Source organism: Xiphias gladius, chromosome 8, assembly GCF_016859285.1.
Source record: "Xiphias gladius isolate SHS-SW01 ecotype Sanya breed wild chromosome 8, ASM1685928v1, whole genome shotgun sequence".
In the NCBI taxonomy this organism is placed as follows: domain Eukaryota; kingdom Metazoa; phylum Chordata; class Actinopteri; order Istiophoriformes; family Xiphiidae; genus Xiphias; species Xiphias gladius.
The window spans coordinates 6,403,763-6,475,851 of record NC_053407.1 but is presented as its reverse complement, the minus strand read 5'-3'; the positions used below and the strand labels follow the sequence as shown (position 1 = coordinate 6,475,851).

Here is a 72,089-nt window from a genome sequence, read left to right as displayed (position 1 = left end):
ATCTAACTGGCTGGTCTGTCCAGGTAGATAAAATCAGTGTTTCAATTTAGGTAAAGCTTACATTAGATTGCCTTATTTCGCTCTTTTTAAAACTAACTAATTCTTGGCTACACACCTGTCGGAGTTGCGTGCCCTGCAGTAACTGTGTGAGGACTAGCGGCTTCTCTGTGCGCAGCTGCCTAGCCAGCATCAGAAGATGCATTTGGGGGACATCTGTAAATTGTAGCTACAGAAAATAACCTGGGTTACATTTTCCCACTCTGAACTGCGGGAAACACTGCGTGGCTTGATTTCAAAAAGAAAAATGACGACTGTGCTTGTTGTAATGCCTGTCATTTCAAGTAAGGGTGGAGACACCAGCAATATGCTGAAACATTATTCTACGCATCATGGTCTTAAATTCCAGGAATGCCATGTATTTGACACTCCATAAATTAGTGCCACCGCTTTAGTTACACAGAGTTTACAACCACACGCTGTGGGTCACATTCACCCAGCCTGTGTAGACAGCTGAATTGATTAAAATGGGACAATATCTGTTCTGTCAGATGCACGTGAGTTGGACGACTGAAAAAACGTGGCAGAAACACTTACTGTGTACACATGCTCTGAGTTTAGACTTAGTGCAGGCCAACCAATACTGGATTTTAAAGGCCAATACTGATATCAATATCTGGGAGTTTTCCAGGAATCTGGAAAAAATCTAAGGGCAAAATATGGCCAATAGTAATTACTTTTACATACACAAATAACATCAACAAATAATCTTGATAAGAATCCCCTAGATTCTTTTTCATTGTAACCAAGATACTTACTGAGCAGGACATTTTATGGACATTTCATCAGTGCTCTGGTGGACAAACTATGTAATTATGACACTTTCTAAATCACCTCAAACTAAGTTTGGCATGAAGTTTCTTGTTACATATCAGCCAACAACAACCAACAACCAAAGCCCAAGTTGACATAATCAAATGTCTTGTGTTGTCTGACCAACAGTACAGGAGCCAAAAACTTGTCAGGGCTAATATTGTAGAAGACTCCTGTATATTCCCACATTAAGGAAACTGAAACCAGAATGTTTTGATGTTTTTACTACAATGTTAAATCAATTATCAAAACAGCAGCCAATTAATTTTCTATTGATCAACTAATTGTTTCATCTCCATTGTTAGGGACTGTAAATTTTCTGATGGGCAAGCAACACATACACTGCACCAATTTTCAGAGAATCTCTAATTCTTCGCAAAACAGAACAAAACAAAACAAAAAAAACAACAAACAAACTATCAAACACTTTGCTGCTATAATCACACTAAATTGTACAAAAAATTTAGAAAAAGTATCTGTGGTGTTACCATTATTATAATTATTAATAGTAGTTACAATACTGTTTTATACTGACCTTTTTGACCAGGTCCAACTGAACATCCCCTGGAGGCTCAGGGAGGACCTTACTGTTCCTGCACCCCATCACATCACCTTGGGCCACTGCCCAGCCAGCCACACAGGCCACCAGGAGCCCTGCCTCATCACCGCAACAGTTGATTCAACACACTCAGGGCATCCAACATCCAGGCTATACCCAGACTGAGACAGAGGGTACATGAATAAAGCTGATTTTACCCACTCAAGTCCCAATGAGCTGGCATCAGCAGTCACAGTTCACTAATTCAACCAATACATCCACTTAAGTCTGGTATAAAAGTCGAAAAGTTCATGAATGCATTTTGGTAAGCACGTTGTGGGTCTCGACACCTCTAGCAAGTTCTTTATCATTGGATATCTTTTTCTAACAATATTCTTTTATAAACCTGCACCGATGGGTCTTGTACACACACAGCAGCACCATTGGTAGCCAGGGGGTACCTCAAGCCCCTTTAAGAAGCTAGCAGAGCCCCATCTCAGATGGTGTAAAATGTTGAATGTTGTGGAGAAAATTGCATGAGCAGAGTTAGAATGAATGCTCACTGCACAAAAATGACTGATCAGGGGAACGGAGGGAGTCTTGTGCCGAAGGCATCGAGCCTCTTTAAAACAAGTTTAAGTGGGGTTGCCTTTAGGAGAAATACAATGTCATCTTCAGGATTCATGCAGAGTTTCCACAGAAAATAAGATCATCAACTATGCTTTGATCCATTGGGAGAAGCTCCAGTGTCAGCAGCGGTCTTGACACAGATAAAGCAGCTCCCCTGGACAATCACAGGCTGGATAACAGCAGATGGAAGCTCTGAAATGCAGAACACACAATGAAATATGAAATTTTAGTGTTCGTGGGTAGGCTCACCAAATACATGGGCACCATGTATGTCTATATGCTGAATGCTGACATGACAGGAGCAGCCTTCTGACATTTAAGATATACACAGATTAGCCATGAGCAACTGACCTAAACAGATTAATCATTTTAGCACTAAAGTTACACACCATTTTTTGTAAAGAAGTTGTGTGATGAGGCCATACTGTGAAACTTTCAGCTAAAATATGGATGATCACACCTATCCAGACATGTTTTGAAATAGCCAAGAAAACAAGAATGCCATTGTAAGAAATAACTGCACTGTCAGAGATGGCCACTTATATTGGAGTATCCAAGTTATAAGTCTGCTTGATATATTTTTTTCGATGTATTTAGTACTAAATATTTATCAACTTACTTTACTTTGTGAGACACCATTACAGCAAATTAACTGTAAAAATCCCTCAAAATATAGTGGAAAGCATTATACATGATAAGAAACCATGACACAGTAAATATATATATATATATATGAAACTTAATGTACAACTGCATTAAAGTTTAGTTAAGATGAAAAAATGGCCAGGCCCTACTCATGTCAAGGTTTTTTTTTTTTACCAAAAACACATTTGACTGTTTTACTCGGCAAAACAGGGTAACATTTGGAAAGTCTATAAACACTTTCACAACTAACCCCGACATTACAAGTGTAAAAGTGACTTTCAATCTCACCTCATAACTTTTCCGAGATAGCGAAGTGTCTAACTGTGTGTGCTAACTAGCTTGCTAGCAGCAGGGCAGGACTCCCAACTTTGCCAAATCCATCCTCCTCACCCCACTCTCACTCAGCTGAGCTCTCCATTTTCACCGCGTAGTTTCCAAACGTTATTCCCGAGGATAAACAAGTAAAGTCCATCACTTCCTTTGTTAGCAACATTTTGTGTCAATTCCAGAGTTTCATAGTTTGTTTTGAAGGTATTTTAAAGTGTGAAGGGACTATACAAAAAATTTAAAGTATTCCAGTCCGTTGCTTTTCTGGACGGTGTTTTTCGACCGGGACCACCTTCCCACAGCCAGAGAGAGGTGAAGAGACATAATGCGGCACAGATTTTCCGGTTTCCATTTTCAAAATAGAACGCGCGTTGAAAAATCTTTACTGCTTTTTCTGGATGGTACAAGCAACGCATAACAAAACGCATTTTAAGAGAAACATGGAGTATGCCAGAAAAAATGCAAATGTGTTTTAGTCAGAATATTCTGAATGCGTTGACACAACTCTTTATTGGATTCTTTGAATTTTTAGCTTGTTTGAGTTGTGATTCCTAAGAAACGTTGTTACAACTTTAGTAAAACCAATGAAAACCATGAAGACAGGTCATAGAGGCCACAGGTTCAGTGTTCCCTAATGGCACAATTTGTTAGCTAGCAAGTTAAAGGGGCACTTCACTAGTTTTACACATGAAGTTCAGTTTACTCATCATAAGGAGTACTATTTAGCCTGTGAAAACATCTTTATAGTGTCTTCTGTGACTCCAGGGCCCAGAAGGCTCCAGTCTCACTGTGTCAAGTGGTTTGTGTTAGTTTACTGACAATATTTTAGGAATATGGAGCCCTTAGGCACAATAAATGACATGATGCCTATTAATGGGCCCTCCTTTATTACTCAATCTTGACAGGGTGTCGCTCTACTTTAAGGACTGTAACTATCAGTTTTGTGCTTGTATGTTGCAAATTTGTAAACAAATGTGTAAAATCAAGTTACCACACAGCAAATCTGGGGCCACATAGTATTCCAGCACAGGGGGAAAAAAAGGACAGGTTACAGGGAGTGGGAGGAAAGGGTTGTCCAGCAGCTCATTTTTTCTTTTGGCTCATGGGCCCCCAGCTTAGATACCATCAAAAATGTATCCTATATGTACTTTTTAGATGATGCATTCCACAGGTTACTGTTGTGTGCATGTAATACATGTATTTATTTTCCTATTACCCAAGTTCCAGGCTCTTATTTTGAAGGTCCAAACTTTTAACTTCCTCTATAAGTCTCTCTGTCTCTGGCTAGCATGACGGAGCTCCTCTTCCACCCAATCTCTCTTGTAGAGACTTGACGACCTCCCTCGGCTTGTTTCGACCCCATTAAGTGCTCGTCGTCACTTCCTGAATACAGAGAGAAGTCCCTCTGACAAAGTGCTGACTTCTCTCTTGGAAAAGTACTAGAGAGTTCTGGGAGGCACGTTTCCAGCTCCTCACAAGTTCAGGTTAGAGCGGTTGCATATAGGATGACTCTTATCTGACCCTTATTTGATATGATCATGCCTCAAGTAACAACACCTGAGGGAATCTGTAATGTTACAGCTTAGTTCTGCACATCTATATACATATATATGAGCGAAAATGAATGATATGGAAATATAACATGAAAATTATAGAGTTTGATTAATAATTTTAGTCCTTATTTATTCCATTATGAGATGGGGTGCTGTTGGGATACTCTCAAGGAGCACTGATTGTCTAAGGAGCATTTGGGGATCAACTATGCCACTTGATTCAGTGCAGACATGCAGATGGATCACTGTTCTGTAATTCTTAATATGGTAAAAATCAACTAAAATTCACCACCAAGCCACTTCACTATGCCTTTGATCTAAAAAAGTATGTATTAAGTATGTGTATATATATGTATATGAATGTTTAGACATTTGTTTCACAATGTAGCCTATGAAATTGCCTATGCTCATACAAATATGCTTTTATTTTGATTATATTTCGAGTGGTCAAAATCTATATTTTGGACCCATTTAAAGATATATGTTTGCAGATGAAGAAAGAACAAAAATGCGTTTCAGCTGAGGTTGCAGCATGAGCAGCACATTTTAGCATTGTAGCATAGTGGTGTTTAAATCTGCTACAGGGCATTTCCACACGGTGTCACTATATACTTAAAAGTTGCTTTCAACGCCATCTCAGACTGTAATGCTGCTTTTTTGACATTTTATAAGGCTGGCTGTTTATTTACATCCAAACACTAATATATCCGTTATACTTGTAAAACAGCCTGGGATGAGTAGCATTTAGTTTCACCTTTCCTGTTCAAGAGCAAAGTAATAACGAATTCATGACCTTGACTTCAGTATTTATGTGATAGTGCACTGGACTCACTATTGACTAACCATGACTTGTACAGTCTGTACAGGACACTGCAGAGTTGTGTAGAGTTGCATTAAAAGTGGAGAATTAGTAAGAGGAAGACAAATGTTCCATAAAGAGAGACAGAGACAGTAAAATTCATCTTATGAGACCAATAATGCTCCTTGAATTGGATTGAGGGAGTGAAAATGAGTGGGAGAAGGGGGTGGGGGCGTCAAAGGAAGAAAATGGATGACAGATGGTGGGTACCAGACAGAAATATAGGGAGAAAGGAAGGGAGGGAGGGAGGAGGGGGTAGAGAGATGAAACAGCAGAGAGTAATCAAAATGGAAAGAGGGAGATACAAAAAGATAGAGGAGGAAAGCAAAGAAAGAGAGTCTCTGAGGGCCATTGCTGCCCATCCAGCCTCTCTGCTCTATCTGCAGTGCAGCTGAGGTCAGGGCCTCTCCGGCTCTGCAACTCGCTGCTACATCGGCATCTGATTGATCACCACTTCGTTGTATTCTGATTAATATGCTTTGTCTGAGCACTTTGCTTCTATTGACACTTGCGTGTATCCCTGTGCATCGCAACCTCTCTTTTTTCCTCTCACACTCTCCAGTTTCCACTTGGGCTGTCCCACTCTCTTTCTCCCCTTTTTGTCACCCCAAAAGGTCAATATCATCTGTTAGATCTATATTTGCTGACTGCTGTATTATTTATCCATAGAGAGGAAGAGGAGATGCTCTATTAAAAGCTCAATTGACTCTGTCTGTGTCTCTGGCTCCGTTAATATTGCCATAATGTTTCTCCCTCATTTGTGTGAGTGCGAGAAAGAAGAGTTTTAAAGTGTTTGTGTGCCAGTTGATGCCATGTGTTTCTGTGTTGGAGGATATTCTATTTTCTGTCCTACCCCCTTCTCTCCCTCATTCTAGCACGGGACTGTCCTAAAGACTCAGGGAGAATGAGAAAAAGACAGAGAGAGACCACTGCTGCATGCCGCCTGTACAATTAGGTGATGGTAAACTCACTATTGGGCTGAACTGTGCATGTTTGAAACACCTGTGGTACTAACCTTCATAGTCCAGCTGATGGCCCATAAGTTACCGCTCCTGCTGTGTCTCATTTTTTGATTGCAGTTGTTTGTGAAGTTTCTCAAACTCACCAGGGAAATATTTCCCCGCTTAACCTACTCAAAGTCCCTGGTGTCCTTAAAACTCAACTTTAAGGTGCCCACAGCTGGAAAGTGCCCAAATAGATATTTTTTTCTTGTTGCAGCTGTCATCAAAACAATACTGTACAGAGACATAGAAAAAGAGAAGCCAACAGACAACAGAAAAGGGTTGATAGAAACAAACAGTGTTAGAGGTATGTGTTGCAATAGGGGAAATAACAGATTAGAAAATGATTGGGCTGTATCAGCTATTCGTGAATCCTTCACTAAGTTTAAAGTAAGTAAATTCCTTCCTAAGTTCTTAGTAACCACTACTTAGTTAAAACCATTAATTTACTAAGTTGGGTTGCACCTTTAAAATTAAGAAACGTCTTAGCAAGTATAGACTTGCTCGAAAGCAATCTACTATGTAAATAGGAAGTCACTGTGCAATCACAAGCTTTGATGCTTTTTGTACAATGTAATTTAAAGTCTCTTATGTTAAAATCATTATTAAACAGTAGTTTAGATCAAGTGTCAGGTGTCGACCACATTATTACATATTTTACGCTTAACACTAACAAGTTCAAAATGATTGGGCTGTATCAGGGTCATATACTGTATTAGCAAGCTAAGGTTAGTTCTGTCAGTTGGGGCTAGTTAATTCACCTAGCTAATGGTCACACCTTGCAGTTGCTGGGTGTAAATATTTAATAACAAGTAATTTCCACATAAGAACTTTGTGTGGTTTGTGTAAATTTAGTAATGCATAAATCTCCACTTAGTAAATACTTACATTATAAATAGGCTAAGTTTGAGCCAACAGCTGTTGCAGCTGGCTCTAGGTGAAGATGTAATAGATAGATGATAGAAAATATAAAATGGACAGTAGATAAACATACATACAGTAGATAGAAGCAGATGGATGACAAATTAAAGGACAAAAAAAAAATGTAAAGGGTGGTAAGATATTGGGTCACCACAGCCTGAAAGAACTAGGTAGGTTCTGATGGTGGTGGAGAATGATAGTCCAAAATCTGCTGAGATCTGGTGACTTTGAAAGCCAAAGCATATGATTTATGTCATTTTCATACTCCTTAAGCCATGCAGTGACACTTTGTGCTCTATGAAAGGGGACTTTGTCATCCTAGAAGAGACTAATAATAAACCTTCTTTCAAAGGTGCGGCATTTTTCATTTCAGGTATTTTTCATCATACCTTGCCACACAGCACGATAGGATGGTAGGTTTTCAACATACCATCATCATACCATTTGTTATGTTTCTCCACTCATTTGCTCTGGGTTTTCCTTCGTCATCCATAGATGACAATGCAGACAAATGGATGGATATCTAGTTTTTGAAATAAACTAAAGATAGATAGAAGACTACAACTTGACCTCCACAATGAAAGAGTTGTGAAAAGATGGAGAGAAAGACTGGAAAGAAATACTGGGAATAGTAGACAGCAGGTAGATAGGAGTTGTATGCTGACAGTTAAGGTGAACTGAATGGCAGACTAGCAAATAGATCAGCAAGTAGAGTGACAGGCAGTCATAGTGACAGTGACAGATACAACCACTTTTGGGCATCTACTGTCCAATGTCAACACTGGAAAGTAGCATGACTTTAAGAGGTGAGAAAACACTATTTTATATACCATTAAGTAAAAGAAACAAGTTCCTCAAGTTAAACTTCAGGAATGATAAACCACTTTAGTAGAAGTGAATAAGAAACTACTGTAGTGATGGAGTACTTAAGAACTCCTTAGACACTGCAGTGTGGGTAAATGTTAATTCATTAGCTTCCAGCTTAGCAGACAGGGGAGTAGAAAGGCAGGCCCAGTTGGATCCACAGGCAGACAGAGATAAATAGAGTAGACGGGTCTCAGAAAACATAGACACAGAGAAGGACAAAATTAACTGAGGTACATTTACTCCACTACAAGTTTAATTAGCAGTTTTGAGCATTTCATATTAACTCCACTGCAGGTAAAAGCAAATGTGATTCCCTGCTAGCGAACTATTCATTTGGCCCATTCATTTGAATCGTCATGGTATGCTTGACTGGCTTGTGAACCTCTGAGAATCTGTGTTATCCCTGAAATACTGCAAGGACAGCAATGGCTAAATAATGACCAAAAGTCAGGTCTGACAGGGTGTTTGGAAAGTCCCTCTAATATCAATATTTCTCTGTTGTTACTGTTTCTCAGATGAGGTGGTAGATGAGCCACTGAAAGCCAACATCTGTCGTCCTGTTAACACTGAAAAAACCCACGGAGTTGAATCTTGTCTGACTTTCAGTAGTCTTTTTGAAGTTTACTTTTAAACTACACACTGATATAGTCTTAAAGCTGTTAAAAGGAAAAGCTTTTGAAGTAAAAATGTGGATTGTATTAGATTAGTTATATATTATATTAGTTTTTTTCCAAGTCTGCAAAAATGTAAAAGGAAATAGGTGATAAAGAAGGCATTGTCAGCATTATCTTCTTGTTGTATTCTGCTTTTTGGAAGTACAGTGCACCATTACAAGGATTCGCTGCCTTTAGGGCACTGAAAAAGGATTCGTTTAAATTTGTTTAGTCAATCTTTGCTAAGGTTGGCTAAGCCAAATAGCCAAACACCCAAAAACCCTTCAAAATAGTAAGAGGTGCAACATGAGGAACAATATGTTAAAGGAGATGTCAGCTCTACTGCCCGGTGGAGTCTCCTGCGTTGTGCATACGGTGCACCAGATGACTTGGGATCTTTATGGAGGCACCAAGGAAGGAACAAATAAATCAGATTATGATGCAGCATGAACAACGCTCCTGAAATCAGACAAATCTTAAGGTGTACGTTACTGTTAGCTCATTAAGTTACTGTCAGCTCATATGCCATCAGTCTGTTTTAATATAATGATCCCATGCCATGAGGTATATTGAAAGAGTTATTGATTGTTGGCATAAATGGCTTTATTAATGGCTAATAAATCATTTACAAATGCTTGATGGGTCACTTAGAAGCCATTAATAATAGCGTTTTTAGTTTTCGAGGCTGTGGAAATAAACAATTAGCAAAAACTAGTGACCTGTGGGAATAAATGTTAAGGGAATGGTTGTTATAGGGTGCTTGGAACAATCCATCAAGTTTGCAGTTGTAAATGTTACTAAACTGTTCATAAATGTATTTTTATCCAGATGACCAGAAGGTAAGTGGTCAAACAGTCCAGCATTATGCTGGAGGATGATAACTGATCTATAAAGCATTAGTAAATCATTCATTAACCATTGATACAGCCATTAATTGCATCTTTTAAACCCTTTGTAAAGGTTGCCTTTTTATCAAGTGGTATCATCATCTCCTCTCCATACTGACGTTATCCCATCCTAGCACTGAGAGATCAAAATCCACATTCCTGGTTCTGTGTAAATTAGATTCAGTTCACTGGAATATGAAGCTTCAGCAGTCTGAGTTGGCCACAGTGAAGGAGGGGTCATTTCCAAAGTTAGAATTCCACATTTCAACAGATAACAAGGACTGACCAATAACACGTCTAGTGGACATATAGCAACCCAGTTCCCTAGAAATTACATTTATATAGCTACAACCAATTTGCAAATACAAATACAGCAAATATGTTTTGAAGGAAACATAATTGCTTAATTCTTTCAAAAAAAGGTTGCCTCCGAGAGCAATCAAGCCAGGGATTACCTTGACCCAACAACATAATGGGAAAACAAATGGTGAAACAGTTAGATCCATAAGTATTCGGACAGTGACACAATTTTCGGAATTTTGCCTCTGTTTACCAACCCAATGGATTTGAAACGAAGCGATCAAGATGTGACTGAAGTGTAGACTTTCAGCCTTAATTCTGGTTGTTTAACAAAAATAGTGCATTAACTGTTTGGGATTTACAACCATTTTTGTACGAAGTCCCTCATTTTCAGAGGCTTAAAAGTAATTGGACAAACCATCATAATTATAAATATAAGGATTATTTTTCAATATTTGGATCAAAATCCTTTGCAGTCAATGACATCCTGAAGTCTGGAAGCCATGGACATGACCAAATGCTGAGTTTCCTCCCTTGAGATGCTTTGCCAGGCCTTTACTGTAGCCGCCCTCAGTTTTGCAGCATTTGGCTAATTCTGAGCAGATAGTATAGCCCTATACACTTCAGAATTCATCTTTCTACTTCTATCACCAGTCACATCATCAATAAACACCAGTGACCCAGTTCCATTGGCAGCCAATGGTGTTTTCTGGCAATGTCTAATCTGGCCTTTCTGTTCTTGAGTCTTACCAGTGGTTTGCACCTTGTGGTAAACCCTCTGTATTTACATTCATGAAGAGGTCTCCTGATTGTAGACTTTGACAATGATACGCCTGCCTCCTCAAGAGTGTTCTTGACCTGGCTAGATGTTGTGAAGTGTTTTCTTAAGAAAGGAAAGAATTCTGCGATTGTCAATTTTAGTTGTCTTCCGTGGTCTTCCAGGCCTTTTGGTGTTGCTGAAATTAAAAGTTTCTGCCATCTTTCTGATAGGTTTGTGTTGTTTTTTCAGCCTACTGATGGCCTTCTTCATTTGCATCGACAACTCTTTGGACCACATATGAAAAGCAACCTAATGTGAATACAACCCTTGGAATCAACTCCAAACCTTCTATCAACTTAATTTGTTATGAAATAATGAGGGAACAGGCCACACCTGGGCATGAAACTGATTGTCAGTCAATTGTCCAATTACTTTTTAGCCACTGAAAATGAGGGGCCATGTATAAAAATGGCTGTAATTCCTAAATGGTTAATACGATATTTTTGCTAAACCCCTTGAATTAAATCTGATAATGTAATCCATCATGGTGGTGTACAGAGGCAAAATAACAAAATTTGTGTCACTGTCCAAATACTTATGGACCTAACTGTATATGAACATAATTACTGAATATTTCCTTTAATGTGATAGCACAGCAGTGCATCTGCTTATAGAGAAAGCTTGCCAACCAAGTAAACCAAACAGCACAGAAGATATTTCTATGTTGTATGTATTCATAGACCTATTCATAGACATCTTCTTCATCGGATTTACTTTTTTGACGACCATCAAAATTTGGTTAAAGTCAATTTTCAGGATATACTAATCTTTTTCCTGTTGTACAACAGCATGATATTCCAAAACCGAATTAACTGTTAGGTTCACAAAGTAAGTCGTGGGTAGAGGAAGAAGGCAGGGAATAAATATGCCTTCCATCCATCATTCATGAAAAAATACAGTTGCAACTGTAAGTAAGAAGCATTACATCTGCTTGATGATAATGCATTTTTGAAATTATCCGTTTGCTTTCAAAGGGATATGTGAGCCTAAGGGGTTGGATAAATTCCTTAAACCCAGGAGCATCAACTTATCAGAAAATATGAAAATTGGAGAAGAGGATTCTACAGAAAACACAGTGCACAGAGAGGTCAGTGTTAGATTAGAGACTGAAGATCCTTTCCCTTTGCAGTGTAGTCTATGACTTACGTCTGTGAAGGTAGAGATTCAAATGTGCTGAAGTTTGCTTGGAGTTGATGCCACCAGACTGGTAAGATGACAGTATGGGTGCATGATCTCATTACTGAGATGAAATCAAACTTGGAAGAAGCAGTTCACCCAGCACAATCTATACTTAGATAGATGGAGATAGTATAAGTGCAAAGTTGTGCAGATCTTGGTCTGGAGAAAGGTTAAACAAATTGCATTGCATTGCTTATTAAACAAAGCAATGCAATTAGAGGGAGTTTCTCAATTAAAGTGGACAGTGGACATTGTGCAAAGATTAATCTCCTGCTCATGTGATGCATCTCTGAGCAAATGTGACACAGACTGTCCCTGACCCCACATACACTACTGAAAGAGTTTGAAATACACAACATTTCGTGAATATACACATATTAAAATCTTTCTCCTAGAAATTACATCTATATACAACTAAACTGCAATAGCAAATATGTTTTGTAGGAAATATAATGGCTGGCTGAACTGGCTTGAATTGGTTGAGAGGCAATGTATCTTTTGAATGAATGAAGCACTACATTTATTATCAACAGCAGAGTTGCCAGGAGGCAGTTGCGATGGATGGTGGGGATACAAAGTGCTCGACTGTTACACTACAGACTGGGGTTCGCATCCAGAGTCCTGCCTGTACTAGGGTTTAGGCAACAAAAGCATTTTGGTTAAGGTTAGGAAGAGATCATGGCATTTGTTAAATGTAGATTAACATTGTGAACATTTTCCTGTATTAAACCAGACCACAATCTTTCTGTAACCTTAACCTCAAATTCTGTGAAAGCCTAAACATAATCACTGAAAAGTTTAGTAATGCTGCAGTCACTACAAGTGGATATTGTACTGCATCATCTGATATTTTGGTGGTAAACAAATATGTTGTCTGTGCATGTCTGGTAACATCAGACTGATACGTTTAGTATCAAATTATTTGCAACTTGCCAAATATTTAAATTAACAACATATCCTCATTAAATTACCAGAAAACGTAATCTGGTCGCAGTTATACTCCGTACTAAACGTACAGTATTTGCTGTGGCAGTTTGCATGCGGGTTGCATATTACAGAGAAACGTTCCAAAATTGTAAAAACAATTGCGCTCAGGCAAGCAAAAGTCTAGGATATAACCCATACAAAGTATGGGATACAAAGTAGCAGACAGTCACAGAGCTACTGGCAGGCAGATATTTTTATCTTTGGACAGAGCCAGGCTAATAGTTTTCACCTGCTTCAGATTTAATGGAGTGGTATCAATCTTTTGATCAAATGCTTGGCAAGAAAGTGAATAAGCATATTTCCCCTCATGTCTAACCATTTCTTTACATGTTTTAACAAATTACCCCACTTTGTCTTTTCTGGTGGGGACAGTCTCTTACAAGAGCAACACAGCAGTTGAATTCCCAAATGATCCATGCTCAGCAACAGCAACGCATAAACATATCTTGTGAGGATGCAAAGTTAATCTTTGCTGATAGAGTTGAAGCCTCTGAAAGCAACACATGACCATACATAAACAAAAGTGTATTATTTTGCCCTTAAAAGAGCAAACCCTGAAGCTTTGCCTCTGAATATTGAATGAGGTTTATTATTGTGTAGGCACACATTAGGGCAGTCATGATAAACCTGGGATTGTGAATACTGGTAAACTTTGGCTAGTATATTCAGAGCAGAGACATTCAGCACCAGTTCAACATTTGACCAAGTATCTTGGCACAATAGTCAAAGGACTGTTTATTTTGTAAGATTTACCATGCCTTGGGAAGATGTAAATGATGGTGCATAAGAAAGGAAGAGTACAGTGAGCAGGTAGGCGTGGCTGAACAAGCAGACTGAAAGACCCTGTTTGGGTGGTGTGGCTTTGTATCCATATTCCCATCTACATCACTGAGGTATTGGATGATTTGAGGTCAGGGATGTGAGCAGGCCACAAAGGCATCTTATGAGGGAGAAAACATCCAAAATAAGGAGGTGTCAGGGGCATAGTTTGGTGAGGCATAAGGTCCGGGGATAAAACTTTGACATACCTGTACTCACCACTTCCTTCAACTTCTAGGCTAATCTTAAAGATATACTTAATTTCCCAATGGTGAGCAGTGAAGTTTCTTCCTGTTACATCCGCGGCGCTCTAACAAATGAGCTCAATACCTCATGTCCTGTATTTTGGTAAATGCCTGTGCCGTTCTCTTCTAAGCACTCATCATTAGACATTAAAAGCAGGTTATGAGTTCATTACAGACATAATAATCATGATATTATAATCTTTGCTGCAATGTCTAAAACCTTGAGGCAGTGAAGGAAATGAAGGAAATGTGTGGGTAACACCAGGGTGGGATTGGCCTTCAGGCCTACTGAGACAAATCCCGATGGGCGGCTGCATTGGGGGGCCAGTGTACTGTCAAAAAATGATTTTACCAGCCCTGTCAGTCTCTTGACTGGCCCTCTCCATGTGCCTATCATTCAGGGTGTGCATGAAAGCGTGCATGTTCTGGGACTGGGCTCATGGCCAATCACAAACAAGTTTCCCAACACATCAACCTGATCCAAGCAAAAAGGAAAAATTCCAGGGCTGAATTTCTTTCCCAGTCCATCCCTGGGTACCACTCTTATAGCACAATCATCACAGATCCATAATGTAGTATGTGATTACAGATTGTCTGTTACTTTCAAATGTAATAATAATGAAGCACAAAGTGCACTCAATGTAAACCAAGGACTCTAGGTCATACAGAAATACCCAGAGAGCCATAATCCACTATTGTTTGTACAAACACATTCTACTTGAAATGATTTACACGGCAGGTGGCTGATGTGGTTTAATTATGTTCATGTCACTGTGCATAATGACTATTAAATGACTGTTAAATGACAGAAATCACTGTCAGTCGTACAAACATGCTGTACACTCACTTATAGCAAATTCTAAAACTCCAAAGGTACATATTTTATGCAGAATAACATCATGTTTATCAAGACAGCCAGTATTTGAAGATATATAAAAAATACATAAATTAGGTCTTGTGCAATAATGAAATATGTATAGGAGATATGTTAGTGATGCTCATGCCAGTGTTTGTTTGCTTATGAGTTCTGAAATGGAGGAGATGTTGAATGCTTGAAGATACACACACACCCATACCCAATTTTATAATTAATCCCTGTCTAAGCATTAAAAAAAGTCTATATAGTTGCTATAATTATTTTAACACTGTTTAATCTTTTACCAGAGTTCCAGTCTTACATACAGATGAACATAATGACATATTTGTAGCTCTCTTGGGTTTTTTTGACTACTTGGGGAAAGTAGAACAATCTGTAAACACCACATTGATATATATTCTTACATTATACAGTTGTTGTGGCTAATAGGTTAGCAAACAGTTGCCTATTTTCACATTAAGAGATGCAGACCAACATTAGCATTTGTTTGGAGCCGTGTTTCTGGTTGCCTGACGAATGTAAGTATAATATTCATACCCTTTCAACTCTGTCTTTCTCTCCACCAATTTCTGAGGGAAATATCTGACTCTTCATAGACTAAATGCTCCACTGTGGTTACCAGCTAGTTGCTAACCAGCTTCTGTTTGGGGCAGGTGGGGTACAGTGGGTTTATTGTGTTTGGATAGCTACTGGTATTGGGAAGTAACCTGAAGATTTATCTTTCCAAATAAATACAACCTAACTGACAAACATATCGGCAATAAGTGTGATTTTTTCCAGGAGGGAAAACATAGCTTTCATTTTTCCCCTCCATCAGCAAACATACACTCTGGCTCCTCTCCTATCGCCTCCCATCTCCATTTTGGTTATTTTCCTCTTATTTTCCTTCCTCTTTCTCTCAACTCCATCTTATTATAACTTCCTTCACTTGGATAATTCATCAGTGTTTCTAAGAGCTGCTGTCTGCCCGCCTGCCTACTGTGATTTCCACCGGGACTCTTTCAGGGACCATTCCCATCTCAGCTGGGAATTAGAGCCACGGTTATGGAGGGAAATTAATCACAGACACCTTATACTAACACGTATACACAAACACGAACACATTAACACAAACTGCCTAACACAACCTCCTTTTTGTTTTAAATCACTTTCACTTTAAACTTACATATACTGAAGTGACATATAAACATAAACAATTCTCACACGTTTTTTTTGTTTTACACATTCAATCTCAAATGCACTTACACACAGACACACACAACAGCAGCCCTGCTTCGAGTACCTCGACTTAAGCAGTGATCATGATAACTGTTCTGTTATCTTTCACATAAACGTTGAATGCTACAGTCTGCAGATTCTCAGTGTACATGAATAAACATGCATATATACATCAAACACACATACAGTGCATTTGGAAAGTATTCAGATCCCTTCACCTTTTTCACATTTTGTTATGTTGCAGCCTTTTGTTAAAATCGTTTAAATTCACTTTTCCCCTCAACAATCTACACTCAATACTGCATAATGACAAAGTGAAAACAGAGTTTTCAGCACAGATCTAGGAAAGGCTACAAAAAAATTTCTGCATCTGCTGAACGTTCCTAAGAGCACAATGGCCTCCATAATTATTAAATGAAAGAAGTTTGGAACAAGCAGGACTCTTACTAGAGCTGGCCGCCTGGCCAAACTGAGCAATAAGGGGAGAAGGGCATTAGTAACATAGGTGACCAAGAATTGGATGGTCATTCTAGCTGACCTCCAGAGATCCTGTGTGGAGATGGGAGAAACCTCCAGAAGGACAACCATCACTGTAGCACTCCACCGATCTGGGCTTTATGGCAGAGTGGCCGGACAGAAGCCTCTCCTCAGTAAAAGTTTGCGAAAAAGCACCTAAAGGACTCCCAGACTGTGAGAAACAAGATTCTTTGGTCTGATGAAATAAAGATTGAACTGTTTGGCCTCAATTCTAAGTGTCGTGTCTGGAGGAAACCAGACATGGTGCTTTGAATTGGTTGTCCCTCTAGTAGTTTCAAGGGAAATGGGAGGCACAAGAGCTATATTTCAAGTGTCATAGCAAAGAGTCTGAATACTTAGGTCAATGTGATATTTCAGTTGTTTCTTTTTTGTAAATTTGCTACCATTTGTAAATTTCTGTTTGCGCTTTGTCATTATTGGATATTGATTGTAGATTGATGATGGGAAAATGATTTTTTTTTATTTTAGCATAAGGTTGCAAACATTACAAATGTGAAAAAGTGAAGGGGTCTGAATACTTTCCAAATGCATTGTAATTGTGGATCAAAAGAAGGATGTCATATATGATGTACAACTATCAGATATATGTCATATCAGAATATGTCCTCAGTGGAAGTGTAGGAGATCTTTTGGCAATCTGGTTGTTATTGATATGATACAATGAAGGAAGGCAAAGGAGAGAAAAGAAAGAAAAGGAGGAGTAGAAGAGAAGGTGGAGAGTTGACAGAAAGAGCAGATAAGATACAGCAGAGGCACAGTTTAGTGTTTGTGTGAGTGTGTGTGTGTGTGTGTGTGTGTGTGTGTGTGTGTGTGTGTGTGTGTGTGTGTGTGTGTGTGTGTGTGTGTGTGTGTGTGTGTGTGTGTGTGTTTGTTGCCTCTCTGGGACCTTTTCCAGAATAAACACCGACCTTGTCAGGACCAGTAATCCTCATGAGGACCAAAATTTCTGAGATCTTATTTAAGGTAGGAAGTATGGTGTGAATTCAGGATAGGTTAGAGGTAGGGTTAGGCATGAACTGGTTATGGTTAAGGTTAGGGATAAGGTTGGGTTTAGGCTGTCCACAATGAATAGAAGTCAATGCAATGTCCTGATAAGGATAGTTACACAAACGCGTGTGTGTGTTTTTGTATGAACAGGGAGAAAGCAATGTATTGATCAGGGATCGAGTGGCTCCCAGGGTGAGCACCAGAGGAGGGATTGGGAGCACAGTGAATGTCACAACATGCACTTACAGCACTTATAATATGTGTATGTGTGTGTGTGTGTGTGTGTGAGTGTGTATGTGTGTGTGTGTGTGTGTGTGTGTGTGTGTGTGTGTGTGTGTGTGTGTGTGTGTGTGTGTGTGTGTGTGAGTGTAGGAGTGAGAGGGAGAGAGGAGAGAAAGGGAGAGGTGTGTGCAGCCTGTTTTCTAGTGTAACATGTTGCAACTAAAGCATATCTCATCAGTTGCAGAGTCAAGCCTTAGCCATAAACAAGATGAAGAAAAAACTTCATGAAAAAAAAAATACATGGGAAAAAAAACAAAGTAGGTAGAGGCAAAAATAAGCTAAACTGTGATGTAGAAGAATATTTAAAAAAAAGATTTTGACATTTTGGGAAGAGTTTGACATTTGCCTTTCATGTCAAGAGTTAGCTAAGAAGATTGATGTCATTAAGTGTGTTTCCATCCACCTATATTTATGCACATTTTCAATTTTGCAGATAAAAAGTGTAAATGGCAGAAATTCGTCTCCAAAAATCACAAAAAAAATTACAATTGGCTGAAGGGGAAAAGTTGGTATATCGATAAAAATCACATGCAACGAAGTTAAATGGAAACAGGTTGAGTGAATAAAAAAGATACCAAACCCCAAAATCCCCCGATGTATCATCAGTTTGTGAGTGTGTGTAGGAAGCGCAGTATGTATAGAAAAGAGCACTGTATGAGTGTTTGTGCAAATGGGTGAATGTGGCAGTAATGTAAAGCACTTTGAGTGGTCGATAAGACTAGAAAAGCAACTTTATAAGTGCAGTTTTAATTTTAATCCATACTCAAACCAAAATGTAAAAAAAGCATGTTATGGTTTTGCAGGGCTAAACTAATAAAAATTATGCTAATCAACTCTTGGTTCTGAACTCCATAGTTAATGCAAAGAGAGAGAGAGGGTGATATCAATATTCTCATCAACCTCTTTACAAGAAAGCACACACCGATCAGCCACAACATTAAAACCAGGTATTGGTTTTAATGCTATGGGTGTTGTGTTGTGGCAGTCCTAGGACCACATTTCTAGGACCTTAGTTTTTCGTGACACTGCCATCTACTGAATTGATTAACCACAACTGCATTTCTAGGGCATGTGGACAAGATGTATGACAATCAAAGAGTGAGTACTTCATGTGAATCAAGTTTTAATTGTTAAATGTAAAAACAATTCTGGTGTCTTGAATTGGACATTAAAGTTATCGTTAGGTAACCAAAGTGTGAGTAGCTTACAATGACAGTCTTAAAGGCACAAAAAAATCATCTGTTAGCTTATGAGAGCATGCTGCAAAATAAACTGTTAGCCTATTTGTCTATTTGTTTAATGAAACTGTAGTGCGATTTTGGCAATCCCAACTAGGTGTTGACTTAAGACAATAATTAATCATAGCCAGCACATTAAATAAACTTTAAAAGATGATGAAGTGTGTGAAATGATCTCAAAATGCCCAATTTAACCAATCAAGTATTCTCTTTTTCAAGATGTAACAATCAACAATCCAAGAAGGGAGATCCTTGCCTGAATTGAAAAGATGCAACACATGCTACAGAGACTTCCACTTTTGTTCAACTTTATTCCACTAAACAAAGTTGAGCAAGGTCAGAACCCATTTAGAAAGCCATTTCAACCATGCAGTTCTCCATGAAGGTGAAGTTTGCCAACATTATCTCAGGAAAAGCAAATGGAGTTACAATATGTTTGTGTGTTAAAAGCTGCCATTTGAGCAATGAATCAAAATAATTTCCTCTCTGATTTGTCTGTGGAGATTCAATATATTCATAATTTACACTTTGAAATAATATTATCATAAAATAATAATAATACAATTTTATGTTCTTATTTTTTAGGGTATACCATTCACAGATGTGGGTTAGATTACCAACCACAATGGCATAACACCTGCATCCATGGCCAGTCAATGCTGTCAGGTAAACCGGACTTCATTAAACATCTATCTTTGTGCAAGGAGAAGCACTCTGCCACAACCCCCACCATCCCAGCTCCAACAACTCCCACCATTCCAGCTCCAGCAACCCTCACTGTGCCAACCAGCCCAAGCAGAAGGATGCAAAGGGTCCATGTGAAGCCAGTACTACAGGAAAAATGTATCATAAGGCAGATTCTCCTGAACAAAACCTTCAGAGTGAATGTAGAGATCCAGAGAAGGGAGACTATAATGTCCACAAATCTTTTAATGGTGCCAGTACTCCTTTGCATTTTCAAACTAAAGAACAGGGAGGAAATCAACATGTTTCGTGTGAATCCACTGAGTGCTAGGTGAATATGGAGTTGGCATGGAGGAGTGGATTGAAAGCATATCAATGCATACACCTCCACTGAGTATGTGTGTGTGTTTGTGTGTTTCTGCACTTCTGTAAAAAGCCTTGAATTACATGTAGCTACTGATTTGGCCACTAAAGATCACACTCACACACACACACACAGACACAGACACACACACACACACACACACACACACACACACACACACACACACACACACACACACACACACACACACACACACACACACACACACACACACACACAAATAAATCTTCCTTTTTCTTTCCTTTAACAAACCATCTTTCTTTAAACATCTCTTGACACCCGCACACTCTGCTTAACCTCCCTCTTTTTTCTTTTTCTTTGCCTTCTTCGCTCCTCCTCCTCCTCCCTCTGCTCTCTCCAGTATAACCATTCATTAGTATAACCGTATAACCTTCACTTGCTTTCTGTTCTTTCTTTCTTTCCCTGTGTTCCTCTCTCCCTTGCATATATCTTCATAATCTGTCCTTCAATTTCTCATATCTCCTCAGTACATCTTTTTATTCCTCTCTCAGTTTTTCCTTTGCTTTTTTTGTCACTTTTGTCACACTAATATTTATATTTACAGTTACAACTCTCCAATGCTTGAAATGAACATCTAACAAAGACAAAACACTGAAGCCCAGTGCTCTTTGTTGTGTCAGGTATAAAGGAAACTAAAGATGATTTTAGGGTCAGTGCATTGACAATACAGATACATAGCATTTACATTTCTTTTTTTTTTTGTTCTAGCATACTACAATTTTTATTAAAAGCACTGTCACACTGACAGTACACCAACATATACCTGAAATATGTGAAGCTAATACTAAAAAATATAATAAAAAAACAAAGTTTTGAGAAAAAAAATATAAAAGTGCTGGAATACTTTAGAAATGTACTTAAAGCTGCATTAATCAATATTTTGATTACTGGTCTTACTGACAAACCTACAGTGAATTATCAAATTATCACCCAACTCTGTTGCTCTACAGTGCTTTACAGGTTCTCAGCTCACTGTTTTGGTTCTACAGCAACCAAATTTACTGTACTTCAGTCTCTATAAACTTTATAACTTGATAATGTGTGTCTTGTCTCTAGTGGCAGTTACAGTACTTGGTAAATTTAGTACTTTCTGACTTACCACTTCAGCTAGTAGTAACAGCAACAGCAATAGCTTAGTAGTAGTAGTAGTAGTATTAGCATAAGCAATAGTAGAGGTCTTATTAGTAGTGGAAGTAGTACAGGTCTTAGTAGTGGAAACCTAATATTAGTAGCAGAACTGCAGTAATAGTACTAATATTTTATTTCCAATTTATTACTGATATAAGGACATCTTAGGCACATCCTTAGATATCTTATAACACACGTGTCCACTGTATACTACATATACAGTAGGGTCCAAAAGTCTGAACCACTTTCCCATGGTCCATGAACCTCGCTGTATGTACATGCTGATTACAGTTGTCCTTGCTGATACATGCTGATTACAATTATCTCTTGCATTCCTTTGTGTACTTAAATAGTCTAATTTCAGTGGCAGATATTCATCAAATCTATAAATATAACACTACTGTAACCTTACAAAATGATAGAGATATGTCTGTGTGATTAAGTTATAAAATTATTGTAAAGGAAATTAGTTAGCTTCATATTTTAGAACTTAATGGTGAAAAATGAATCAGTGCCTCCTAAGTGCTTGTAGGTGTGAACTTGTATATGTTTTTTCTGTCATGTGTCAGCCATGTAATGGACTGGCAACCTGTCCAAACTGTATCCTATCTCTCTTTCATATAGATACTGCAATAGGTGCTCCCGTAACCCTGAACAGGATAGGCAGGAAAAAGTATATTAAATGTTTGCAAGTATAGATGGATACTTTAGGTTGAAGTCCTTTAATGACATTCCCAGCCAACAGATATATATTATGTACCAATCTTAATAACAAACCAAATTTATCAGTATAAAAAACTGAAAGTTTCATTAGACCAGAGAATTTCATTGTACAGCATTTATGAAATGGACTGATAATATGAAATGGACCAAATTTTTTTTGGTTTGTGCGCAATTGATTTTTTAAAAATCAATTGCGCAAGTAATTAATGCAGTAAAAAAGGACAAAACAGAACAAAGATGAAGTTCAGTTCGTCGGTTACAAGTGTAGTCTGATTGTGCTTGAGAATGCCTTAACTTCCTTTCAAATCCTCACATGTAATTCCTATTACATTATGGTTTGCTACAGCTTAGTGTTGGATTTCATTATGTAGGTATAATCACCTGTTTCACAGCTGTCTCATATATACAGTATGCAGGAGATCTGCCACTGTGTTGAAAAAATTTGCACTTCAAGGTCAAAATGAATAAATAACGAACTTTGACACAGATTACGACCCACAGTTTTCTGAGCACAACCCTGAGAAGAAGCTTTCTCTATTACTGAGGCCACTGGAGCTGAATGTTTGGTGCTTATTGCCTGTTGGAAACGCAGAGGAAACTCTAGGAAGGAAACTGACCTTTGAAAAGGAATACCGAAAGACAGTTTTTGAGTCTGCAAGTATTTGAGTTGGAGCATGTGTTTAAGATGTGCTCATGCACTTACTGTGTAAACCCGAGGAGCTCTGGGATTTCATATTCACTCTATAAACCGCTGCTGCTTCTCTGTTTACTGAGGCATCCGGCAGTAATAAAATATTCATCTGCAAAAAAAAACCATCCAAATAACTGGAAGCAACTTCTGCATAACATACAGTACACGGCTTTCACCTTAGACTCTCACTCACGCTCCCCACACTATGATGATGATGTACAGTGCAGGATAAATGAGGGCCAGACACACACATACACAAACACACAAACACACAAAGACACACAAACATTTTATAGCTTGAGGACCCTTCCTCTAAATGACCAGATATACAGTAAATCTCAGCAATGACTTGGGGAAATGTTTTGAAATTTCCAGAACGTAATTTCACTTTGTATAATTTAAATTGATTTTCAGTAGTTTTTTGTAGGGTTTACAAATTCACATATACACTGTATTCAAATTCCTCAGATTAAATTTGTCATTTTCAGATCTAAAAATTTAAGTCAGGTCATAAAATCCAATCGCTCATTTGAAGTTGAGATGAGTGTGACAATTTTTTGTATTCTTGAATATCTGTATTTGTGAAGGCTCCAAAAAAGAGAGAAATTGAACGAACCTGTTTTAACCTTTTGGAAATTTGAGTGGGGAGCTCAAATTACATTAATTCAGCCGTATTTAAATTGAAACATCAAGTATTTAGTAGTTATTCAATTTCATATAATTAAAAGGAATGTTTTTAGGGAGCTGCAGTGGTTTCCAAAATATAAAGACAATGCAGTGCAGTTTTTAAAACACATATTAGAAAAAGTTTGGGATATTTGTCTCCTCATAGTAAGAGGATTCTGTTTTGAATCTACAGGCAAGCTGAGTAGATGGATGTCTCATTGATATAAGAAACAATATAGTCATACCACATATATCGGTCTTTATCTTCTGATAATATAACTTTATATACCGTACGCATAGTTGTAAAAATGTATTAGACACACAATATGTAAAAAACTTCTATATTTTGAAATATGTGATATGTACTGTATGTTCATATATGTGACTGTTTGGACTGACTGGTGAGAAACATAGATTCATACAGTACATGCACATGCATTGACATATAAACTGTCAATATAATTTCAATGTATCCTTTACATCAGATTTATGTGTGGGTTACAGTACACTTCTTTGGCTCATTGTATGCAAACACCAGCAAATGGTCAGGAGGCAGACAAAATCTCTTACCACATTCACACAGGAGATATTTTAGGAGGCCCAGAAGGAAAAACTATCCCTGGGTTAGTTTTGCATGAACATGAGGAGTCGAGGCGGTGTGTAAGTATCCTAACTCATATTTCACATAATGGCCATGATGTGCAAAAATGGTGTTCCTGGAATCCACTCTGAATCACTAACCAATGGGAAAACAATAAACCTAGGAATTACTTTCAAGAAAAAGGCACAACTTGCTGTGTGACTAGAGGCCTGAAAGAAGATTCAGTCCAACAAAGCCATGTTTTCAGCTTTGGTGCTCATATTCAGCTGCTGTTACAGAAAAACAGCAGAACATTTTCCTTTTCAGCTGGTTGTACCCATTATTGTCGGGCTCAAGTGCACTTCATTTGCTTTAATCCACACACATTTAGCCAGATCTCCTTGACGATGTCTGATGCAGAAAAAAATCAGAATTCAACTACAAATTACTTGCAAAAACTATCCATCCAAACATATCGTATGAAGCTGCAGCAGACATGATTTTAAGTGACAAATATACCTTATTTATGAAAATAAATAATTAAGCATGGCTGCGACAAAGAAATATGTAGAATACCTGCAAACTGTAGCTGATTCCCCCAGTCTGCCCAAATAAAATTGTACTGTTGGATTTGTTGACTTTTCTGGCCACAGGAAATGAACAATCAAAATTTGAGAGTCAAATCAAATTTGCCTTCCACACAGCAGATAAAGCAGTGCTTTGTCCAGAAAAAGCTGCACTCTGCAGTGTAAGACCTTTTCAGCCTCCATTACTTTCCTCTCTTTTGGTATAAAGTACCAAAAATGAGAAGGTTGTGCTGCTTATTGATGTCACCTTAAAGGATTTCTTTGTATTGAAGTTCAAAATGTTCAAACACTTATCTCTTGCAGCCATTTGGCGCTGCAAACATGCTGAGTTGCCTGGTGATGCTTTAATCTGGAGTCATGAAATTAAAAAATATATATATAACAACTTTTTAGAGACATCTTCTGTAATTAAGTCTCAAACCAATGAAGTTATCTGTCTTATTCTGCTATGTTTCACCATACTGACACTTCAAGAAAATTCCTAAAAGATGGAATTAGAAACGCAAGCAGCCAGACAATCAGACAGCTTGTAAACAAGCTAAATTTAGCTATATTATCTAAAGCACTTTATTTGAAATTAAAACTGAAAGTGAGCACACCTGACATTTTAGTTTTTAAACCTGAGTGCATGCCAACATCGGTAAGTACGGTAGGTTAAATTTGAACCAGTGAGTTGGTCTGTTCACAGTGATGAAAGTTTAGATATAGTTTGGCTGATAATTTTACAGATAAATTTGGCTAACCTGGGGGTTTTGTTTAAAACCTGTCTGACTGTCTGATTGCATCTGTTTCTTGGCATATCTGTCTTTTTTTTTTAGCTATGTTACCGTTTTCCCAGATCTAAGCAATTAACTTGAAAAGAACAATGTTTTTATTACCAATAGGAGATATGGCCAAAGATGTAAAAAAAAAAAAAAAAAAACCTGAGTTGTAAAGTGAAATTATTCTTTGAAGAGTGGGGTCTCACTTTATGTTTGAATCAAATTCAAAGAATTTTACTATGCTCTCACTTGGAATTTGTATACAAGAAACATAAACTGTTGAAAATGCAACTTTGACAGTATTGAACACAGAAATCTCTACTCTACTGAACAAACAAGACTAGATATTTCTCTTGCAGGCTTAAAACATGTATTTAAGTCAGAATATAGGCCTTGTTTGCTATGTAAACTTTTTTGTGCTTACAAAATTGTCCTTGTTCTCCTGTGTTGACTTGCAGATGATCTCTGTTTAAATTTGCCTTGTGCTTTCTCACCAGTTTTTTCATTGATGAACATCCATACTTGGCCGGGTGTTCACACAGTTACAGTTACAGTTTAATCAGTAATAATGAAATATATGTGTTGTGTGGATAAATGGTATATTCCACAGCGTAATTTACACCACAGTGAGATAATTGATCTATCTTTCTCGCTATCTCTCACCCACTTAAACACAAACTTGAAAACAAAAAGCCATAACCATCTGCAGTACAAAGACAACAATACAGTGAGAAAAGGACAAACATCAAGTTAAATATCTTCATAGAGTTTGTGGTAACTCCTTTTTTACAGGTTGCTCTGCATTCGACTAAAGGTGGATATCTAATATGTGACAGGATTTTAACTTTGTGTTTTAATCAACACAGTATGTGTATTCTGTGTCTATCCATATTATTCCTACCCCTGGTATGTTGTGTAAATGACAGGTTTAGTTTTTGGTTTATCATTTCACTGAACTGGCCTCTGTATGAGTTTGCATTATGCTACAGAATTAAATTTAGCTTAATTGTTGGTGTTGCTGTGAACAGCACAACTTGTCCTCAAACTCTTCAGTGAAAGGAATAACCGAAAGTAACACTCATAACTCACCAAGGGAATAATGGGGCTAGGAATAATGTGGTTAAGCTGAAAAGCACAACTAATAGAAAATGTTAAAGCTTTAAAAGTAGCACTTGCAGGGCATATATGATATTGTCTATATACATATACAATACTGCTATATACACTGATATTCATAGAGCCATAATTATTTACACTGTACATAGTGATGCGACCTTTAACTCATTGTCAATCTGTGCATTTCTTGTCATAAAATAGTGATTTGTAAGACTGTCTCAATTTATTTGAGCAATGTATGTGTGTGTGTGTGTGTGTGTGTGTGTGTGTGTGTGTGTGTGTGTGTGTGTGTGTGTGTTTTTAAAGGTGGTATTTGTAAGTTTTGTTATTGCTACATAGCCAACGTTAGCATTACCAGCTGTTTACTTACCAGTCTAGAAGAAACATTGAGAGTTCAGTATCAAACTTCATTTCTTTACTCACCAAGAGCTTGTCCTCAGCAGTGGAAAGTAATAACAACATTAAATCTTTTCAATTTTCTTCTACTGAAGTTAGCATGCTAACTAACTAGTCCCAGCCTGGGTCGCCCGTCTTGTCGCTTTCCGATAGCGAGTCACCGTAGTGTCCAGGCTGCCTTGAAGAAGTAACTGTGCTCAGAGGACGTATTATAACCTCATGTACTGTAAACGCAACGATGGCTGAAGCAAGCGACCAGCATCCCGGCAAAAAACCACATTCAGCAGCAGAGAAAACTTACAAATGGCCCCTTTAATGAAGGGAGGAGGAATTTAGATTCATTTGAATACATCTATATAAGCAATAAATTTAAGATAAAAAGGGAAAAAAACTGAATTGTTTCCTATCACCACCCTCCTCAATCTTCATAAAATGCATTTTACGTGATGTGTAGGTCAGAGCTATACTTATCTTGCACTTTACTTTCCCAAGGTTTCAGTCTCTTATAATTTCTCTTTTGTCTTATCAGTAATTAAAAGTGGGAGGCCGCAGCTTTGAACTTTGAATCTGACAACAAAGCTGGAGGCGGGTATATGAAGCCAGTACTCAGGTGAGAGTTTCTCCGTCTTTTCTCGAGTCTGATCCTTGCTGTTCCACTGTTAACCTCTGGTCAAAATGTCAAACATTTTTCACATTGCCATCTGCCACATTTCTAATAGCCTAACTCACATCAGTTTAAACTCAAAGTTACTTGCTAAAGCCCTGTTGAGTTGGAGACACTTGTAATTATTCACATCAAAACCCAAGTGAGTTGCTGATGGAAAAATAGACCTGAATTTGAGCCTACAGCACAGCTGAATGATTGTGACCTCAGGTCCAGAATGTCCCCTGCTTGATATTATGCCTTTTCTCTTTAGGTTTGACCACTGTATTTAAGGTGTTATGTGCCTCAAAGAAATACTTCAACATTTTGGGAATTATTATGTGCTTTCTCTCAAGAGTTGGATGAGAAAACAGATATTACACTCTTCTCTCTGCATTGGTAGTTATGGAGCTGGAGTCAGGATATGTTTAGCTCAGCTTAGCTTTCCATAAAGGTTAGACACTGCTAGCGCGCTTCTGTCCAGTGTCCACAGATACACCTACCAGCACCTCTAAAGCTCACTAAATAAGTTGCTGCATCTCATTTGTTTAATTCTTACAACAACAGAAATGTAGAAACAACAATTTGTTGTTTTTTGAAAGAACTATGTGCTAGAGGTATTTTTTGGTGAAAAACAGAACAGAAAATCACTAAACCTGTGCTCACTGACTGCATCTGGAAACCTGTACTATAGCTGAGATGCTGCACAAAAATACTGGGCATTGGTCGGGGAACCCTAAGAAAACAAATATGTGTTTTTCCCAAAATGTTGAACTATCTTTTGAACATTCCTAAAGCAATATTGAAGTATTTGCAAAAAGCTATGTACACAACTGATTTCTATGCAGATTAGCATAGAGAACAGGAGCATCTATCAGCCTCTGCATTGCATTGTACAAGGTACACCAGTGGGCTTAACCTAGAAAATGAATTGTCTTGCTCTATGGCACACTACTAAGGGTGATGTTCGTGGTGGGTAATTTCACTTCTATCCTTTTAACTTCTGATATCTGTTTCCATTATGGGTTTGGTTCTAAACATGTTGTCAGAATATGAGGATATGCTAAGCTCTAATGCTGACAAATCTCTTACTGAACCTTTTCTCTCTCAATATTTTTCATTAGCAAAGAGCAATAGGAGGAATAGGAAACATTCAGGTAATGTTAGCAGGCCTCCCATTTTTAGCCCTTACCGTTTCTTTGACCAGATGAAATGACAGACATTACTAAAATGTAAATTAGTAGTAGAAAATTAATGTCAATTCTGTACTTGACAACCAACATAAAGGTTTTGTAAGCGATCTGGTTAATGTACTCTCTGCAAGCCTGTGTGTGTTTTTGGAGCTCAACAAGAAAAACAGTTGCAAGTTGTCTCTAGTGAAACAATCTAATGGATTGCTTCATTTGAATTTCAGGGATCTGAATCTTTGATAATGGTTTTGAAATCCTGTTCAGCAGAGAAAAAAGGTAACCAACAGTATTTTGGAGGGGAGGAATAAGTGGCATGTAAAACAAGAAAAATGTTTATGCAAAATGCAATCTAACAATAACGTGATATAGAGGCTACCAGTCAACACTGTGTTATTTGTTCATAGTAAAAAAACAAATACACTGAACAATTAGTGTGACAATGATGCATTGGTGTTTAAGAATGTTTCTCTTTCTCCTGCAGTCCAATTTTCCAATTTAACCTTTTTGTCATAGTTTCAAGCTATTGCTGGAGGAAAAGAGATATACAGTCTTAAAAGTGGTGCTTGATAATAATTCACTGCTCTGCTCTGGTCAATAACGTTGCATTTACACAGCTGCCTTATTGAAAACCACTCTGAAAGCGGATTTGTCCACCTACCTTACACGAAACATATTTTCTCATAAAAGTGATTTCATGAGTTCTTCTGTGTTTTAGACCACAATGAACACAACACCTCTGCACAAAACAGTCTTTAAAATCTAATCTGAATGAGTTGTATTCCTATAAAACAATGCTTGGTGAGGTTATGATGACTGAACTCACTATAGGCCTGGATTTATAGAAACACATCTAATCTGATTTTGCTATGTAGCCTCAAATGTATGATTTACTCAGATTTAGCCTCCAGTGACAACATCTGATCTGACCATGGAGAAATTGCTGCACCTTGGTGAACCAGCCATTGAGGCCTCTAATTGCTAATTCTGTCATGTTAATTAAATTTCAAAACTACAACAGCCTCTTTAAACCATCCAAGCATATCTGTGGGTGAAGTCCCTGATATAAAAAAATAGCTGTGGGCTGACCGGAGGTTTTTCTTTCCATTTTGAAAACTCACTCTCTATTTCTGCTCAGTACCTTTAGCCTTGCACTTAGATTTAACTCACAGTTTGGTCTGCCATTAAGCTCCTATAAAGCTGGGTCAATGTTTAAAATTGGTCAAAGATTTATTTCAATTGGAGCTTCTGTGTGGAAAGAATAACAAAGGCTTTTGACATCGAGGTCCCAAATCAAATAAGACAATTAAAATTGCCAGTACTATATATAACTGTCTTCATGTCTGCTTGCTATACTTTGCTGTTTATTTTAAACCTGTATGTATGATTAACGAACTTGCCACTGGCAAGGTAGACAAGCTCACTGAGTTCTTAAGGTAAAACGCAACTGTTTGGATGTCTTTGTCTAATCAATTTTTCTTATTTCCACCCATCTCAAACTTAGTGTGCTGTTGCAGCTTTTGAGGATTTTGTTTTGTGCTTCTTAACCTTCAAGCATAACTCTTTAAAGTCAGCCCGGCTTTAATTTATTTTATGTGAAGAAAAGAAAAGTATACCTACAACCTAAAGGCCCTTATGTAAAACACACTTGGTGCTAGACAGGTGGATTCAACTAGGCAGAACAGTGTTTGTTTTCCAGGTATACTCATCTCTCTCTCTCTCTTTAATCTGATAGTATTTCTGATCCTGGGCCAGACAGAAACAACTGTTACCTTGCAGCCATTTAGAATAACAAGCGGGCCTGCAGGGCCAAACTGCAACTCCCGGAGCATGAAATACACTTGGCAGGCGTGAGGATTGTGATTCTGACTGGGGAACATATTGGTTCCATACTATATGGCTACAGTGCAGGTTGTCAAGGAGGATCCCCTGAGGATTGCATACCTGGGCAAGCACCAAGTAAAAACAACTGCAGTACACTCTGACTTAACTTTAACTTCAGCTGAAAACCCATGTTGCAGCAGCAGCTGCAGAGGAAGCCGTTAAGTTTTTGGGCAAATAAGAAATCCGTGAAAAATTACACAGTGTTAATTGTTTCATTTTCAAATTAAAGAAAAAGACAAATGTGTATGTTCTATGTTATTATTTTTGTCTCAGCAAATATGCCTACTACCTGCCACATCTCAACTTTGTTCTTATAGTGAGACTATTTTTTTCCTTCCAGTACTGCACTTGAGACTGCATGCAAATGTTTCTTCATTGTCTTATATGAACATATAAAGTTCTACTAAATGTTAAGTATGAAAGTAATTGCAGGAGCCATTGTTGCTGTTTTGATGTCTTGAATTAATCCACAACTCGTTAATTATTGTTATTAGATTAAGGGGTGGAGGACGAGAGAGAAATCAATAAATTAGCCTGCAACCACACACTTTAAGAAACATAAAAGTCAATGTTTTTGCTAACTGATATCCAAACACACAACGCTGCTAGTTACTGGCTACAACTAACTCTAAAGCAAAATGCAGTTAAGTGAAGATGGGGTTAGCTAGGCACCCCAATACTTGAGAATGTTTTTTTTGAATGTATATTTGACAGAGAGCAAGAAATAATCAAACAATTATTGCAGTAAGGAGTAAGAACATCTTTAAAGCAATCAACAAAATGGACCAAGCAGGCCTACCCTACCCTACAATCTAAATGTTGTTCAGGTTTACCTTTATTAACATTAATGTTTTTAGCCTTTCAGCAAATTTGTTTTTTGAGCCACCTTTTATGCTCTTTTTAAAGTTTGCAAGATAATGAGACAAAGTGCAATGGAAACAGACCTGTGCATGTGACTTAAACATCCACTAAAGCTTCGGCTCCACTGAAGAGACAAAAAATTGCGCAAAACATCAGCTCTGTGTTGAGTAATGATGAGACTAACGTTGAAATTATAAAGAAAATAGTGTCTTATTTCCATCATGTTTTCTACATAATTCATTCATTTCATGTTTAGTACATCATCTTGTTGCACCCTCTTCCTCTGCAATGGACTAATGGCACCCGACTGGAGAATTATTGCCACCAAATGCCCCAAACCAAACTTGAGAAACTGCCTCCTAATATTCGCATAGCAGTTGTGCATTAATTCACATTTTCTTTTGCAGATTTTCTGGAAATTCTGTTAAAGTTTGTGCTAAATTTGGATGGAAACTTGGTTATTGAAACGGGAGCTTCGACAGTAACATTCACAGACTAGAAAGGAAAATGAAAGGAAAAAGAATGTAAACGTTAGCCAATTGGAGCTAGCCAGGTATTTTAGATTTACCATTTATCAAACGGTTCATACTGTAAGGATGATAAATAAATGAGTTTAGCTAGAACTAGTCCTGACAAGATGCCTCTTCATCACTTAGATATCAGGTTTATGTAGTCGGACATTGTCATTACATCTCTCTTATTACACTCATCCTGGAAGCACCATTTACAAGATCATACTAAGTAAATGTGGGAGAATAGGAGATAAGGACAAACGACATGAGAGTGCTGTTTGCATCTGTTTAACTATACATGTGTTTGCAGGCCTGTTTGTAAAGTGGTTGTGTAGCTCTGTATGAATTTTATGTGTGTTTCCAACAGAGAGATTAATTTAAAAATGGAGAATATACATGAAACAGCACAGACAGTTTAAAGATACATTATCAAAAAGACTGTTGGGCCTCTGAACATGCAGTTAGATGTATTCACCCCATGGCAGAGCAGAGGAAAAAACAGTGGGAAATCTATGGATTTGTGAAGGGACAAAATACACAAAGTTTATATCTATTTACAATAGCCCCATTTCTTTGGGGTAGTTATATCCAGCACAAAAACAGCAGCAGAGACAGTAGCATGAGAAAGTGTAGGCAGCCTGCAAGATGATTGGCGCACCCTTTTAGAGACTCCTGGTTGATCTCTTCCTGGTTAGGTGAACCATGTGGGGAGACTGAGGCTACTGGGTGGCTGTTTCGGTTGGAGCACATGTCGTAGAGGTTTCCAGAGAACTGCATCTTTTTGGATTCCTGGCGGAGAGACTCCCAGACAGCTGCTGCTTCCTGTGGACAGCCGGCCATCGCAACATTCGCACAGTCATGGAACTCATCCCACGACCTGCAGAAATGAAAAGGAGGAGGAGGGGAAAGATGGACATGGAGAGACACGAGGACACCTTCAGATGTGACTTGGGACACATGACACCAGACTCAGCTGGTCATGTTACTGCTTCTGAATACTCTATAATAAGCGATGGCAAGCCATATACATTTTTCAAATGAAATTCAAACTTAGACCTAAAACCAATTGAGTAAAATTGTTATACGAAGTTATATAAGCAGTTTTGCATAGGAAAATTGTAAACATTTACACATTATTTGGTACAATAATATTACACCATTTTGAATAACCAGTGACAAACACTATGTTATTTATGACAAATGAATTTAGTGGATGATGGGACCCTGTATCCAGGCAGAAAGCACTGCACTATGAAGGACTACATGGTTACTCATCTCATATAGGGGAAAAATAAACTTCATATATTTTTTCAGATATGTGTCATGTTTTTTTTCATTAAAATCTATCAACCATCTATAAAACCACTGACAACTTTAATACCGATTAATGCAAGGTACTGTTATCGCTACATATAATGTATGTAATGCTCTAAAAGTGTGTTCATACTGATGTAAAGCAAATTTTCACATTGCATTATCTGTGTGAATTCAACCACTGAATTGTTTTCGCAGTATGTTTTTATTATCTACACTAGAAGCATGGCCCAGACTGCAATATCTGAACAACTATTAAATGGATTGCAATGACATTTCTACAAACAATCATGTTGGATGTTGCATAAGTTTTAACTTATTCTGTTAAATATCTCAATATCTACATGTGTAAGAGAAAGTGGCACAATTTTTTTTAACATACATTCATTGTTCCCAGATGATGTGTCAAAATGACTTTGGTGATCATCTGATTTTTCTTTCACATTTGTGGTTTTGAATGAAATGTCTTGAAAACTATTAGATGAACTCCAACTGTACAGTTGTTTGGGAATGCTTCCTAGCTACTTATGCAACACCCTTGTATGAGAAATGTATCATGTTTGTCAGTTCACCCCAGAGAGGCCAGCCTTACAAACTTGAATGTCCATGACTGACTGACTGACTGAGTGAGTTCATCAGGGGAATATTTAAAGGCAGTGTTGCGAACTTAGAGCCTTGTTGCTAGATTTACCAACTTTTCACAACCCTTTAGCAAGTTTTTTTTTTTTTTCAAAAAAGCACCTAACGACAAATCTAGTGACTTTTCGGACAAGCCGGAAAACATAGCTAGTTTTCTGTAGAAGAGAGTCGCCAGTATTGCTCTTCAAGCGGGAGGTCAGGCTCTCACTCTGCAGGCACGCCTCTCTATGCGTCTCATTCAATTTACCGCAATTGACCACAGCTGATGTAGACGTGAATGAGCTTCAACCTTTCTCTCTGACTGATAATTTTACAAGTAAATATAGCCAAATTCACAGCACATGCCATTGTCTAAACTTATGTGCATGGTGATTTTGTCAGAAGACGTTGTGGTAACAAGTTCAGGATTTTAGCAGAGCTGAGCAGCAGCTTTGAAGTGACTGGTGGTTATGATGTAGTTTTAATGGGCTGCGTTTCAGTCTATATTTCATACTTGTTCCGTTGTCTTGACAACAGAAACAGAAAAACATGTAAATGAGAGCAGCTTTATTGGGAATTTGGCTTTATTAAATTACTGTATGTGCAAGCACAGAGAGTAGTAGAGAAGCAAACAGATAAAGGGCTGAAATCGGCATCGGCACTAGGCAAAATGCAAATACGACATGCGGACATCCTGAATATGCTAATTAGCGTATTATGTCATCGAGCAACATTTAGTGACTTCTAGAGCAGGCTTTAGCTACTTTCCAGTGAAAGTAATTGTTTAACTACGCCCTCAATTTCGCACATTGACCACACACGGTCCAGACACATACAACGTTTTGACATAGTCTTGTCTCTTGTCTTTAGTCACAACGTCATCAAAGTCACTTTGCGTGGGTGTGTCTTTGACTTCACGCAATCCAGCCACATATAAAATTCACATTTTTTAGTATAAAGCACCCAGGCCAGTAATCTCCTGACAAATGATTATCCTGATGAGTGTATACTCACATGATTTAACAGGTGAAGATGTAAACAGGCAGCTCTGAAAATAACTGTTGAAGATGCAGTCACAGTGAAGCATTAGTCCTTTGACTGATAAAATCAAATTTAGTCTATTTGTTTACTCCCTTGGCTTCTTTTGGTAGTTGCCAAGAGACCATCTGCTGATCTTCACCACTCTGAGAGCAAAGGTCTCCCTGCTGGTTAGAGTGAAGCTTGGAAAAACCTAAATTTGTTCAGAGAATCTAAAAGCTGTCATGAACTGGGTGTTTGTTGAATCGCTGCTGTGTTATAAAAATTTGAGGCCAAACAGATGATTTAAACCAGTCTTAGACCGGAGAAGAGTAACAATAGGGAAAATAAACAGAAGAAAGGAAAGAATAAAGAAGGGACAGGTGAGGAAGAGGAGACAGAAGGAATCATCTTACACAGACCTCTCTTTTTTCGGAGAAATACAGCATTAAACTTAATTCAAATAACTTTCAAACGCCACATTCAAAGCTGAGTCTGACTGTAATTGGCTGCTAATTCTTCCTCTCACCATAAATGTGTTGGCTAAGTTGTCTCTTAGGAAATACTGGCTGAGTGTTAAATAGAAGTTAAATAGAAGAACAGAGAGGGAGGACTGGTGGAGAAAGCAGAAGCAGATGGCTCTGTTCAAAATCTGCCTGACAAGAAACACTCTAATGCTAACAACACGTAAATACTTGAAGCACATAAACGCAAAAAATGTCCATGTAATTAATACCACGGCAAACAGCATGGAGCTTTCCCACTTTCACAACAGAAGAGATATGTGCTTATATCTTCCGCACTCACAAAATATAACAGTCTTTTTGGGACACACCGACTATATACATTGTGGTCAGAGAAGCTCAATATCAATTTAATCTTCATCCATTCAAAACAGGTTGATCTAAGATGTGTTTAGCCCCATTAACGAAAACTTTGGAAGCAGTGGTAGTCTGATAGTCTCACTCAAAAGTGAAAAAAAAAAAGCTTCCATCAACCTCCAAGCTATCTAATTTTCATGTTAGATCTTGTATTTCACATAAAGAAATAGAAAACAACACGTTGTGTTTTTTTTTGTCCAACAACTGTTGAATGCAATGTAGTAAGGTTGTCCCACTGTCCTTAACTCTATAGTCAACAAAAGCCAGGTGACCCTTGGATGTGCATCATTATTGTAACTTTTTTTCTGCAATTGGTCTGATTAATACAGAAAAAGTTCACAGTGACTTGAGACACAAAGTGTTTATTTTTATTTACCAAAACCACAATCTTTCCCTAACCTTAACCAAAGTGCTTTTGTTGCCTATACCTAACCACATATGGACTCTGGTTGCAAACCCCAGTCTCCGGTGTGACAGTTGTGCACTTGGTACACAAGCCATCCACCCTGTGATGACTCTGCTGCTGTTAATAAATGTAGTGTTTCATTCATTCAAAAAATCTCCAACTAGACTGTTACATTTACTCAACAACTGAATCAGAAAAGCAAACACTCATCCAACAGCTCAGCTTTGCGGCTTAATTGTTAATTGTCTCTTTTTCTCACAGAGCAGAAAGATCTGCTAGATAACAAAAAACCTTGGACTTGAAAAAAAAAAACCATATTTAAATTTAACATAAATGCAGAATTTACATTAATTCCCATTTATATAAACAAAATAAAAACACTGTCTTGACTTGATTGTTATACTGATATTCTTGATTGTTAAAGGCATACTGCTTCTTAGACCTATAGCATTGAGAATATGTCATAGTGCGTATAAAAAGAGGCAACAGCCTACATTTTAGCCTACCCTGCCATCTTATTGTTTTCTTGTCATGTTTTTGCCATCTGCTGAACTGGATCTGTTGAGCTTGCAATGGCTAGTATTGTGATAATGACTATATGTAGTGTGTCCTACGGAGGCTACCGAAATACAGCTAGATGTAAACAGGGAAAAGTTGAATAACACTGAAAGTACCACAACATGCCCCCTTCATAATGATAATGCAAATATTAGAAATAATTAAATGTTTTAAAACAGTGGAGTACATTGGCTAAAAGTCAGTTTCTCTAACAGTAAGCTACAATGATTAATAACACAAGAAATACAAACAGGGACAGCCTCCCTTGTGTCAGGTCTTGATGGCTACTCAGCCAATACTCATCAATTTCATTGTTTTATTGGTTTCTGAGCATTGTTCTCTGCGCCTTTTTTATGACCATTTACTTGTACTAGAGAACGAAGCTAGTGTTAAATTAGTGTGTATTGGAGCTGGAACGGTATCCATTAGGAAAGACAAAACTAGACAAAATAGATATTTTTGCAGTTAATCTCATACTTCATAACTTCATCTGAAATAGAATGAGAATGCTTAAAAAGTAAAGACTAAAACATTTACTCAAAAATGTTTAAAAATATTTTCTTAGGCTTGCTGACTCTGAAAGAAGCTTTTGTGGCTGGTGGGGTGCTGCACAAGCACACCATTGTTGTGAGAGTTAATTTTATAAAGGTATACATCACACTGGATAGGTTTGACAACATTATTCTGAGTTTGGTTTGCTTGTTTATCTGTCAGCAGGATTACACAATAAGTACCTAACCGATTTTACACCAAACTTGATGGAGGTATTGGGCTATGGCTCATGGAAGAACCCATGGAAGGAAATTTTGGTGGGGATCCAGTTAAAGGGGTGGATCCAGGAAATCTTTATCACTTTCCTTAACATTGTGAGATAGGGCATTTTTCGACATTTTCATCAATATTTGGCCTTGGTGGGGGTATGCGCTCTACTGGGTGCCATTCTATTTGAAAACACTGTTTGTTGTCTCTTTTATACATTAGCATTGTATTTGAATTAATGAATGAATTCCTCATAATGATCAATGAATTTATCTTGCCAGGCATTCTGAGTTGGTGGACCACACATTTAAGAACTTGAGCAAAAATTCTGCAATGATTCAACTGTAACAGAATTTATCCATGTAATGCATTGAAGGGATTTGTTTAAATAGATGTTTACTGCATGAATACTCATGAAGGACATAATGTAACATATTATGAAGAGAAGATTGTTTGTGCTTGTGGACAAGGCTATCAAAAAGCTACCAATGTCAGATGACCCTTGCTTTGTAGGTCATAGCAGGCCTGCTTCCATTGCTTGGCGAAACTAATCAAATATTAAATCTACCTCTTTAAACACAGAGAAATAATACTGAAGTATTATTAGACTTCAGGCTTGATGGTCTCTAATATTTCCCAAAATGTCAGGATTGTCCCTTTAACTATGTTAATTTTACTGTAATACACCAAAATCAAGTAAGTCATCAATTCAGTATCTGATGCGTTCTACCAAAGCAAAGGGACACAAGAGAGACAAAGATCTAATGTTGGATAGTCCGGCTGCCTCTTAAAGGAGCAGTTTCTCATTTCTCATTTATCACTATAGTTGCTGAGGGATTGATCATCAGAATTTATTTCAAACAAATAAGATAAACATGATGGGAGGCCTGCTTTGTTGCAGTCCTACGTTGTAATGCCCTGAAGGCCTATATCATTACTAATCCTGCAAAGTATAGCTGTAATTTTCATCTAAACTGAACTCCTGAAGTCTTACAGCACCAAACACAGAAAGCATTTTCTCATTTTAGAGGACTTTTTTTTAAAATCTGTACTGTATGTCAGTTTGAGGACATTTACTTCTGATCATGAGTACATAAATGCAACACAAACACACACAAACATATTCACTATCTCTGACAGATTGTAGCACACATCATGAATATTATAACTGTGCCGACGCAGTGAGCAACTCAAACCCGTGCTCTCAGACACAAATGTGGCTTTGTGAAATTAACAGCCCCCATCATGACTGCAGACCTGACCACCCTTGATGACTCAGTGTGTGTGTGTGCGTGTGTGAGTGTCTGGCTTGTGTCCAGGGCTTAAACACTGTAGAGGTCCACCGCTGACAGAGTGGCTGGGGGGGGGTGTCAGCATCTGGCTGTGTGTGTATATGAGGAAATTGTGTGTATGAGTGTGTCTAAGAGATAGCAGGAGGATGACAGTCAGAAAGAAAAAGCAAAGGCGTCATGTTCAGCGATGCACAGCTTTTCATCTGTATCGGTCTGTGTGTGTGTCTTCCGGCAGTGTGTGTGTGTGTGGGTCTCTGCTCAAGTCACAGGTGGTACAGAGACAGCAGGAATACAGTGAGGACCCTGACAGACAACCAGCTGCTTTCACAACAAGAAAACCTCCCAAGAGTACATCTGTTCTGCTGCTAACATGCTGCTGCTGATATCTGAAAACCTCCAAACCCCAGTTCTAAGCTTATTTTTTGTCTCGAAATGAATGTAAACAGCTAAGTTGGCTCTGTGTTACAGGATACATTACTGACATCTGGGGCAATATTCACAATATAACACATTCAGCTAGAGGAGGAAATACAGTACAAGTGAGGAGAACAAAGGAGAGTAAAAACAGCAGAGCGGCACAGGAGAACTTAGAGAAGACAAAGAACAAAAAGGTACAGTATGTTTACCTCCAGTGACTCAGTCTGTGTTCTGTATATTGTGGATGGGAGTAAAGCTGAGAAGAATGAATTCAAGTACAGCTTCTAAACTTTGGTGTCAGGACCCCAGATGGAGTCACCCGATATGCAAATACAGGTTGATAGTTCTAATACTGATAATATTCATATTTGTTTGATATGGTTTTAATAAGACTGTACACTGCTGTAATTGATGGGCTAGGCATGCTGCTACAAATTCTGGTCCCCCTGACAACATCTGGGACATAATCACAGCAAATATTTACGCCCCCTCCCCTACACATGTGTTGGGAAACATGACAGTGTGCACTAAAAAGCAGAAAGAAAAAAAAAAGAAAAAAAGAACAGAGCATAACATTACAGCGACATTTTACCACCATTATAATGAGAAAAGTTTGTTTTTGACAAGACCTTTTAACAATATAACTAGATATTTTTTAATGTCATTATCAAACATTTTCTTATTATTAATAGATACGAAACTATTCACTTTTTACAAGAAATGTTTGCTGTTGTAACAACATATGACTTCATATTGTTATATTACAAAACAAAGACCTGGTGTTGTTATAACAAGAAACCTCCATATTATATTAAAATTAGAAGATCAGAAGACTGTAGCTGACATAAGATAGAAAAAATTACAATGACTGGATTAAAGATGGTTTGATGAAGTTTTAATTGATGCTTGGGATAAGACATGGCCAAAGTACCATACACCCATTACTGTATCTATACCATTTATCCTGTACGGGGTTGTAGGCCGGAGCTGGAGCCTGTCCTTGGGCAACATGGACGGGTACACCCTAGAAAAGGTCAATCAATACAGTGAGACAGACATACTCACATTCACATCTGCAGGCAGCTTATAGAGGGGTTTCTCTAATTGTCACAATTGCTGGTAGCAGTACAGAAAGGGAGGACCCAAACGCAGACACACATACTGGCAGGATCAGTGAAGGATTGTTAATAGGTAAACTGAAGAGAACAAGGCTTACAGACGGATAGGTGGACGGACGGACGGACAGGCAGGCAGGCAGGCAGGCAGGCAGGCAAGCAGGGAGGGAGGCAGAGAGGCAGGGAGGCAGGGAGGCAGGGAGGCACAGACAGCAACTTCTACATGCAGGTAGCAGGCACATAGGTAAACACTACGGACAAAGGGCTGGTATAATTAATGTCTGGGATAATGAGAAACTGAGAACAGGTGTGTGAATGGGCAGGGAAGCTTAGGTGATTGAGAAAAGGGAAAGGTGAACAAGTAGATATTGAGACAGGAAGAAAGTTTGGGGACATCTGGTGGGTGGATGGAGTATGACAGGAGGGTCACAAGGTAGGAAGGGATGGCAGGTGCATAGGAGGGAAAAAGAGAGCTCGGTGACGAATCGTAACATACTATAAATGTATTTTTGTCCAGACTAAAAAATATATGTACTGAATTGTAGCCCAGACATTATGTTGTACTAAGAAAATATGTCATTATAACATGAAAACGATCTTGTAAATTAAGAACATTTTCTTACTTTAAGGAGAAACAGAAGACTTTTTGGGAAGGTTGCAGCAATATGCAATAATCTAATCACATCGATAAGTTTATTAATTTGGAGTACATTAAAAGTAATTATAAGGATGGATACAATAAAAGTGTATATTCAAGTGCAATTAAGTTGACAGTACAGAGTTGCAGAGTGGAGCTCAGGCAAGAAAGTTAGTAAGCATATTTCTGAAAATAATATATTCCTTTAAATTTTTGGTGGCAATCAGAAGTGGAAAAATTTTGCCAGGACAATGATCAATGACTACATTACCAATTGAGGCCTCCAGACCAGTATATTATTTTTCTAGCATGGTTTAAATAAAAGAGTAACAAAATTGATTATTAATGTTTAATTCACATTGTATAAGATGCGTCGCTATTGACAGTGCAGAAATTCCCACATATATGCTTGAAACTTTTGCAATATTTACATTTTATAAGTAAGTCATTTAGTCCTTTTTTTAAAGAAGTGTCAACAAATTATCAAATATTTTAGTTGTGTTAGCTTAGGTTTTTTCTACTATTTTACTTCACTATTACTACTAATTAAACAAAGATTTCTAGATTCACAAGTGTTACATGTTGCACTGTGAAGTCATTATAAAGCCACACTAGTTTAGCACATTCAACAAATATTCCCAACATTCACTATCATCTTTTATGTCAGAGCTGAAAATAACACAAAATGGATGTAAAAGTGCTTGTCAAAAACATCAGTTATGTGGGTCTTTTTATATATCCTGCAAAAAATCAGAGGGTCTATTCTGTCCAAGGTTGATGTACTAATAGTTAAAAAAAAAAAAAAAAAAACTGTCATAGCCTCTCAGCTCCAGCGTGTTGCATGAATTGCAAAGGAGCAAAGAAAAAAAAGAACTCTTTTCTTGCAGAAGACTTTGACAAAGCTTTTATATTAAAACCAACACACTTGAGCTGCAGTGGCCTTCATCAGGGTTATTGGGTTGACGCGCTTCAACAAGGCTTCCTTCACCTTGTTGTGGAGAAAAAATTCTTTCTGTTTTCCACTCACACAAGACTTGATCTATATTTTGCAACTATAGTGTCTCTGCCTGTAATGGTTTAAACAGTAAATGCCAATGTTGATACATGTTATACAGACTTGGGAACAATATGGCATCTTTGTTTGGCAGCAGTTTAAATCCTAACTAGCTGTAGAGTTGAAAGTGACTTTAAACTGAGGCGGGACTGGGAATAAAGAGCACTGCAATGAGATGCAATGAAAACATGAAGGGCCTTATCTAAATCTGTAGAGGATAAAAATATAAACGCAAACAGAAAGGCTGCTGTGAAAGAAGACTGAGTGAAAGAAAACTCAACCTTGTGAGAGGGAGTTTTCTGATAACACCCATTTTAGCGATCAGTAGACTCTGGCTGTATGACTGTAACCAAGGAAACAATGCCTAGTTTTTTCCTTGCTCCTGTTTATACTTTACAAATACTTGAGCTAAAAGGGCTGAATAAGGAGTTTTCTCAGTGTTAGACCATGACTACATCCTGTTGTTTCAGTGAGACCTCTTTTCAGACTTTTTAAGATTTAACTGCTATTAATGATTGGTATCTTGTCCTTTTTGATGACTTTTTATTTTTTTCTCCAGATGGCATAGTTTCTGTATTGTGAGATAATTGTTTGTTTGTTTTTTCTTTGAACTCCCTCTTATGACAAACTTGGATAAGTCTTTATTCCCTCTGTGATGATTTGGTATCTTTTATCCTTTAGCCTATACTATTGAACTTCTACGCTCTGTCTCTACAGAGCTGGGCTGCTGCAAGTAGCTCGCTGACTTCACTAGAAAGTTATTGTATGATCAACAGGGTGTGGCTTTTGATTCTACAGTATGCCCCACATGTTAAGACTCAAGTTTTATTCTGTCCTAGACTCCAAGCTAGTGAATTTTTTCAAACTTTTAACCTGTTTTAGACTGTTCTTAAAAAAACAAAACAAAAAAAACAAAACAATTATTGCGACATGAAGACAAAAGACAAGATTTATCCTTTTAAAACGCCTGCATGGCTCTAGGGATAGGAACATTTATCTTTGTGTCAGTCAGTTTTCTGATGGACTACTATCAAATTTTGTAGAGACATTAATGAGTGACAACTATCGCATGGACTGTCATGAAATTTGCTAGATATATTTAGGCTCTATCAAAAATCAATTGTAATGACTTCGGTGATTCCTCTAGTGCTTCCTGCTGACTTTGGTCTAGCACCACCATTGGGTAGACATTTTTGATTCAGAGTTAAATGTCTGGACAACACTGGAGAAATTCCCAAGATATTTGGTAAAGACATTCATGTTCCCCTCAGAGTGAATTCTTATGATTTGACTTTTCCTCTAGTACTACCATTGGGTTGACTTTTTTGTCTTTTTTATGAAGATATTTTACTGACTTTTCATCTAGCACCATCACAGTTACAAACTTCTGTTTGTCCAGTACTTTGGTTTATGACCAAATTGCCTGCAGAACTGACATTCCCATCAGTCCCAACACATTCCCAGCCCTAAATTAAGATGGTAAATATTATACCTGCTAAATATCAGCCTTCTTGTGTCACCATTGTGAGCATGGCGATTTGAACAGCACCAGTGTGGCTGTAGAACTTTACTCTTGTTAACTGTACAAGGAACCATTAAGCGTGCAGTTTTAAATATTAGTAAGTCAGTAAGGGTTATACATTTTTTCAAGTTTACTTCAGCCATCTAGCCTGCTACACATGTTGGTACACCATTAATAAATGGTTTTCAGAACAATTTCAGAACTTGGCTACCCAAGGCTTCTTCTTATGTATGTCAGAATGGGTTTATAATTGCTTATTGCACACAGTTCAAGTTTTAAAAAATGTTTTTAACCATATATAAACTTATTAGTGATAACCTATAAACCCTGTTTCACATTGACTTAATATAAAGAGGAACCTATTTTTCATCAAACTTCTCAATTCATTTTAAAGCTGCAGCAAAAGGTTACTGTTTATGTCTATTGTACTTAATCCTACTGTATCTTTAGTCTCAAATATTTCCTTTTCACCTCACCTACTCTGGATCCACGGTGCATGATTGCAGCTGCATAATGCCTATTGTGAATATGAGGAATAAAAGCAGCGCTGTACTCCTGGGAGAGCTCTGACAATGTAGCAGCCTTGGCCTAGATGCAAATCATAGCCTCCTGTTCAGACTACACTGTAGTGTGCATGTGTGTGTGTATATGTGTGTACCTTTGAGTGTGAAAATGCTTGCGGATCTTCAGAGGGGAATGCCATGCTACCACCTCATTAGGTGGCTCTGATAGAAGTGCTAAAACCATGTTCCTGAGTGGAGAGAGGGAGAGAGAGAAAGAGAAAAGAAAAAAAGAGTGGATGGATGGAGGGAGGTAAAAGAAGACAAGAGGGGAGGAGGGGATAAAGAGGAGGAAGAAAGAGAGAGGGAAGTGGAGGGATTTCTAGAGAAACAAGAAATAAGAAAGAGAAGAGGTGAGGCGAGGACACAGGGAGTGAGAGTGTAGATCAGAGGGAAGTGTGTATGTGGAGATGTGGTTTGTGTGTGTGTGTGTGTGTGTGTGTGTGTGTGTGTGTGTGTGTGTGTGTGTGTGTGTGTGTGTGTGTGTGTGTGTGACAAAGTGAGAGAGAGAGAGAGCTTATATGTCCCTGCATTAGACAACACTCGCACTGAGGTGGCTGGGTTGCAGGATTAGTAGTTTAATTGGTACCTCAAGGAATAGCAGAGACTTAACAACAGTGGAGTGGTACCATGGGTGGGCTGCAGGGCCATGGTGACACACACATACACACACACACACACACACACACACACACACACACACACACACACACACACACACAGCGACACACACACACACACGCACGCACACAAGCAGAGACACGCACACACACACGACAAGTGGCACAAACAAGCACTTACTACACATGTGTAAGAAAAAGGAAAATTTCTTGATTCACTTACTTCAAAATCTCACCAAAACAAAAAAAATAAACCCCTGTTTCTAAATTTTTTTAAAGAAGAAGATCTTAATTAACCACTTGACTCCAAGCAAGCTTTATTTTACCACACAGTTGTACATACATTACACAGACGGATATATCCAGAATAACTCTATTAGGTTTTCCTCAATGATTATAATGTCACACTTTGTAGATCTCAATCAAAATGTGTCTTGAACAAAAGGGAAATCTTCCCTAGATTCTTTGGAGTCAGTTTCACTGATACACACAGAGTGAGCTGAGCAACAATACTTCTCTGTAAACTATCAAATGTCTTTAAGCTGTATTCTATGGCACATGTAGGCTGGTGCAGCCTGATCAAGAGCTCTTTAGTTTGCAAAAGCCTCATTCATAATGTAGTGGGAAAAAAGTGCTGGTCACAGTTTCACAATATATGGCATTAAATATGTACTTAACCTGTCATCTCTAAGAGTACAGTAACTTTATTTGAGTGTAAAATCTACTTTTACCTCTTTGGTTCCTGTGTACAGTCTGCTGTGATAATTCTTGGTTCAATATGATTTTGGTACTGTACAAATTTCACTTGATAGAAACATAGCACTCAAATCAGTGATCCTATTCCAAGACTCTTCACACATTAATGGCTCTTTTCACTGGTCGAGAGGATACGACTTCTTGGGAAGATGGATGACAGAGGTATGTATAAATAGAGTGGTGAGTGGAGGTGACAGAGAGAGAGCAAGGAATGACGGATGGATACAGGATATAGAGAAATGAAGTGGGGGGAGAAAGTAAGGGGATGGGGGGTGGGGGCAGGGGAGAGGGGGGTTGAAAGATGTTCTGCATCTTTAATCAGTGTCATCAGGCCTCTAGCTGAAACAATGAGAGGCTAAAATGAAAGCTGCAAAGTGAAAAAATTCTGGGAGGAGAGAAGAGGCAGTGCTGTTTGGGAGTAAGTCTTTGTGGTTAAAGTCACCCTGACAATAAAATTCCTTGTTGCTAAGAAATCAGTATCCAATATCCTTGGTGTTTGATTTAACTTGTTTAAGTACACTTATCTCAATTTTAACTTGATAACTTGAATTAACCTGACTTGTTCAGTCTAACTTGTAATTACCAAAAAGAAGGACTTGAAGTTTTATTTATTTTTCTGGGGTAATCAAGATCTGGTTTGGTTTGGTAATTTGATTGACGCAATATCTGTGTTAGTAGACAGTAAAAATGTATAATTTATAATATCACTTAAAGGAAAAGTTTGGGGAATTTGCTTTATTTGAGAGTTAAATGAACAGACTGACACCATGCTCATGTCTGTACAATTAATACAAAGCATGCTGCTAACAGCTGGCTAACTTAGCTTATAAAAAGACTGGTAGGGACCAATAACTTCCTGGAGTCTGCACTAGATGCTGGGCAACTGGTCTAGAGGGAAAAAAAAATAGTCTGACCACAAAACTCAGCGATTTGTCATGTTCAAAAACTTTTTGTACGTATTAAACAAAAGAGATAAAACGCGAGCTTTGTAGGGTCCTAGTGGGCAGATTTTGTTACCTTCAAACAGAGCCAGGCTTACTTTTCCCCCTGTTTCTCATCTTTTTCCTAAACTACATTAGTTTGCTGCTGGTGGTAGTTTCATATTTACCCTACAGACATGAGAATGTTATCAATCCTTTTATCTTGGCTAGTCTTGGCAAAGCGAATGAACGTATTTCCATTGTTGCAATGCCTACATCACTTCATGACTCCCTACGTTACACCATGTCATGATTTGAATCACAGGACACTGTGTGTGAGGTTACAGGATTCTTGTTGTTAGTGAGAGTTATGACAGTGTGGTAATTTACCACAATTTGACCCCTGGAAGAGTGACAGGCAATGTTATTTATAATCCCTCCTTTTGTATAATGCAAGACAAACAAAGAACTGCGTATGTATGAGCTGCCAATGACTCAGAAGGTGTTGAATTAACATGAACAAATAGTAACGTCCAGTAGGAATCATCAATTTTAGCAAGCAAAATTAATTAGCTTCCATTGCGAAAATCAAAGATAGTTAGCCCAGTTTGCTACCTTCCATTTTCCAAGTAGAATACAAACTTACTAGCTCAGTGGGTCCTTCAAATACTGAATGTTGTAAAATTTTAAATCACTAACAGTACATCACCAATGCTAAACAAACTTGTTGATAAAGTGGGAAAAAGTCTTCAATCAAATTTTATAGGCTTTACACAGCTATGACATTCTCCAGTTAGAAATGCACCACAAATGCACCACGTCTCTGAGAAAACACTGGCTCTCAAATGTCAGTCAATCACTGTAACAGGAAACACCTACCTAGAGGCCTGAAGTGTAAAAAATCTCCACAAATATATCCAAAATCTGTTTTATCCACTTTTGAAAAGTAGAAAAATATGCACAATAGCCGCAGTATAACTACAGAATTTATAATCCTCCTCCTCACCTACAAAGCCCTCAATGTTCAAGCACTATCATATCTTTAAGAGTTCATAGTACCCTATTACCCCAGTAGAACACTGCAGTTCCTAGAGTCTCCAAAAGTAGAATGGGAGGCACAGCCTTGAGCTATCAGGCTCCTCTACTGTGGAACTATCTTCCAGTTTGGGTCTGGGATGCAGCCACCTTCTCCATGTTTAAACATAGGCTTAAAACCATCCTATTTTATAAAGCTTGCAGTTAGGACTGGCTCAGGCTTGGCTTGAACCACCCCCTAGTTATGCTGCCTGGGGACTTCACGTGATGCATCAAGCTCCTCTCTCATCCTCTTTCCATCCATCTGTACCCATACATATCGCATCAATGCTCGTTACTAAGTTGACTTCCCCCTTCCGTAGTTTTTTGCTTTCTTGTCTCTCTCCTCATTCCTCCGGTCGCTTTCTGCAGGTATTTCTGGCCCTGGTGCTGCAGAGTCTGGATCTGTGCATGCCACCCACCTACTTCCCCCATGATCCTGCTCAACACCCAGTGCTTCAATTATTATGATTATGATTATGATTATTAGTTTTGTTAATATTATTATTCAACCCATTATTATAATTATTAGTTTTATTATTAGTCCCATTATTATTATACATCTTTATGTGGTACCTGTACTGTGTCTTTTTTCTCCTTACTCCCTCCTGTCCTGCTAATTTTGAGATGGAGGTCAAATGATCTCTGATGATCTGATTTGATCTGATATCTGTGTAAAACAAATGATACACTAAAGAAAATAAACATGTTGGAAGTGATTTTCTCTCATCTTCAAATTCAACTCACACCTGGCAGTGTCATGGCAATCTAGCAGACAAACTGCATAGATTACTGCTGTGATTCTGTTTGTGTAAATGAGAGACTCAATATTCCTCTAGGCAGTAAAATCATATTTTAGTTATCAAGTATATTCACCATCCTTTGATGTGTGCTTGTCAATGACACATCAAAAAGGGAAGTCTCCATGACAAATGAAAATTTAGTTTGCAACAATAGAGGAAGGAATTAGAGAACTATTAACAGTCTTGATGTCAGCTATATACCCCAGCATCTTGAGTATTATTGTCATGGGATGAGAAGGCCCATTAGAGCCCGACAGGGTTAGGCCCCCCCACCACACAGCTTAATACTTAATTCCACAAAACTGTAATCATAGAAATAATCAACTAAAATCTCTTGGTCTGATGTATTTGATTAATCGTATTAGATTTATTGCATAAAGTGGAAATCACACAATAAACCGAGCTGGTCCCGGGAGCAACTGAATATGAAAGCACTCATACTTATATCGTGTCCCTTATCCTGCCCTTTGTGGGGTTAACAATATTACTCCTCCTAGGTTCCAGTGCTTTTTCTTTTTTTATGCATTTTTATGAATTTATTTGATTATTGCTTACAGGGAGTTACTGAAAAGTTTGAACAGGTAAATATTTCCCACATTATGCTGTTGATGACAAAGAAGAGAACAAATCGAAGTGCAGTTCTCTGTATTACATATCCATTTGTTGTAGCTACTCACTAGCTACAACAAATTTAGAATTTTTCCTATACTTTTTTTCACAGCAAATTACAAGCCTGCACACTATATTGTATGTGAATACACTAGCAATGTATGTGAATAATGAGATTTGATATATTCACTCATAGCCAATCACATCACTGGTTTCATTGCTCTGAAACAGCTGTGCCAATCACAGTCATGCCTGACAAAAACAAACAACAAATGGAAAGAAGCCTCTCCAGGAAATTATATTTGTGTCTGGATGGTGGAGTGGCATGATTTGAACAAACAGCACCTCAGTGCTCAAATCAGTTGTTTATATGACCACATCAATCCAACAATTTCAGTTTTATTTTTACTGTATCTCATGTCTCAAACAGTCCAATCATACTGTAATATATGACACAACAACATTTGTGTTTAGTATTATATCGGGTTACTTTGTAGCAGTCTGGTGTCATTTACACATGATTTAATAAAGGTAAACACAGTAGATGGTTGTGTGTAAATGGCACTGCACTCTAATGCGACACTTCTCAAATCAGACGGTGCAGAGTTACCAACAAGTGTCCTGCTGCCTTCAGATGGCTGCAGGGATTTAATGAACTGATGAAAAAGCTTTTCATACAGTATAAAGCAGCTGTGGACAACAGATACAGTAAGAATCACTCATATTAATGTATAAATAAATGCAGACTGATTTACCAGCCATCCTGCTTTAAACATAAAAAACGTTATTTTTTTATACCTTTTAACGGCTGTGGCTGTGGAATTATTACTTAAAATTGTTTATTTCCTCCGGTAAGGAGGTTATGTTTTCACTCGTGTCTGTTTGTTGGTTTATATGTCAGCAGGATTATGCAAAAAGTACTGAATCGATTTGTAACAAACTAAGTGGAACGATGGGGCATGGGTCAGGGAAGAACCCATTAAATTTTGGGGCGGATCTGGATCTTTTACTATGAATTTGAATTTTTTTCTCTGAAGTCTGATGTATGTTTGACACTGGCCTTGGTGGAGGTTAGTGCTCTACTGAGTGCAATTCTAGTTGGTTGGTTTGTTGGTTGGTTTGTTTATTTGTCAGTAGGATTATGCAAAAAGTACTGAACCAATTTGCTCTGACCATGTTGGAGTGATTGGGCATGGGCCAGGCAGGAACCCATTAAACCTGCTGGGATCTGGTTAAGGGGCGAATCCAGGAATTTTCTTTTATCACTTTCCTTAACATTGCTAGATAGGGCATTTTTCGCCTTGGCAGAGGTAAGAACTCTACTGACTGCCAGTCTAGCTTACATTTTAAGTTTTATTCCGTCATTGCTGCGCATTTGCTCCAAGCGATTAGTTTGCTTTTGTTGACAAAATCACCAAAGTGGCAGCAGATTGACGTTGCACCAGAAACAGACATGGTTCTTAGATGTCTACTCTCAGTGCAAAGTCTAAGACACATTTCCACCAAAATACCAACAACATGCTTTGGGCTGCTTCATTTGAATGAACCTACCACCTGCTTACGCCTCTCCATCCCACCAATAAGATCCTATTGAGTTGCACTATGGGAAGTGTAGGATCCTGGATTTTTTTAAGCCTGATCCATACCAGGAACTAAAAGTCTTGATATCTTTTTTTTTTTAGTCACATGTATTGTACAGACCGCTAATTGTCTCAGCAGTTTTCTCATTTATGTAGAGTAAATTACTACTGATTCTAATTTGTTTATAACTTTGTCATCATTATTATAGTTCACACACAGTTATTTGAGGAAAACATTATTCTTTCAAATGCATGTGAACAGGTCATGAGTAAGTCCAGAGAGGGATTACAGAGCCAAGACTTCGATTTGTGGTACTGTATAAATGTACAGCCTGTACGTGCCCTATTGATATCAGATAGCAGACTGACTTTGTGGAACTGTGAAATGCTTGTCTAAACTTTTCTTTCCAAAAGCCTTGCATACACGTTTCCAGATTAGAGAATGTGTACTGCTTTCCCCTGAGAGCTTCTGGTCTTTGTTTTCTAAACCTTCTGTCCTAAAGTAACTGAATTCTTACTAATACTGACCTAACTGCCCTGTGGGATTTAGAAATGCATATCTGAATTCTAGAACTCGGCAGACATCCAATTTAACCGACTCAGTGCTTTGAGATTTTTTTCAAAGAGTGTTTGTGCGTCTGGTGTGTTTGACTTGGCACTGTATGTGTGGGATTGCACTGACCTGCAAATGGAGTGTATTTCATGCATGTCCTCATCCTTGCGGGCGCTTTCTGTCAGACTGTCGCCCAGAGCCATCAGACACTGAGCGAAACCCTTATAGATGGAGTGACACCTTCTGGCTGAACCTGCAGCCACAGGGCACTGGCTCAGCACTGGAAAACACACACAGAACCACACACACACACAAAAAAGATTAAGTAAAGGTTGAACTTACCATGTAATATGAAATGGAAGATCAATTTGAGCAGAAATATCAGTTGACAATAACTGTATTACTGTTTCTTTTTGTTAATGGTTGCAGCTGATGAACCAGAGTGAGATGAGACAAGTGTGCATATAAAAAGAGCATTTGTGCAGCTGCATGCTTGTTTCAGTGATAGACTGAGAAGCTGACTATTATCCATCATACACACAGAAATACAGACAGCTATGGGTCCATCGTCAATCCTCCGCCTCTCACTCATTTAGTGTTTAAAGTCAGCTGCTGATCAAATGCTTATATCAAAGATGAGGCACATCAAGGCTCATTGACAAGGAAATGGAGAAACAACAGGGGGGACAAGGCCAGCCCAACACTTCTTTATCCTCAGTGATCATATTGTGTTCAGAGCAACAACACACACAATTCATGTTTGAATGCAGCCAAGACCCAGTGACCCAAACTAGCTAAAACTTTTTTTTTTTCAGTTTACTGAAACCTTCAAAGACTCGACAACCCACCCAAAATGTGGATATTTCAGTCTTAACAATCAGAAAGGAACATATACTGAGAGAATAAGTAATTGCAGGGTAAAACACACGGCATGACAGGTAGACTATGATTAGACTAGCAATGCTAGTCAAAGAGGCTTGGTGTTGTTCCTATTGATGGCTAGCTATATAGCTACATTCATGAGGAATAGCAACAGAAAAATAGCAACAATCTCGAATGAGATTGATGGACCTGTAACTGTTGTAACTCCAAAATAGAAACTCTAAAAAAGAAATATTTCTTTGATCAAGATGAGAAGCGTTAAATGCTCCAAACAACCAGTTCTGCAGCTTCCATGTCAACAGAAAATTATGTCAGAGGGACAGATACCTAATGGCTCAGAAATTGGCTTTCATGAACACCAAGACAGGCTGAATGAAGTGAAACAAACAGTGAAACAGAATGAATGAAGTGAAACAAAGTGGTAAATCAGTCATATTATCAGGCTACCACAAAAACACAAATTCTTGGATATTTCTGTACCTAAAAAACAACAACAGACTTTTATCAAACACAGTCGTTGCTATGTTTAAATATGCTGCAATTTAAGTGGAAAAGGCAAAGAAACAAAAAGAAATTCAACTGATCACACTGCACAATATTTCTGTTGGAGAGATTTAAAAAAAATAATTATTGTTTTACCACCTGTGTGTTATTGATGGTTCAGATCCTGTAAAAAAAATAAGCATGTTTGAAATCATAGTGAAAACAAGAGGCAGCCACTTGATCAGAGGGCAAGTAAGTGGCTCAACAATAATAATGTGCATCTTAAGACACACCAGTGACTCTTTTGGGCATTGCTTCAATTTTTTAGCTACTTAGGGGCACCAACATTAAGTGTTTCTGTCCACCTGTTTCGATGCACGCTAGAAACACTGGAAATTTGGGGAAAAGAAGATGAAATATTGCAAAAACTTTTTTGTATGCTTGGCTGAGGTCAAAAATTTGATGTATCAATAAAAACAACATATGACAAAGTGCAGTGGAAACACACTTGTGCGAATAAATCAAGATGAACATGAAGCATGTGACTTATTTGTCACTCACACTTGCACTCCGCTAAAGAGATACAATAAAAAGTGGGGCTGAAACAAATCAAAACAATTTAGCTCCAAGGAGTTAAAAAGCTCTGTGGAGCTTAAAGGAGGCCATGCAATCAGTCTGTGGGTTTATCAATTTGAGTGACACCGTTCACATTAAATGCAGTCATCTGATCTGTTGCTAAAATAAAAATATATCTTCTACATAAACATTTGAATGCAGTGCATAAAAACTCTATATGTACTAAATGCAGAAACTCAAACAATCTTTCTGAAAAGGATCCAGTCAGGAGCAACATCAACAAATCTGTCAGGTGTCAAGCAGCTAACGTAGGATCTTGTCAGTTATCACCATGGATTGTCAGGATATTTGCTGATGGAGAACAAGCATGAAAAGGTATTTACTGTCAGTTCTAGGTATTTGCAAAGGTTAGGGGAATAGGTGACATACATGACAAACTGTGCTTTGGCAGGAGAAAGAGATATCTGATTTTATACTGGAGATGCATTTTAATGGCAGGTGTCAGGATGTAATGGAGGTTATTTAACTTTATTTTCTGATTTTATGCATTTTTAGGATTAATGGAAGAAGTATGAATCATATTTCAAAACTATTATTCAAAATCAAGGGAGCGATTCAGAAAATTGCTTCTTGTTTATATCTTCATAGAAATTTTGGAAACTCCCCATCGAAGCTTCTCCCTGGATTTCAAAATCAGGCACGATAGCACACACTAGCACACACTTTTAAACACACATAGCCACACACAAACACACAAACACACATACAACACACACGCATGCACACATTCCTGAGAACCCAGTTTCACAAGTAATTTACTTTGTACATAGCTATTTTCAGCATCTCACCTGGAATTTTCCAGGTGAGATTAAGAATGTGGGTTTAACCGTCCTGTGCCAGAGCCAGAAAACTAGTACAGGAAAAACCTTTCTTCTAAGAGTTATGTTTTTATAGTACCAATTTGTTTTACCAATCACATTGTGATGGGATGGGGTGATGTGACCAAACCTCACATTCTCAGTCCCATTTGTGGTTAGGTTAGTAACTCTGGTTACTGTGAGATTATGTATATATTTTTTTGGCCTTTATTTGATACTAGTAGTAGAGGTACAAACAGGAAATGTGGGGAAGAGGGGAGAGAGGGTTATAACATGCAACAAAGGTTCATCGGGTGAAAGTTGAACCATGGATGTTGTACTTATGTGGTATGCTGTCATGGCTCAGAAAATACTGGACCCAAGTGCATGACTCAGACACACTGTGTAAAATTTCAAACAGTTCACCTTTATTCTCAGAGATAGAGAGGAAGGCAGGTAACAGGGGAATGGCAAGAGACCAAGTCAGCAAGCAGGCAGAGGTCAGAAACAGGCAGGCAAAAACACCAGGCAAACAGGACAAAAGGGGCATGCAAAGGCAAAGTCCAAAAACTGGCAGGCAGAATACAAACAGGAAAAAGGCTGCGAGGCTACAGTTCTGAAGGGACAATAGACAACCTGGCAAGGAACAGGGGAAAGTGAGCTAGTATATATACTCTTGGGCTAATGAGGGACTGGGGAATCAGGTGTGAAGGGAAAGGGCGGGAAGGACAGGTTACCGCTGGGCAGGCGGGATTGGCAGGCTCTGAAACAACATGAGAGTTGGTGGAAAGACAGAGCAAGCTGAAACTGACTGAATGACCGAATATTCTTGATAATATGTACAATTGGCATTTTTTCTGTAATAGCCATTTAAGGTGTTAACATTCACTAATTTGCTCTATTGACAGTTGTTATATATTATATAGTGGTAGAGTCTGTCACTTGTGCTGGATTCTGATTGCTTACCTAAGCAGGAGGGATTAACAGGAAATGATACAGCATGACCTTTCAACTGGCAAAACAAGGGGTGGCTTTTATTGTGAAACAGTTATAGGAAATACATTGTATTTGTCACAGAGGTTAGCTCCGACCACGATCGTGCAACAAAAATGCATCAGACATGGAAGACAAGCCATGGTCATTTTTGAGATTTTTTTGTCACTGGGTCATTTTTCATGCTAATTTTTCATTTTTCATGCTCCTTTTTCCACACAACAGCAGGACACAGCAAAATTATGTTGGAAATGTGCAGTTGCTGCTCCTTCTCAATGGTCCTTGGAGCTGGCACGATACTGTGAGTTTGGAGTGAGTAAAGACAACCAAATCAGGACTAGAATTGTTATTGGCATATCAGACAATGATATTTCTCAGAAGCTACAGCTCCAGCCAGACATCTCGCTTGAAAAGGCCATTCAGATAGCATGTCAGAGTGAACAAATTAAGCAGCAGAACATGAATTTGCACAAGGACTGTGCAGTGGATTCTGTGAGACAAGGGAGATGGCAGGTCCATGCTAAGAAGAGCGGCAATGATGGACAGCGGCAGAGAGAACAGGAACAAGGTGAGAGAATAACCTTTTGCTGTTGTTCTCGCTGTAATAGACAACATGGGAAAAAACATCCCTACCCAGCCAGGAACAAAGGGGGTGCAGAAAGTGCAATAAGATGGAACATTTTGCCTACGCCAACCATAATTGTGCAGCCAGATTTAGAAAATGAGTGGCTTGTAAATGTAAATGGCAGCACGGTGCCATTTTAGATAGATACATGGGGAAGACATCACTGTAACAACACAGACTGCATTTAATAGACTGCCTCAGTGCCAATGATTGGTCACAAGAAAGCCAAAACCATGCATCACCAGTCCTGCTGGTGTATGTGCTGTGTATAGGCAAGTTCCTGGTCACAAGTCAGTCCAAAGTACAGACATACCGGTACTAGGTAACCGTCATAAGGGGGCCACACTCTCACAACTTGCTGGGATGGAGCGTTGCCAAGAGGATGGGTCTGGTCAGGAGAGTCGATGGCATTGACATAGACATCCTTGTTGATGTGTTTGGGGTTATGCTAAATTGTGACCCCGTCAAAATTTAACCGACTGTGATGTTGAGCCCTACAATCTGACGACACCACACTGTGCCCTGTTTGCCCACGGGTCAGAAGTTGAAGCAAAACTGAAGCATATGCTGGCCCTTTGTGTGCAATGGTTCCAGTAGAAAAAAGAAACAAAGATCAAGTGTGGGTGTGTGGATCTCAAATATTTGAACAAGGCAGTTAAAGGAGAGTGGTACATCCTGCCAACTTTGGAGGACATTGCTGCAAAGCTGGCCGGTGCAGAGGTGTTCTCCACTCTTGGTGCTTCATGTGAATTCTGGTAGATAACCCTGGATGCAAATAGCCAAAAGCTGACAATGTTCATAACCCCTATGGGTAGATTCTACTTCCGACGGCTGCCATTTGGGATCACATCAGCTCCAGATATCTTCTAAAGACACACTGTAAAAGGGTCATGAGGGAGTTATTGTGGTGATTTTCGAAATACTTATCTTTGGATCAACTATGGAGGAACAGCCATTTAAATGCTGTTCTGAGGACCATAAGAGAGAGTGGCTTGAAGCTGAATAAAGCTAAGTGCCATTTTGGCAAGTCGGAAATACAGTACTTTTGCCATATCATTAATGCAGAGGGCATGAAGCCTGACCCTAACAAAGTGAAAGCCATCACGCAAATGCTAAGTTTAACCAATTTTAAGGAGCTTCATCTGGTCCTTGGTCTCATTAACTATGTAGGGAGGTTCCTGCCTGACCTCTCCACAAAGCTGCATCCAATCACTGACCTGCTCAAGAGAGAGAGTGTATGAGACACGCAAGAACAGGTGTTAGCCAAGATTAAAGCCATGCTCAGGTTAGCCCCAGCACTTGCACATTAAGATGCTAACCAAGAAACTGTAATTAGCACAGACGCAAGCAGCTAAAGCTTATGAGCGACGTTATTACAGGAACACAATGGGGAGATAAAGCCAGTAGCATTCTGCTCCTCCACGCTGTCCGACTCAGAGAGTAGATACTTCCAAATAGAAAGAGGGCTTGGCAGGTGTGCAGGGCATGTGAACAGTTTGCACGCTAAGTGCACGGCATGCACAGTTTCTGTCTGTAAATGGACCACAAAGCACTGGTGCCCCTCCTAAACATATATGACTTGGACATAGATCCTCAAAGGTGCCAAAGGCTTCTCATGCACCTTTTAATATTCCATGTAGTAGCCAAGCATGTCCCAGTGAAACATCTGGTCGTCGCTGATACCCTCTCCAGGAGCCCATTGACTGACATGAGTGCATGGCACAGGCAACGACACATAAGCGTATGTGGAGTTTCCATCTGTTTCTGTTTCCATCAAGCACAGATATTACTCTGCAAGAGCACAACTCTCTGAGTCTGATGCGCTAGTGTTATACCAGGACAGGCTTGTCATTCCTGCTGCACTAAGAACTGAACTGAACTGAACAGCTGCATGACGGACACCAAGGACTGACAAGGTGCCAAGTACGTGCCAGGATGCCGGTGTGTAGGACGTGCATCAGTGATGAGATCAGACAGACTGTGTCGGCATGCAAATTCTACATGGAAAATAAGTCCACTCAGACATGCAAACCACTTCTAAACACATCCTGAAGCAGCTTGTTTCACACTTTGTTCTGATGTGCTACAGAGTGACCCCTAGTGCTGCAACAGGGGTGAGCCCAGCTCTACTTATAGCGGGAAGACACATCAAACTATACTCGCTATGCTGCAAGAGAAATTACAAGCTACTCCTGTAGACAGACATCAAGTCAAGCAAAAGGACATCCGGACCAAATCAGCGTTCCAGTTCTTCCATGACGGCCGTCACTCTGCGCAACCGCTTCCTGATCTACACCCTGAGCAGGACTTCAGAGTGAAACTGGATGGAGAAAAACGGTGGAAAACCTCTGCTTAATAAATTCGCAGGTGCTAAGAGCCATGATCTTACCGGGTGAAGATGGACAACGGTGCAGCGATGCCGCGCAATAGGAGACATCTGCAGGCCATTCAGGATCCTGCTGATCTAACAGACCAACAGCAGCTGCAGTCAGAGGGCCCTCTGGTGCAGCTGCTCAGCAGTCCTCCTCTGACCAGACACAAACCAATTCAGCTACGGGGTGTGCACCATGGCATTTTCCTCCGCACAGGGCTGTGCAGATGAAATCCAGAGGTTGAGAGGTCAGGGTTCCTCAAGGGTATAGAGACACCTAGATGCTAAGTATTGCTCATATTTACACTCTGTTTTCTCTCTTTCATAAAGTTACTTGTGTGAGGGAGAGATATGTGTATGAGACATTTGACTTTTAGACTATTTATACTATTATATGTTTTATGTTGATCGTATATCATATGTTATTGTTATTATAGACAAAATGTGATAAATGGGAAAAATTACATATAAAATGCAACATAGTATGTGGTTGATGCTGAGGTTATGAGTCAACCACTTGAGGACTATTCTGACTGTTCTACATACCCAAATAGGAACAGCAACTATCAAGGGCAGAATAATCCCTATGGAGGGAGGGCAGTCTACCCCAAAGTCCTGGAGCTAAAGACTGTAATGTTCATGAGATTTATTTTAATGGTACAAGATGCGCATCTCTGCTTAAGAATTTGATTCTCTAAAAAGGGGGAGATGTAGTGATGAGTGATTACAGGCCAAGGCATTTGCAGCGAGATGAAATCCTACTCATGTGGCTAACATAAGTAGGATGTGAGACTGAATAATGCAGTGAAAAAAATGGCAATTGATCTGATTATGAGGCTACAACATTTAGTCATTAGTCATCCTTTATATTTTGTTATTTTAATATAGGTTTGTCTGTAGTGATTATGTCCCCATTGCTGATAATGTGGGAGGCAAGAGAAGTCGCTTCAAAGGAGGAGAGACAGGTGATCAATAAAATGAATCATTGGACTGACCGATGTCACTGATCTGACTGTGTTTAAAAAAACTGAATCAATTGACACTTCACTGGCTGAAATAGAAACACAAACATTCAATAAAGACTGAAACAAACCTTTAAGAAATATATTTGTTTTAAGGATGATACATAGATTTCATCCCCTTACCTCCATCCCTACCTTCTCTCCTCTTGTCGGACGAGTGATGGAGAAGGTGGAGACGAGGAGGTTCAGTGTAAGGTTTCGGCAGCTTCTTTCCTTTACCATCTGTTGCTTATTCTTGTCTTTCGTCTCCTGACTACCTGCCTATTGAATTACAGTTTTTGAATAGTTATCCCCGCATATACATAAGAGAAGGGTAATAAACGAAAATAACTCACTCTCTCAAAAAAACAGATTTGATTAAAACTGTGATCTTGAATTTTTAAAAAAATCCATAATAAATAATAACCGCAGTTTGATTTGATTGACATCTTTTTCATCACCACTCATCACAACTCAGTTCACTTAAATTGTTCAATATTTGTACTGGCATGTGCATCTAATGTTTATCATGTGAACTGGTCAGGTTACCAGTTAGAAGATGGAATGATGGAATTCCCCCTCAGTCAAAGAGGTGTTTTGATATTGTTACTTGACTTGGATGTTTTAGCTTCATAGTGCAGAATAATGTATGTGCAGATCTTGACACTAGAAGGCCTTTTGTCACATTCATCTGCCAAAGGGGGGAAGTTTCACTGTGGCCACCTTAAATCATAGTTTGAGACGTGTACATACCAGCTGGATTTTGCAACATCACATCTAGATGACAATCACGGTCCAATGAGAAACTGAATGCAGCATATTGGACGAGTGGGATCTGGAAACTTGAAGCCCACAATTTATATACAAAAAATTGACTTTTTATTGAGGTAGAAGACATCTTGTAAGTTAAACTTCAGAAATGAACAATGTTTGCATTTTCACTATTCCCTTTCCCTATTCTTTTTGCAGTGAGGGAGAAGGAGTTGATGTAATTGTAAGAATGTTTAACCCGAAAAAACCTTGAGACATATATTTTTATTTCAAGCAGAATATGTTTATGTTTTAAAAATGTCTGTAGGGGTCTTGAAAAGTGATTCACAAATACAATATAAAGTGTAGTGCAAAATTGTTACAGTAGTGAGTATTTACAGTATTCGGTGTCCATGTTCAATGTAATGTCAACCAGTGCTACAGTGTGGCTCATTCATGTGGTTTTAATAGTTTATTTTTACAACAATGGAGCTTTATGGTACAGAGGAGTAAGCTACACTGACAGCTAGTTGCCAGTCTAGCTAGTGCCTGCCTTTTGGTGCTGGGAAGGTAGCGTACAGTGGATTTTGGGAGTTTTTTTTTTTTTTGAAAAAAGGTTGATCAGGAGCAGGTCGACTGAACCAAAAACAATGAGCTGAAAGATGCTGAACCACACTGTAGTACTGTGGAGAACTGCAATGTCTGGTGATAATTCTCCGTTTGTTATTCACTATGCACACTCATTCACAAACACAGCCAGTCTCTAATCTCTGATTATCGTATTGTTTGTTAAATATCTGAAGGATAAAAAATTTTTAAAAATTACTTAAGAGAGTTATAGTCCTGAAGAACCTAACGGCTGAAACAATGTTAGTAAAGAGTTTCTTCAGTCCAGAGGGGCCTCATATCGACTTGTTGACAGCCAGCTCTCCTGAAAAGCAAGATCATTTTGGAGCTGGTAGTGACCGATATTTCACTGAGCTAAGATGGCCCTTTTCAAGGGTGTGACAGGCAGAGATGCATCATGTCATGATTAGTGTACAAGACGGCGGGGATAAAGCTCCTGAAAAGTTTGTGACAGTCCCAGAAGTGGTTTGTCGTGATGAGTAAAAGTCAGAGTTGAGCCATGGCTGGAGCCTGGCAGGTGAACAGGAGATGCTAAATGGGGCAGACACTGCATCACCACAACTCTTCACCCTCTCCCCAGAGACTTGCTGTTTAATATTTGATAAAACAGAGATTCTCCCACCCCCCTATTTTTCCTCGGAAACCTATTGATTTCAGGCAGAGTTGTTCATCAGCCTGAAGATTATTGGCTTCACGCATCTCCATCAAGTTTTAATGAAGACCTGAGGAGAGAAAATGGCAGGAGAAGGCAAATAGCAGACGTTAGAAAAAAAAGGATTTGAGGTGGAGATGACCAGGAAGGAGGGGAGAAAGTGGCCAACAGTGCTAGATTTAGTAATGACAGAGCAAAGGAATATTTGAAAGATTGATTAGGTAGTCTTTCATCAAAAAGCAGTCAAACGCTTTTTCATCATAGGTGAGAGGTCAATGTCTTGCTCATAGAGAACCACAATTATCCCTATTATGGTTGTTTCACTCTGCCCGGCTGTCTTTTGCTAAAAAACAGTACCACAGAAAATAACAAACCAGCGTTTTGGCATTTCACACAAATCAAAAAAAGGGGAACAAAAGAGAATAATAACAATTTCCCAGATATGCTGAAATATTCTTTTAAACTAGTGCTGTGTAAACGAGGACGATGGTTTTCTAAGTTAAAGTCTAACTTCTGTTTACCATTAAATGACATCGTCTCTTAAACAGTGGGACTGTTTCAAAGCTCTGAATGATTGTACCAATATGTATACATATGAATTATGTCTAATACAGGCCATTGTATTTATTAAATGAAAATCAACATGATGTAGAGTCGTCCCATGATGCACTGATTTGAATTGCTACACTACTTTGGAAGAGGTCCTCTTCAGAAAAGTGCTGTATGATTATCTCCGCCAGCCACTATTCAAACTGAAATGAGTTCTGGGGATGCAGTTGGGAAATCAAGGCAGAGAGGTGCATCTGTTTAATTGGCAGGAATTTGATGTTCCTGGTTTGGCTTGTAAACTAATTATCTGTTTCCAAGGATGGATTGAACCTTTTCCAACTCATGCTGAGGTGACTGGGGCATCTCACAGGGTGGCGTGGTCTAACTCTAATGGTTCAGTGTTTTAACACTGTGGCCTCACAGCAATAGGGATCCCCTGAGGTTGATTGGATGGCCTTTACTGTGTGGACTTTATATGTTTCTCTCTCTCTTCTCTCACATAATGGCGTACGTCAGTACCCTATTTTGAGCAAACAGTCCCAGGAACTACTCTCAGAGATTACAAGTCCCTTTTTTGAATTCCTGTTTATGTTGCATCTTAAAACTGTGAGGATTTGCAATATTAGACCAATAATGGATTTACAAGACTAAGAGTCTACAGCCAGGCTAGCAGCTCAGTTAGGGCATACTTTGGTACAGGGGTGCTTTGACCTAAATTTTCAGGTCATCATACTAACATGCTCAAAATGACAATGCTAACGTACTGATGGATAGCAGTATAATGTTTACCATGTTCACAATCTTAGTTCAGTATAACAGTTACTAAATGTAATGTAATGCGCATTCAGGTTGTACATGGTCTGACCCAGATTGCTGCTCAAAGAAAATAAACCATTGAATAAGCCAAAGAATTTAAATAAGCTGGGTTGACAGAGAAGTATTAGGGCTCATGCAATCTTTCCCCATTAATCAGTGGAAAGAATCTGTCAAGTTTAGTGCAGATGTGTGCTCATTGGCCTAGCAGCTACATAGGGCTTTTGAGTTTTAGAATTGAAATATCCCAGGTTTCAAAAAGTTGCTTTACAGACATCACTGCTGAAATGAAGATGTAGACACGGGCCATGCTGATGTTCAGTAGAGAACAGGCTGAAAAGGACATACTGTAAGTAGAAAAAATAAAATAAAAGAGCAGGAAGATAAAACAATGCTTGAACTACAAATGTTTGGATGAAAGGACGAATAACTCCAGCTGCATGGAACACATCATTGCTGAGGGAGAAGGCAGATCAATGAAGGGACAAGTGATCAACTGCATCTCAACCTGCCTTGATTAATATTTGATATCTGAACTAAAACTGAGCCCAGGTAGAGAGAAAGAGCAAGAGGGAGAGCAGTGGGAGTGGAAAGGTAGAGTGACTGATTGATATAGGCAGCAAGAGAAATCTCCAGGCTTTGCAGACTTGATTGTGATCAGAGAGAGATAAAGGGGATAAAAAGAGATGAAAAAATGTAGAAAATCATTTTTCTAAGGGGGCTGATGAATAGCACTGATAAACAGTATTTGTTTGGCAGAATTGTTTAGGACTATTGATTGCAGGAAACGTTGCTCTCACTGCACCCAATACTGCGGGTTATAATATCAATGTAACAAATGTTAAAGGATAAGACTGGGAATATTAAATTTTTATAAATTATAAATTTTTCTTTATAGTCAACAAATCCCATATCTCTCTATTTCTGTACCCTGTCTGTGGCACTCCCTAAGGCCCCAAACAAATTTGTGTGTTCCCTGGTCCACTGTGAGAATTACGTGCATGTCCTATATATATATATATATATATATATATATATATATATATATATATATATATATATATATATATGTACACATACACACACACACACACACACAGACATATATGTATATATAGCAGGTAACCACGGTAGGATGTACGCGCATCGGCATGTGATTGTCCAAAATTGTGGTCTGCTGTGCTTGCATCCTTCTCTTTGTACTTTGGCAGTTCATTAAGTCAGTTACAAGTGCATGACATAGTGACCCCACAATAATACCCCTGTGGTCCCCAGTCTCTACCCATTTGATAATTATTCATAAACATTATTTCATCATTATTTCATAAACATCAGTGTTCTGTCTTTATGGTGAGCATTTTAGTATGCTGACATTAGCATTTAGCTCAAAGCATCACTGTGCTTAAGTACTGTCTCACAGAGTCACTAGCATGGCTATAAACTGTTACTTTTTGGACACTTAAGGTCACTAAAGGCACAGAGGAATAAATTATATCAGGCTTTGTACATACATATAGTAATTAATCAAACCAAATCATTAAACCATTAAACCAAATCATTGTTGGTTTTTACATTTAATGGTATTTGTTGACATCAATAAAATATATAGAATATCACCAAACTTATCCATTAAACTTGTGATTGTTCAGTGACTGGACAGCTGCCCTGAAACATCATAAAGAGAAGAAATTTTTAATGCTTGTCTATTTCTTAAACTCCATCAAACACATTTTCTTTTAAAGTTTAAAAGCTTTAAATATTTTTCACCAGCCACAATTAAATAGGAAAACATATGTGTGTGTGTGTGTGTTTGTGTGTGTGTGTGTGTGTGTGTGTGAGAGAGAGAGAGTGTGTGTGTGTGTGTTTGTAACCTATATTATTAAAAAATATATATCTTTATTTAAAAAAATTATATTAAATTTATAACAATTTAAATTTTGAAAAAGAAACAGAGGTAAATGCGACTTGTATCTTAAAGAAACAAAACATTATCAATCAAATTTAAGTAGGTAATATGCAGTGATACAGTGCAATGTGATTTATGTTGTTGTTTTGAAACACATTTGTTTACCTTCGTGAGGTGTTCACATTTATCATGACTGTTTCTTAAACTGAAAAAGACTCCTTTTTTTAATATCTTTGAATTGTTCTCTCAGAGATGGCAAACAGCTCAACTTCTCCCCACACTTTGAGATTGAGACTTACTCTAAATTGTATGTTTGGTTTCATTTGAAACAAATCAAACAATCAAATGAGATGCAGCATGTTGTGTTTCACACCAAACTAAGCAGGACAAGCCAGCAGTCAACTTGAAAACCCAATCCTGAAATGTGTGGCGGTGCTGGTAAATTGTTTCCACAAAACATCATCTAACACAAAATTTTAAATGCTACACATGACAACTTCAGACAGCAAGCATTGCCGTCTGCTGCTGACGAAACACTGGACCCTTTGAACATTGCTCCATTGTACATGTTGCTTTTTTTCAGTTTATATAACATTTATCTTCCTACCAAAATGATCCTTGTGAGTTGTAGTTAATTTCTCATCATACAGTTTCAGACAGTTTCATGTCCATCCAAACCTTGGAAGTGCTCCATCTTTTAGTCACCTACCATTGACTGTGCAGAAAAACAAGTGGGACTTGAAGTTCTAGAACACTTAACACCCGAAATATATCCTACAACCTTGCAACTTTATTAGAAAGTTTACAAGCTGACTAGTTTCTCAATGCGAGACTTTCAAGATTTCGGTGTGTATATGTGGTTCATGAGGTCTGTAATTTGTGGCATTCTTGCCATGCCACAACTTTGTTGATAAAAAAGCACATTCAACACACTTGTTGTGATGAAATTGCTCACAGTGCACTGGCGTTGTGAAATGAAAGTAAGTTAGTTGATGTCAGACTGTCATTCTGAAACTCTGTCACTCTACCGGTGTTTCAGCTCAGGTGTTGTTTGCATTTGTGCATGGAGTAAAAAAACATTAAAGTTGTTCATTTCCCCTCTGCTCCATTTTCAAAGTGGCATGTTGTGTGGAGCAGTGAGAACACAGTGAAGCCCCACTGACAGCACAGTGTTCAGAGCAGGCAGAGGGCTGCTGCCATGTTACAGCCTGAAAAGGCCAGTATATGAGATGGACGTACAGTCACCAAGATGTCTATGGGTTTTGGGGCAGTAGAATGCAGATGGCATCCAGACATGTCCATATATACACCATCTGTCACACAGAAACACAAGGTACTGATCTATTCATGAGTCTTGTCGTGCAGAGGCTAGCAAGATCACTGCTGACTGGACTGAAATGCTGCTGATATCTGCTGCTCATGTCACCTGACACACACACGCACACATACAGACACACAGACACACACACAAACGCACACAAACACACAAACACACACACACACACACACACACCGGCACACAAACACACAAACACACACACACACACACACACACACACTATCAACACATTCAAATTGATTAGACCTGCAGCGATTTTTCTTCAAGTGTCAATCCATCCCCCAGAATGATTCACATGGCTCCCCTTGACCCCCCCCCCACCTGATCTCTTCCACACACACACCATATAGCAATGACTGTTTTTTTATATGATGCTATGGTAACTTACACTATGGAAACTTTGGCCTCTCACGTGCCTCTTCATGAAAACATATATGTATAACTAATGATGATACTCAGGCCTCATAGCGTGAGAAACAACATCCCACAGAGACTGTTTACATCTAGCATTGTGTGTGTGTGTGTGTGTGTGTGTGTGTGTGTGTGTGTGTGTGTGTGTGTGTGTGTGTGTGTGTGTGTGTGTGTGTGTGTGTGCGCCAGCCTATGTGTGGGAGTTTTCTCATGTAATTCATTAAAAACAAAAAAGAGGGTAAATTAATGTAAATGTGTATGTGTGTGTGCATGTGTGTGCATGTTTGTGTGCTACCTTTGTGTTCAGGGGACTAGAAGTGAACAACAACACCTTATAATTAGACCAGTCCAGGTCAGGTGACGCTTCCCTGTGACTGGGAAACCTGCTCTAGAGTACCTTTCAATTAACACCTCTGTGTGTGTGCTCTGTAGGGGGTGTAGTAGCCCAGAATGGAGTGGTAATGAAAACAAGAAAGAAAAATATGAAAGAAAGAGAAAAGATGGGAAGAAAGAGAGGCATCTAAACGGCCGGTCCTTCATTAGAGAAAGGCTTCAGGGAACTGACTTGGAGGAGTGTGTAACATGTGAAGAGGGTGGAAAGTTCACAGAGGACCTCTGTGGACAACTTCAATGCTTGTTAACAAGCATGGGGGGGGCTTAATTTTTCCATTTGTTTGAGGCTTCATTCTGAAGCACTGACATTCCTCCAACACAGGAGGACACACACTCCTTTGGGGGATGTAAACAGCTGGGTATGATATGTACTTTGCACACCAGGATTTGGGGATTTTCTGCCATTCTTCTCTGTAGATCCTCTCACGCTCTTTCAGGTTGGATGGGAACTGTTGGTGGACAGTCATTTTCAGGTCTCTTCAGAGATGTTTGATTGGGCTAACGTCAGGGCTCTGGATGGGCCACTCAAAGACATCTACAGAATCGTCCCTAAACCACTCCTGTGTTGTTTTGGGTCATTGTGCTATTGGAAGGTTAACCTTCAGCCAAGTCTGAGGTCCTGAGCATTCTGAACCAGGTTTTGATTTAGGATATCTCTATATTTTGCTCCATTCAGCTTTCCTTCAACCCTCACCGGTCTACCTGTCCCTGCTGCTGAAAAACACCCCCACAGCATGATGCTGCCACCATCATGTTTCACTGTTGGTGTTTCCCCCAGTCGTGACGCTTAGAATTGAGGCCAAACAGTTCAATCTTGGTTTCATCAGACCAGAGAATCTTGTTTCTCACAGTCTGAGAGATCTTTAGGTGCTTTTTTGCAAACTCTAAGCAGGCTTCGTGTGTCTTTAACTGAGGAGAGACTTCTGTCTGGCCACTCTGCTATAAAGCCCAGTTCGGTGGAGCACTGCAGTGATGGTTGTCCTTCTGCAAGTTTCGTCCATCTCCACACAGGATTTCTTGAGCTCAGCCAGATTGACCATCGTGTTCTTGGTCACCTTTCTCACCAAGGCCCTTCTCCCTTGATTGCTCAGTTTGACTGGGAGACCAGCTCTAGGAAGAGTCCTGGTTGTTCCAAACTTCTTCAACTTAAGAATTTTGGAGGTGCTTTTGGGAACCTTTAGTGCAGGAGAAATTTTTTGTAGCGTTCCCCAGATCTGTCCTTTGATATAATCCTGTCTCTCAGCTCTGCAGACAGTTCCTTCGACCTCATGGCCTGCTGTTTGCTCTGACATGCATTGTCAGCTGTGAAACCTTATATACAGTATATATAGAGAAAGCAGCTTTCCCATCACGTCCTTTAAATCTTCACTCTCTGTTCCCTTACTGTCAGCCTGTTTTATTAATTGTAGTGTTCCTACTGTAGACTTGCTGCTCACGTGTTGTTCACTGTTAGTGTTACTCAGAGTTGAAGAACATGTAATTGTTAAATTGCTTATGGGTCACTGATATATTGAGTAACATGCTGTTTGCCAAACCCATGTAAACCCCAAATACTCAGTCACTCACTTGCTCTGTCACTCTCAATGATTTTGATTATTCAATATGTTAGAATAATAACTTCTACATGTGTAAACACACTGCATTAATGTTTCTATAGGTCAACCATGCACATCTGCTCAGTAAAATTTAAAGAAAGGTGACATGTTCAGCAACAGTAAGGGCTTGACACAAGTGTAATGTGACTTTACCTTAAGTCTGTACGCTTTGCAAAAGATGTTTTTAGGGAGAGAAATACCACCGTGTTTTGTATTACTTGTTCATGCTACTCACCAAGACCAACAAAGAGTGATGAGTCTGTCGGTCAATACACAATCTAGTTTAGCTGCCTGTACACATCATTTTCCATCCCGATACATTGTAGCAATATAGAGAACCAAAACCATGATGTCAAGCCCAGGCTAGTTTCTGTTCTACTACAATGCTTTTATTACGGACTTGTCTGTGCTCAACCAACCCCTCAACTTGCTAATGGACTTGCCTCTTGTGTCAAACTGTGACATTTAGCCAGCAAACATCTAGAGCTTATTGGAATGGTGTTTGTTGACGGACACTAGAAAAGTTAAATACTGAATAAACACTGTTATTAGATCGTTTTTCCAAAAACTATTGTCCTTATGACATACTGTTTAGAAAGGCTCTGTTCCAAGGCTGGAGTTTTAGTTATTAACTTAGTTACAAATGTCAGAAATATCAGGATTTTGATTTTGGTTTTCATACTACTGGAGCAGAGTAATTTTAGGTATCCTAATATGTAGTTATTATTACTGAATATGAACTGATCTGGTTTTCTAGATATCAACGAATTTTGAAGTTCAAGTGAAATACTTCTAAAGTCGTAGTGACACAGTTAAGTTCTTATGAAAGGAATATGGGTGTAGGTTTGGTTTTATCTTTGTTGGGACATTTTGTAGGGACATTTTTTGCATATGGCCAAAATAATATACTGACTAGTTCACTCTCTCTTTTCTCATTCATATGCATACATGTGCACGTGCATATGTACATAAACAGCCCATCTCTGCAGAAAGTTTACTTGAATTGAACAAGTTTGTTGATATAACTTTCAAAATTTTTGTTCTGATTTTAAACATATTTTAAATAGAGAGAAATCTTCACATGATGGATTTTTCAAGAAAATTTCAAAAGAAAATAGATGTATAAAGACCTGTAGGTAGTGCGCTACTCTGTTTGAACCTACTATCTGCTGTGAGCAATTTTCAAAGCTCACCTGATATTATGTAATTCTGTCCTTCTTTCATTTTGGTGATTTGGGCAACACAACTCAAACTTCTTGTATTATTTTTCATTCAGCTCCTGAACTTATGGCAGAGTTCATCTGAGAGCCTGCAGTTAACCTGTCTGTATCTCTGTGCTGCTCAGGCTGCTGCTGACAGGATTGTTAATGCTGACATTAACAAACAAATCAGTTGGACAAGCTTTGGCTAATTTACTTTATAAATAATGTTCATGTCTTAAAGACCCATAGACAGTAATTAACTCTGCTCCTGATCCACTCAGGGAAAAGGGTAGGGAGGCATTAAATAGTACACATTTATCCCACTAATTTAAAAGACGATACATGTTACAGGACAGTCTTATTAGCTTGGCTCAGCTGTTACTTGCACTTCAGTTCTTCTTTAAAAAGGACCTAATGTCTAAACTCGCTTTGGGAAGCACTCTTGCCTCACACATTGGTTAACATTTAACTACAAAAATTTAAATAAAATATCAACTGATGTTTTTTTTGTCCAGTGAAGACATTGTCAATTCTGTGACATTTGAAACCTTTAAACTATAAACACTTTCTGTTTCAGATTCACCACTGTTCATCACCAGCTCCACTATTGCTACTGCAGGGCTGCAGCTGGTCAACAATGCCTATTGCAGTTTGAAGTTAAGGGTTGCCAGATCATAGTCAAGTGTATCCCTATATCCCAGTCTTTCACTCTTTATCATAATAACCAACAGGGACATATATGTCCCTACTGTCCATACTAAAAGCAACGTCCATGGAAAGGAGAGTATTTTTTTACACTATTTTTGATCCATATGATTATTTAAAAGCTTTCATTCACTTAAAAAAATTCAGATTTTGTTAGTTTAATCATAAACAAGATCAATTATATGCGTTATGTACATGGCTAATATCAATCACACTTCTTTAAGTTTTACAGTTTTCACAGTATTGTTTACTGTTCCCTTTGATGAAGACTTGACCCCCTAGAAAAGTATAATGAGCCTATTCGACCTCCTGCCACTCCCCAATAATTCTGAATCAAAATAAGACTGTATAATAATCAATTACTGAAAATCATTCTATTTTTATTTTCTGCTTTTCACCAAAAGTATTATTAGTTCTTTAAACAGCATGAAGAATTACTTTCTCACATTTGGGCCAATATTGTATTACCAACAATACCAACAAGCCATCAGCAAAACTCTGTAGAAGTTACTGGACTTGCAGACAGATACAGCTCTGATCATAATAAGTTTACTGCATTAGATAGTTGGCAAGAGCATGATGCTTAATACCAAATAGAGGGACTAGGGCAACTTTCCCTCTAAAGCAGAGATGAAATGAAATGAGTCTCAGAATTTATGCAGGGCTATCAGGCAAGTCTGATAAGGCTTGTGATCAGTGATTGAATTGGCTTTAATAGCAGGGAGGTCTGAGCATGTGTGGGTGGGTGTGTGTCCTCTGGTTTGATGTAAATTGGTAAAATTGGAGCTTGTAGCTGTCTTTTGCATCTCTCTCTCCTCCCATTGCAGGGCAGGTGCTCATAAAGGAAAAGTACTTGAAAGAAAGACTTATCTTTTATGAATCCTATCAATCCTCTCCCCCTAATTACAGAATAAACAAATGTTTAATCTCCCTTTTGTCTATCTCTGGATGAACTTGAGCTATAAGCTATGTTGAAGGTAAAGCACAACCCATGACTGTAGGTTAATGGATATTCATTGAAACATCACACATCTGAGGTCACAGCTGGAGTTTATCATAAGAACAGCTAGAACACACAGGCTACATTCATCCTCCAATGAAATATTTCTGTTTCTCCTTGTTCTCCTCCTGGGACAGTTAAATCCTTTACACATGCCAATGAGCCAGAGTGACAACATATTCTACTATCAGGGCAGACATGAAGTGCTGATTCAGATGATTTCAGCAGCACAACACTCGACAAGTAGCTTAACATGATGATATAATGTTGAAATATAATAAAGCATGATGATTTAAGTCATTTTCCTCTTATATGTGGAGAATACATCAACAGAAATGCCAAATAATGTCAGGTTAAAGTTAAAGCAATAAAAAAGAAAAATGCCATTTACCATTTTTTTGTCTGTAAGAAATGTTGCTATGGTTACAGCTTGATTTGTCAGCAGAACATCCGATTCCATTTTGTATAAAGTTGTAGTTGTTCCTCCATGCTCAACAGCAACATTGCCTCAGAAAATCAATCCAACTCCACACCAGGTAAGCACTAAGACCTGCTACAGTATAACCAGGGGGCAAACAAAGGGATTACCTTCTTGCTAACCTACCATATACAAACAGGTACATTACAATTACAGCAAAAAGCTTTCAAGGAATATAAAAACTAGTATTATTGCATATTTGCTCAAAAACGTAACCCTTGAAAATCCTTGCAAACATTGCTGATTGTGTTCCCACTCGGTTCTCGTAGCATTTATCTAACAAGTGAACCCCCAAACACCCATTACTACCTCATTACATTACTACCTGTATGTTGCATCTCATCACATATTCAGAAACACAGTCGGGTGAAAACTGCTGTCCAATGTTCAGAGTGAATGAGCTCACTGCTTCTCCAGACTGAATCTTTGTACAAACTGACAAATTTAGTTCACTTAACTGATTGTCTGCTGCTGTCATAACACAGGACCGATATCTTTATTGTTGTTGCTTGTCGACATGTTCTCCACTGGCAATGAATTGGCACCTGTACTTACTACTATTTGGTGCTTGTTGTGCAAAATAGGTGTTATTCACAGCCATCACAGGAGACTGACTAAGCTGTAGGTTGTTTGTAGTTGTGTAGGAATCAGTCACACTGCAATCTTATCACTGCATAACCCTCTGCAACAGGGAGAAAAACACCAGAGAAATGGTGCAGCCCACTGAGGCTATGTGGAAAGGTTGTTGTTC

The 72,089-nt window shown here is 38.6% G+C and overlaps 2 protein-coding genes and 1 long non-coding RNA gene across 5 annotated transcripts in view; all 3 read right to left on the bottom strand.

Annotated features, from left to right (window-relative positions):
- The window catches only part of pskh1 (protein serine kinase H1), a 16,109-nt gene extending 12,792 nt beyond the window's left edge, over window positions 1-3,317 (bottom strand). Inside the window, exons 1-2 of one of the 3 annotated variants that reach the window (XM_040133290.1) lie at window positions 2,972-3,317; window positions 1,406-2,230 (exon numbers count right to left, since the gene is read on the bottom strand). In XM_040133290.1, coding sequence (XP_039989224.1) covers window positions 1,406-1,474 — 69 coding nt within the window. In that variant the 5' untranslated portion in view covers window positions 1,475-2,230; window positions 2,972-3,317. The remainder of the gene's footprint in view (window positions 1-1,405; window positions 2,231-2,971) is intronic. The other 2 variants (XM_040133291.1, XM_040133292.1) reach the window with 2 other exon arrangements.
- A 28,186-nt stretch (window positions 3,318-31,503) lies between these two features.
- nrn1la (neuritin 1-like a) lies at window positions 31,504-56,346 on the bottom strand. Its single transcript, XM_040132202.1, has 5 exons — window positions 56,230-56,346; window positions 55,860-55,994; window positions 53,059-53,068; window positions 51,260-51,410; window positions 31,504-32,942 (listed from the first exon to the last, which is right to left on the bottom strand). Exons 1-5 carry the CDS (start codon window positions 56,344-56,346, stop codon window positions 32,648-32,650), a joined length of 708 nt encoding a protein of 235 aa, XP_039988136.1. The 3' UTR covers window positions 31,504-32,647.
- Window positions 40,207-40,583, bottom strand: LOC120793479. The gene is made up of 2 exons (XR_005707993.1): window positions 40,544-40,583; window positions 40,207-40,351 (listed from the first exon to the last, which is right to left on the bottom strand). It is a non-coding gene; the product is annotated as an uncharacterized LOC120793479 (long non-coding RNA).
- Window positions 56,347-72,089: the final 15,743 nt, after the last annotated feature.

Coding starts and splice junctions, on each gene's coding strand:
- nrn1la (XM_040132202.1), bottom strand. CDS start 56,346: ATGAACATTGTCAGCTTTTGGCTATTTGCATCCAGGGTTATCTACCAG. Junction 55,995..56,229: donor TTGCAGCAATGTCCTCCAAA/GTTGGCAGGATG, acceptor GTCACAATTTAG/CATAACCCCAAACACATCAA. Junction 32,943..51,259: donor GAAATACACTCCATTTGCAG/GTCAGTGCAATC, acceptor TCATTTCTGCAG/GTCGTGGGATGAGTTCCATG.